The sequence below is a fragment of the Eleutherodactylus coqui genome, chromosome 2, assembly GCF_035609145.1.
Source record: "Eleutherodactylus coqui strain aEleCoq1 chromosome 2, aEleCoq1.hap1, whole genome shotgun sequence".
Classification (NCBI taxonomy): domain Eukaryota; kingdom Metazoa; phylum Chordata; class Amphibia; order Anura; family Eleutherodactylidae; genus Eleutherodactylus; species Eleutherodactylus coqui.
In genome coordinates, this window is record NC_089838.1 from 128,655,136 (window position 1) to 128,727,224 (window position 72,089).

A 72,089-nucleotide genomic window follows, 5' to 3' on the forward strand; every position below is an offset into this window, starting at 1 on the left:
TACATAGTTATTGTATGTGTTATCTGCGATTCTGCACTTATTATTACATAATATTGTACTATTCATTTCTTTCCCATTGCTTATGTGGCTTATATGTAAGTGGAATTTATTTTTCCTGTTAGTGTTCTTTGTTGAATATAATTTTCAGTTTTGTTTATGTTATTTAAAATTTTTGTAAAAAATCACTGGTGGTCCCAGACAATATTACAAGCAGAGGTGGCATAGTAAGCCCTGTGTATATTTGAGTTGGGAGGGGTCTAGCTTGGGTGTTTGTTATAAAAAGGGAAAATCTTTGAGATATGCATGGCAGTAGAGCTGTGCAGAATTGTGTCGCTTGATCACAGCTAAAGCTAAGGGATTTGCTGCACAGGACTGTGTTGCAATGACTTTACATGTCCTGCTTCGTGGCTGCAGCAAGCAGTGTCAAGTGAGGTTCTCAGAAGTTCGGTTTGGCCAGTTCACTGAACTATGGCAGAAAGGTTGATTTGGTATGAATCAGTTTGAACTGAACTGAAGTTACCCCAATACCCCAAGTGTATAAAACTGTTTAAGAGCCATAAAACAAATCCTCCTCTGCCCAGTAGTTAGCGCTGTTGCCTTGTAGTGCTGGTGTCCTAGGTTCAAATCTGACCATGGACAAAATCTGCATGGATGCTTGTGGGGGTTTCTACATTCATACATACTCCATGTAGATGTTGTCCATGGTCAGATTTAAACCTAGAATTCCAGTGCTACAACAGTGCAAACCACTGAGCCACGATACTTCTTCAACTTCTGGAAAAGAAGATCTTCTACTACTCCTACTTCTCCAGAGGAAGAAGGAGGAGGAGGAGGAAGAAGGCAGAAGAAGTATAGTGGCTCATAGTTAGCAATGTCTCACAACACTGAGATTCAAATCTGAGAAAGTAGAACAGCTACATGGAGTTTATCTTCTCCCTGTGTTTGTGTGGGTTTCTTCTTCATAATAATAATAAGCACATATAGCACATGCATTTATTGAGAAGGAGAAACACAAACTGCTCCTCCTCTTTTGCTCAGTAGTTAGCACTGTTGCCTTGTGCTGGGATCCTAGGTTCAAATCTGACCAAGGACAAAACCTGGATGGATGTTTGGGTTTTTACATTCATACAAATTTCATGTAAATGTTGTCCTTAATCAGATTTCAACATATTATTCCAGTGCTATAAGGCTACAGTGCTTACCACCGAACCATTTTCCACCTGTTTCTTCCTGAGGAGGAGAAGAATCAAAAGAAAGGAGAAAATATCTTCTCATCTTTTTTCTTTTCCTCCCCCTCCTTTTCCTTATCTGAAGGAAAAAGGAGGGAAGAAGAAGCATGGTGGGTCGGTAATTAGCACTGTTGCCTTGCAGCACTGGGGCCTTAGGTTCATGCAAACTCTATGCAGATGTTGTCCTTGATTGGATTGGAACCTAGGGCCCCAGTAATACCCACTGAATCACATTTATTATAAGGAAGTGGGGGAGGAATTTTAGTGGGTTTGACTGAGATGAACTGCCTGAGGTTTGGGTTTGCACAGAACCAAACCTTTAGCAAATCTCTACCAGAATCAAGGTTCAATTGGTTTGGTTAGCTCAACACTAATGAGAAGGGATAGTCACAAGGGGCTAGCCTGGAATGGAAACCAGTGGCAGAACACAACAATAGAGGTAGTAATATGTCAAGCTTCTTTCTAAGATGATAACAAAGAGATTCAAGGCCGTTTTAGACATAACGATTTTTGCTCAAAACATCGCTCAAAGCCATCTTTTGAGCATTAAATTTGGAGCGATAATCGTGTCTAACTGCACTGACATTGTGCAGTTTTCGTTAAGCCATCGCTCATCGTTGTCTTTCAGCATGCTGAAAGATCAGCGAACAGTTATCAGGAATTCACAGCAGGATATAGCTGATACTATTGTTTCAGCTGTATCCTGTTCCCTGAAGACAGGCAGGGTATAAAGAACACAGCTGTCCAACTGTGTCCTTCATCCCCCGCTCGGCTGTATAACACCCAGGGGGCCATTCCGCTTGCCTTCTGCATCCCCCGCTTGGAGCACTCGGCTGTATAACAGCCGGGCGGTCCGAGCAGAGAACAGCTGGATGCAGAAGACAAGTGGCCCTGCTTGTCTTGTGCATCCTCCGCTTGGAGCGCTCGGCTGTATAAAAGCAGGGTGCTCTGAGCGGGGAACAGCTGGATGCAGAAGACAAGCGGCCCCGCTTGTCTTCTGCATCCCCTGCTCGGAGCGCAAAGTGATTGCTCAACATTTGAGCAATCACCTTGCGCTGTAAAAAAAGCACTCAACGATTATCGCTCAAAAATCGCTCAAAACATTTTTTGAGCGATAATCGTTGTGTCTAATAATAATAATAATAATCTTTATTTGTTTAGCGCCAACATATTCCGCAGCGCTTACATAGACAGGGGGGATACAGAAAGACAAAAGTACAAACATTACAGAACCACGGTTACATAGTAATCAGTTGATGGAAACAATAGGGGTGAGGGTCCTGCTCCAACGAGCTTACATACTACGAATAGTGGGGTGATACAGAAGGTAAAGGGGCTGAAGATATGCACGGTATGGCGAGGTGGAGAGTGAGGGATGCTATACACATAGACAATGGTCAGACATTTAGCCGTGTGACGGCAGAAACCATATGACTGCAGGAGCGGTTTATGATGGCTAGCAAGCATTGCAGTCAGTAGGTCAGGGAGCAGGTTATCAGGCGGAGTACAGAGGGGTTTGTTTAGGGTATGCGGTATGCCTCCCTGAAGAGGTGCGTTTTTAGAGCACGCCTGAAGTTCTGCGAGTCCTGGATAGCTTGGGTAGCCTTTGGTAGTGCGTTCCAGAGGACCGGTGCTGCTCTGGAGAAGTCTTGGAGGCAGTAATGAGAAGTTCGAATTAAAGAGGCGCTCAGTCTGGTTTCGTTAGCAGAGCGGAGAGCCCGGGCTGGTTGATGGATTGAGATGAGGGAGGTGATATAGGGTGGTGCTGCGCTGTGGAGGGCTTTGTGGATACAGGTAGCGAGTTTAAATTGAATTCTGTATTTAACGGGCAGCCAGTGCAGTGACCGGCACAGGGCAGAGGCATCTGAGTAGCGGCTGGACAGGAAGATGAGCTTGGCTGCCGCATTCAAGATGGATTGGAGAGGGTAGAGTCTGGTGCAGGGGAGGCCGATCAGCAACGAGTTGCAATAATCGAACCGGGAGTGGATGAGGGCAACAGTAAGCATTTTTAACGTGTCCACCGTGAGAAAAGAGTGGATTCTTGGGATGTTCTTGAGGTGCAGCTGACATGTTCGGGCCAGAGATTGGATGTAGGGGGTAAAGGAGAGATCGGAGTCGAATATGACCCGCAAGGCAGCTGGCATGTTGTCTAGGAGTTATGGTGGCACCACATACTGAGATGGAGATGTCAGGAGGAGGTCGGTTAGTGGAGGGTGGAAATACCAGTAAGTCAGTTTTAGAGAGGTTTAGTTTTAGGTAGAGAGAGGACATGGTGTTAGAGACAGCGGACAGACAGTTGGTGATGTTTTGGAGTAAAGGTGCAGAGATGTCACGGGAAGAGGTGTATATCTGGGTGTCGTCAGCATACAGGTGGTATTGGAGGCCAATTGTCTAAACCAGCTTTAACATAATGACATAAATGAAATAGTAATTTGAGCAAAGAAACATAATGATAACAAAATATGTTACCGTTCACTGCCAAATGTATGAGCCATACTTATAAAGTCCCTATACCACTGTTTCTACCAAATCTAAATGTGTCAGTAAATGTGGACGAGTCTTTAGAGTTGTGACAAACACAACATTTGTATCCCAGCTTCCCATTATAAAATATGGCACAGCAATCTCTGGCATAGTTTTAAGACTACAGCAGATTCATTAAATGGTGTGTGCTCTGCTGATGAATCTGGCACATTCTGCACTATAAGATCTATGTGCGCTACATTCTGAGTGTCAGACAATGGCTTCAATATACAATAACTGAATTTAACTGCAGCTTCTTCAAGTAAGTATTTTTCTGTCTTGTGTAATTAATTAATGAATCCTGCAAATGATTGATGAGGATTGTAACAGAAGTACCCTGGAAGCAACTGAAGGTAATGAGTTTAAACTCTCGTCTTGCCACCCTTTCCTTATTCACATGCACAGCTGCAAATTAATGGGGCAAACTAACAAGCAAATTAGGAAACCTGAAGAATTAGCACATTCCGAGTTGGCCATATACCTTTCACATCCTCTATATAACACTGTTCCTTCCTTTCAAGAATGCAATGGAAGAACATTGCAATAAGCAGTACTAAGCCCTCAGAAGGCAAACCTAGCACATCACAGAGCACAAGCATTAAATGAACCCTCTATATCAGACATAAAGAAGGCATTACTTAAACAGAATTTTATATACTGAAACTTTGTTTTTCAATCTTTTAAAAATGAACCGTAGATATGTTGGATTATATAATTGTTATTCAGATATACGTTAACATTCCTCAGTCCATGTTATATATGCATATAGGCATGGTCTTATCCTCTTTGTTCTCTAAGGGACCTCTCACATGTACAGAATGTTTCCCCAACAAGCAGCGCAGTTTCAGATGTCATCAAATAATACAAATTTTGTTGCGTTTTTGACTGTGGAATGCATTTTACGTATTAAGTTTTTTTGACTAAGTGAAAATTACTTTGGGTGCAGTAGGCTGCCTATCCACGGGCGAGTTTGAATTGCGTTCCCCACAGCGATAATCCGGCCGCGGGTAAGGAGTGAAAGCTCTCCATAGCGTTTCAAATCATTGCGATTCTCCCCATAGGATGACCGGAGGTGATACGTCTGCCGGCTCCTGCTCCTGGGCGGTGGCTCTCACGGCGGACATCTGCCACTGGATACAGCATCGCCTGTGGACAGCCGTAAAAGACTTTCCACATATTCTGACTATAAGACAGTTTTCAGCAAGAAAAAATGTTACTGAGAAGTGCCAATGTCTTATAGTCCAGAGGCAGTGGGGTCTGATACATCCAAAGATCCCTGACCACTGCCCCTGCAGGGACCAGTGCAACGCTCTCCTCTCCCGCAGCTCCGGCTCTGTGATATGCCGGCTGCCGGCCAGCCAGCGCATGCGCAGAGCGGGGCCGCACAGAAATAAAGCATGCCGCAATTTGTTTTACATGTGCATTTTCACACGGACAAATCGCAGCCGTTTGCATAGGATTGCGTACTGTAATGCAATCCTATGCAGGTGGGCAGGGGGGGGGGGGGGTAATTCTGTGGGAAATCCCGCCGCAGAATTTCCACCCGTGTGCAAAGGGCCTAAATGATCCAGCAGTGTGCTGATAAAGCACACTGCCTAATCATAGGGAGAACACTGCAGCCATAGAAAACATGGCTGCACAATCCTTCCTTTACTTGTACAATCAGTGCAGGACAGGAGCAGTCCAGTCCAACATGGAACACTGGAGATCAGGGCAGTAGCAAATTACTATCACTCACATATCTGCCACCTAGGTGCAGGTCCTCTTTTGTACACACAAGGACAGACAAAAACAGTAGCAGCAGTACCATTGCTGATGTCATAGCCATGTGCTTTGTGAGCAGGAAGAAGCTACAGGGGGTAATGTATTATTACTACATCTGTAATGTTAATAAAATCAATGCTTAACATGCTTGCTGCAAAGCTGTATGTCTGTGTGCATGTAGCAGAGCTGTATGTGTGCATATAAGCATGTAGCAGAGCTGTGTGTATGAACCCGAGCTGTGTATGCTGCAGAAGTATGTGTGTATGTTGCAGAGCTGTGTATGTGTGATGTGAGCATGTGCAATGTGTGTAGCAGTACTATTTATGTATATAATGTAGTTAGTCTAATGTAATAAGCAAACGTATGTGCTTGTGCCATTGCTTGAATGGGCACATTAGGTTTCATATGATCCCAACTTAACTATTAACCTATAACTTAACTATTTTCTATAACTAGAACATCAGAGTTAATAACGGTAGCCTCTCCACTTTGTTAGACCCCCAGGAGTGTTTAAATTAGTATAAAAATATTTTTTTTCTGTTTTCTGTTGTCTGCAGGCCGCCTTATAGTCCGAAAAATATGGTACTCCTGGATATGGGATTTATCAATTGTAATATCTATTTGATCAATCACACATTTGTTTCAAACATGATTGATGTAAATAACATTTTACCCAAATTGTGACATAGATATATTGTGTGTATGGGAACAGTCTTTCTGTATATTGTGTATACATTACATTATGATATAAAACATAACATTTTATTAAACTTTTGAAATAAAGTTCAATCAAATATTTTTTCTTGAGTGAATTTTTTTTTTTGGTACAAAATGACATTTTGTTTATAAAAGATTAGGAAAAATACCAAATCATCATTGTCAAACCCCACCCAGAAACTTTATAACAAAACCAACAAAACAACAACTATTGTGCTTACAGGGTAAATAAAAACCCAAAAGGTAGGGGTATGAAAGTAATAATCACCTTTATTTATATCATGCATATATATTATGCAGCACTTCACATCATTTGATATTATTGAATCTGTTCCTGGTGGGGCTCACAAATTTTAAATTTCCCCATTATCATGTTTTTGGGGTAACAAGAGGAAAGCCACGAAAACATACAAACTCCAGGCAGGGGATTTGAACCCAGGACCATAGAAATGCAAATTAACAGTGCTAACGATCAATCCACCACACTGCCCAAAGTAGGGTTATAAAAAATAGTATAGCCACTGTGTGACCCCAGATGGAGCTACACTAATATCTAATATAGCTTTAGGAAATAAAAATCCTTAAAGGGGTGGTCTCGCGAAACCAAGTGGGGTTATACACTTCCGTATGGCCATATTAATGCACTTTGTAATGTACATTGTGCATTAAATATGAGCCATACAGAAGTTATTCCACTTACCTGCTCCGTTGCTAGCGTCCTCGTCTCCATGGTTCCGTCTAAATTCGCTGGCAGCTTGCTTTTTTAGACGCGCTTGCGCAGTCCGGTCTTCTCCATTCAGCACGAGCCGCTTCAGTGTGCTCCCCGCTACAGCTCTTCTGCGCATGCGCAGACGAGCTGTCACTGCTCGGGAGCGCGCTGCAGCGGCCATTCTGTACCTTCCTCTGTTAGAGGAAGGTGCAGAAACTGGAGCTGCCCAGCGGAGAAGCCCAGCCCAGCCCAGCAGCCCCGAGAAGCCTCCCAGGTAAGTGATTTGTGGGGGGGGGGGGGGGCTGTCGCTGCGCCGGGGGGGGGCTGCCGCTGCGCCGGGCTGCCGCTGCGCCGGGGGGGCTGTCGCTGCGCCGGGGGGGGGCTGCCGCTGTGATGGGGGAACTAGCGCTAGGCCGGGGGGGCTGTCGCTGCGATGGGGGGGCTGTCGCTAGGCCGGGGGGGGCTGCCGCTAGGCCGGGGGAACTAGCGCTGGGCTCCGGAACCTAGCGCTGGGCTCCGGGGCCTTCACCTGGGCTGAGGGTCTAGCGCTGGGGAGCCGGGGGCTAGCGCCTTACCTGCTGCCTGGCGGTGGGCGTCTGGTCGGCGGCTGCGGGGCGTCTGGTCGGCGGCTGCGATGCGTCCGGTTGCCATGGAGACACAGCTGGTGGCGTCTCGGGAGCGCGCACGTCGGGCTGCAGCGAGCGACGGGGAAAGAGCCGGCGGCCATCTTGAGGAAACTTTTATAAGTTGCTGAAACGCTGGAACGGTAAGTACGAACCAGCTAGAAATGTCATTTACAGGGGGGCTTAGTAATGTGTACTTAATGGGGGGGACTGGGCAAAAAAAAAATTTAACTGCTTCCTCGAGACATCTCCTTTAAGCAAGAAATCACTTAAAGGACAAATACCATTTTTTTATTTTTTTATGTCATAGTGACATGTCAGAATTTTTGATCAAGGGTTTTCAGGCTGTGAAACTCCGACGGATTTTGAAATAAAAGGGCAGACGTGCTTTGCTGAGTAGTGTGATTTGTCAGCTGTGATTGTCTTTGCTTGGCTATCCTTTAAGATGCAAACAAAGTAGTTTATGGGTGCTATAAAACAGTGGTCCCCAACCTTTTTGGCACCAGGGACCGGCTTCAAGCAAGACCATTTTTACAAGGCCTGGCAGGGTTAGGCGGGGCCCCCCCAGTAATAAGCAACCCCTTCCCCCGTAATAAGTAGCCCCCACCACCCCCAGTAATAAGCAGCCCCCCCAGTAATAAGCAGGTCCCCCCTCAGTAATAAGCACCCCCCCAGTAATAGGCAGCCCCTTCCCCTGTTATAAGTAGCCCCCCCATAATACGCAGCCCCCCAGTAATAGGCAGCCCCCCCAGTAATAGGCAGCCCCTTCCCCTGTAATAAGTAGCCCCACCCCCCCAGTAATAGGCAGCCCCTTCCCCTGTAATAAGTAGCCCCCACCCCCCCAGTAATAACCAGCCCCTTCCCCTGTAATACGTACCCCCCCCGTAATAGGCAGCCCCTTCCCCTGTAATACGTACCCCCCCGTAATAGGCAGCCCCTTCCCCCGTAATAGGCAGCCCCCCAACCCATATACTTACCTCCTCCCTGCTGTCAGCATCACTCTCTGTCTGCTTGCCCTGACGTCAGTGTGCAGCCCGGAACGCTTCCTCCCCGAGTCCTCTCCTGCGGAACTAATGAGCAGGGGACTCGAGGAGGAGGTTCCTGGCTGTACAGACGTCAGTGTGTGCGCTGGGATCAGCGCAATTACCAGCGGGGTGCTGCGGCGCCCCCGCTGGTAATCGCTTCGGTGGTCAGCCGCGGGCCACATAGCACAAGGCAGCAGGCCTTGTTTTTAGAGCAAAAGTTCCCAGCGGTGCCGCGGATCGGCGCTAGACACCTAACGGCCCGGCCCCGGTTCACGGCCCCGTGGTTGGGGACCCCTGCTATAAAAGCTACACAGCAAAAATCCACTCTGCTCATGTTACCAAAGAGAGGTAAGTCAAGGCAATCACAGAAGAAAGGTCACATTCCTGAGATGACTATTTTAGCACATTCCTTTCATGAATTGTTGGTGGTCTCAGTGCCTGGACCATGAGCTATCAAAAATTAAGACCTGTCACTATAGCACATCATAAAATTAAAAACAAAATTACTTACCTTTTTGAGCAAATATTCAAATGGGCACATTAAGGTAGTAGGTTAAGTGGAAGTAGTAGTAAAGGTAGAAGTTTCAAAGTATAGCTGAGAAGGCGGTGTAATAAACAGTGACGAAGAGCATATTTGAAAGAAGAATGCGGTTGAAGGGTCGAAGACAAAGTTGAAGGATATGAAGAAGATATATGAAGATAGAAAGAGGTAACAGATTATTGAGTAGGATAGAAGAAAGAAGAATGAGTAGGGTATGAAGAACGTCGGTGAGAAGAACTTGGTTCTGAAGAAGAATGAAGAAGAGCAAAATAATATCTAGGATGGTGAGTATCAGAATATGAATGCAAAAAATTATGACATGAAGCAGAGGCGTAACGTGAAGCGCCTGGGCCCCAGTGCAAAACCTGTAACAGGGCCCCCAATTATAGTGCTTTATTCATAGTACTGGGCTCCCTATATGGAGAAGAGAGGCCTTATGGGCCCTCTAAGGCTCCTGGGCCCGGGTGCAACCGCATCCCCTGCACCTACTATAGTTACGGCCCTGACATGAAGGAACAGGAGGAACAAAAAGATGTGAGCCAGAATAAAGGTAAGGATAAGAGAAATAGTAGTGATAGGAAGACTGGGTAGAAGAAGGTGCTTGGGAAAAAGAGTAGCCAGAAAGCCATGTATGAATAAAAGGTTGCCTAGAGTCATGTGTTTGGGAATAATAGTATGATAAGAAGGATATTATTGCAAGTGACTTTGGTAACAATATAGAGAATATTGGTGTCACGGCACTCTGACCGCCCAAGCGCCAGATGGGGTGCCCTGAACTTCCCGCACTCCACTGTCCCTGCCTACTTGCCTCGACCCTGGCTAACCCCAGGCGGACAACTGGACCGCGGTCCCTATCCTGGCTAGGGACCTGGCGACTACAAGGATACAACTAACTAACGGGGGACAGAGTGCCGACAGAAAAGGCAGATGGAATGGCCAAAAAGGAACAGACAGAGCTAAAGGCAAACTAGAAGGAGACTGACTAGCAACTAGTACTGACTGAGCAGGCTGCAGACAGAACTGACTAGCGGCTAACAGAACCAATAACTGGCAGTGAGCTCAGGTCACTGCCAGCCTTATAAACGAAAGACTCCACGGGGCGGAGAGTGGGAGGAGCCAACTCCCCACTACTGCACAAGAGAGGTGGAGGAGTGTGGGTGGCACCCTACGGGCGGACACGCCCATACCGCCACACACCAGCCGCACCACGTCGCCGGGAGAGCCCCGACGTCAGAACTCCAGGACGCCGGAGCCGACGCCGCATCGGCGCGGGCTGACCGCGGGACCCTGCGCCGTTCTGCATGGTAACAATTGGCTTGTAAACTGATAATAATTAGAGATGAGCGAGCACCAAAATGCTCGGGTGCTCGTTACTCTGAACGAACTTTTCGCGATGCTCGAGGGTTCGTTTCGAATAACGAACCCCATTGAAGTCAATGGGCGACCCGAGCATTTTTGTATTTCGCCGATGCTCGCTAAGGTTTTCATGTGTGAAAATCTGGGCAATTCAACAAAGTGATGGGAACGACACAGCAACGGATAGGGCAGGCGAGGGGCTACGTGTTGGGCTGCATCTCAAGTTCACAGGTCCCACTATTAAGCCACAATAGCGGCAAGAGTGGGGCCCCCCCCCTCCCAAAAACTTTTACTTCTGAAAAGCCCTCATTAGCATGGCATACCTTTGCTAAGCACCACACTAGCTACAACAAAGCACAATCACTGCCTGGATGACACTCCGCTGCCACTTCTCCTGGGTTACATGCTGACCAACCGCCCCCCCCTCCCCCCCACAGCGCACACCAAAGTGTCCCTTCAGCTGCCCTCATGCCACACCACCCTCATGTCTATTTAGAAGTGCGTCTGCCATGACGAGGAACCGCAGGCACACACTGAAGAGGGGTTGGCACGGCTAGGCAGCGACCCTCTTTAAAAGGGGCGGGGCGATAGCCCACAATGCTGTACAGAAGCAATGAGAAATAGAATCCTGTGCCACCGCCATCAGGAGCTGCACACGTGGGCATAGCAATGGGGAACCTATGTGCCACACACTATTCATTCTGTCAAGGTGTCTGCATGCCCCAGTCAGACTGGTAATATGTACCTTAACAGTAACCGCGTTGGTGGTAATGTGGTGGTGACTGCGGACCTAGTAGCGCGGTTTTATTTTGTTGGTTTTCGGAATGTGGCCAGGATTAAGTGGGCCGTGGCGGGGGGATGGTGGGGGGGCTCTCTTGTAGTGTCGGTAAAGGTGAAATTCTTGGACTGCCACCACACGAACCAATGCAAAGGCATTTGCCAAGAATGTTTTCCCTGTTGGAGGAGGAGGGGGATGTTTTTGAGGCACTACGGGTCCTCTCCACGTGTCCGTGGTTATATGCACCTTAACAGTAACTGCGTTGGTGGGAAATGGCCTCGCCGCCATCATGTCTTTGGGAAGCCTCTGTTTCCACACCCCAGAGACATACCATTACCAGCGGTATAGGCAGAGCCCATAATTATTAACATTTCAGCGGTAGCATTAGGACAGGCCCCACTAACATATCACTAGCAGCATTATAGGAGGAGCGCAGTCTTCGATCCATGTCAGCAATAGTAGCAGTCAAGACAGGCCCCAGTAACAATTCCGAAGCAGCAGTATAGCGGGAGCGCAGTCTTCGTTCCATGTCAGCAATAGTAGCACTCAAGACAGGCCCCAGTAACAATTCCGAAGCAGCAGTATAGCGGGAGCGCAGTCTTCGTTCCATGTCAGCAATAGTAGCACTCAAGACAGGCCCCAGTAACAATTCCGAAGCAGCAGTATAGCGGGAGCGCAGTCTTCGTTCCATGTCAGCAATAGTAGCACTCAAGACAGGCCCCAGTAACAATTCTGAAGCAGCAGTATAGTGGGAGCGCAGTCTTAGTTCCATTTCAGTAGCTGCAGTATAGCCAAGGCCCAAGTTACATTTATGTAGCTAAAGTGTAGGCCAACCCCACACACACTTCTGTACCATGAGTGCAGGCGAAGAACATACAAATTGCTATGATTACACTGTAGGTGAGGGCCCCAAAAAATTGGTGTACCAACAGTACTAATGTACCTCAGTAAAAATTGGCCATGCCCAACCAAGATGGCAGGTGAAACCCATTAATCGCTTTGGTTAATGTGTCTTAAGTGGTAACTAGGCCTGGAGGCAGCCCAGTTTAACGAAAAATTGGTTCAAGTTAAAGTTTCATCGCTTTTAAGAGCATTGAAACATATAAAAATTGTTTCGAAAAATTAGATGAGTGAGCCTTGTGGCCCTAAGAAAAATTGCCCGTTCAGCGTGATTACGTGAGGTTTCAGGAGGAGGAGCAGGAGGAGGAGGAGGAGGAATATTAGACACAGATTGATGAAGCAGAAATGTCCCCGTTTTGGATGGTGAGAGAGAACGTAGCTTCCATCCGCGGGTGCAGCCTACGTATTGCTTACGTATCGCTGCTGTCCGCTGGTGGAGAAGAGAAGTCTGGGGAAATCCAGGCTTTGTTCATCTTGATGAGTGTTAGCCTGTCGGCACTGTCGGTTGACAGGCGGGTACGCTTATCTGTGATGATTCCCCCAGCTGCACTAAACACCCTCTCCGACAAGACGCTAGCCGCAGGACAAGCAAGCACCTCCAGGGCATACAGCGCTAGTTCAGGCCACGTGTCCAGCTTCTACACCCAGTAGTTGTAGGGGGCAGAGGCGTCACCGAGGATGGTCGTGCGATCGGCTACGTACTCCCTCACCATCCTTTTACAGTGCTCCCGCCGACTCAGCCTTGACTGGGGAGCGGTGACACAGTCTTGCTGGGGAGCCATAAAGCTGGCCAGGCCCTTAAAGACTGTTGCACTGCCTGGGCTGTACATGCTGCTCGATCTACGCACCTCCCCTGCTACCTGGCTCTCGGAACTGCGCCTTCTGCCACTAGCGCTGTCGGCTGGGAATTTTACCATCAGCTTGTCCGCCAGGGTCCTGTGGTATAGCAACACTCTCGAACCCCTTTCCTCTTCGGGAATGAGAGTGGGAAGGTTCTCCTTATACCGTGGGTCGAGCAGTGTGTACACCCAGTAATCCGTAGAGGCCAGAATGCGTTGAATGCGAGGGTCACGAGAAAGGCATCCTAACATGAAGTCAGCCATGTGTGCCAGGGTACCTGTACGCAACACATGGCTGTCCGCACTAGGAAGATCACTTTCAGGATCCTCCTCCTCCTCCTCCTCCTCCTTCTCCTCCTCCTCCTCAGGCCATACACGCTGAAATGATGACAGGCAAGCAGCATGGGTACCGTCAGCAGTGGGCCAAGCTGTCTCTTCCCCCTCCTCCTCATCCTCCTCATGCTCCTCCTCCTCCTCCTGAACGCGCTGAGATATAGACAGGAGGGTGCTCTGACTATCCAGTGACATACTGTCTTCCCCCGGCTCGGTTTCCGAGCGCAAAGCGGCTGCCTTTATGGTTTGCAGGGAACTTCTCAAGATGCATAGCAGAGGAATGGTGACGCTAATGATTGCAGCATCGCCGCTCACCACCTGGGTAGACTGCTCAAAGTTTCGAAGGACCTGGCAGATGTCTGCCAACCAGGCCCACTCTTCTGAAAAGAATTGAGGAGGCTGACTCCCACTGCGCCGCCCATGTTGGAGTTGGTATTCCACTATAGCTCTACGCTGCTCATAGAGCCTAGCCAACATGTGGAGCGTAGAGTTCCACCGTGTGGGCACGTCGCACAGCAGTCGCTGCACTGGCAGATTAAAGCGATGTTGCAGGGTGCGCAGGGTGGCAGCGTCCGTGTGGGACTTGCGGAAATGTGCGCAGAGCCGGAGCACCTTTACGAGCAGGTCTGACAAGCGTGGGTAGCTTTTCAGAAAGTGCTGAACCACCAAATTAAAGATGTGGGCCAGGCATGGCACGTGCGTGAGGCTGCCGAGCTGCAGAGCCGCCACCAGGTTACGGCCGTTGTCACACACGACCATGCCCGGTTGGAGGCTCAGCGGCGCAAGCCAACGGTCGCTCTGCTCTGTCAGACCCTGCAGCAGTTCGTGGGCCGTGTGCCTCCTATCTCCTAAGCTGAGTAGTTTCAGCACGGCCTGCTGACGCTTGCCCACCGCTGTGCTGCCACCCCGCGCGACACCGACTGCTGGCGACGTCCTGCTGCTGCTGACACATCTAGATTGCGAGACAGAGGTTGAGGAGGAGGAGGAGGAGGAGGGTGCTTTAGTGGAAGAAGCATACACCGCCGAACATACCACCACCGAGCTGGGGACCGCAATTCTGGGGGTGGGTAGGACGTGAGCGGTCCCAGGCTCTGACTCTGTCCCAGCCTCCACTAAATTCACCCAATGTGCCGTCAGGGAGATGTAGTGGCCCTGGCCGCCTGTGCTTGTCCACGTGTCCGTAGTTAAGTGGACCTTGCCACTAACCGCATTGGTGAGGGCGCGTACAATGTTGCGGGAGACGTGGTCGTGCAGGGCTGGGACGGCACATCGGGAAAAGTAGTGGCGACTGGGAACTGAGTAGCGCGGGGCGGCCACCGCCATCATAGCTTTGAAGGACTCCTTCCACAACCCTATACGGCAGCATCTCAAGGCTGATAAATTTGGCTATGTGGACGGTTAACGATTGAGCGTGCGGGTGCGTGGCGGCGTACTTGCGCTTGCGCTCCAACAGTTGCGCTAGCGACGGCTGGACGGTGCGGTGCGAGACATTGCTGGATTGGGCCGAGGACAGCGGAGGTGAGGGTGTGGGTGCAGGTCATGAGACGGTCGTGCCTGTGTCCTGAGAGGGGGGTTGTATCTCAGTGGCAGGTTGGGGCACAGGGGGAGAGGCAGCGGTGCAAACCGGAGGCGGTGAACGGCCTTCGTCCCACCTTGTGGGGTGCTTGGCCATCATATGTCTGCGCATGCTGGTGGTGGTCAGGCTGTTGGTGGTGGCTCCCCGGCTGATCTTGGCGCGACAAAGGTTGCACACCACTGTTCGTCGGTCATCAGGCGTCTGTGTGAAAAACTGCCAGACCTTAGAGCACCTCGGCCTCTGCAGGGTGGCATGGCGCGAGGGGGCGCTTTGGGAAACACTTGGTGGATTATTCGGTCTGGCCCTGCCTCTGCCCCTGGCCACCGCACTGCCTCTTGCAACCTGCCCTGCTGCTGCCCGTGCCTCCCCCTCTGAAGACCTGTCCTGTGTAGGCGTTGCACACCAGGTGGGGTCAGTCACCTCATCGTCCTGCTGCTCTTCCTCCGAATCCTCTGTGCGCTGCTCCCTCGGACTTACTGCCCTTACTACTACCTCACTGCAAGACAACTGTGTCTCATCGTCATCGTCCTCCTCACCCACTGAAAGGTCTTGAGACAGTTGCCGGAAGTCCCCAGCCTCATTCCCCGGACCCCGGGAACTTTCCAATGGTTGGGCATCAGTGACGATAAACTGCTCTGGTGGTAGAGGAACCACTGCTGCCCAATCTGAGCAGGGGCCCGAGAAAAGTTCCTGGGAGTGTTCCCGCTCCTGAGCATGTGTCATTGTAGTGGAGTGAGGAGGCTGGGAGGAAGGAGGAGCAGCAGACAGAGGATTCGGATTTGCAGCACTGGACGGCGCAGAACTGTGGGTGGATGATAGCTTGCTCGAAGCACTTTCTGCCATCCACGACAGGACCTGCTCACACTGCTCATTTTCTAATAAAGGTCTCCCGCGTGGACCCATTAATTGGGCGATGAATGTGGGGACGCCAGAAACGTGCCTCTCTCCTAATCGCGCAGCAGTCGGCTGCGACACACCTGGATCAGGAGCTCGGCCTGTGCCCACACCCTCACTTGGCCCTCCGCGTCCTCGGCCGCGGCCACGTCCTCTAGGCCTACCCCTACCCCTCAGCATGCTGTATTACCAGTGATTTGATTTCCCAGGCAGGAAATAAATTGGCGCAAGCCTGCAGGCCAAATATAATTTTTTCGCTTTTTTGCAAAGGGAAGGCCCTACTGCGTATATTCAATGAACAATAACTTTTATAACTGTGGTGTGGCCCTGAAAAAGTGTCACACAACTTTAGTGTAGCAGAGTTATTAACTCTGGCAGAGCAGGTATTTGCCAGTCAGGAAAGACAATGGCGCAAGCCTGCAGTAAACCGTAGCTGGTTGCGTTTGATTTTTGTACGTTCTCCACGCAGCACACACGTACACGGAGACCTTAGGACTGACACAGGCAGGCCAAATATAATTTTTTCACTTTTTTGCAAAGGGAGGGCCCCACTGCGGATATTCAATGAACAATAACTGTGTTGTGGCCCTGCCTACACAATTCTGTCCCTGTAGTATCAATATCAATGGAGGGTGCAATGCTCTGCACAGACGATTTTTTGAAAAAAAAAAAAATGCAACACTGCTAACAGTAGCCAGCACAGTACTGCACACGGTTAAATTTGGCCCTAGAAAGGACCGTTGAGGTTCTTAAAGGCTACAGTCACTCCTAACACTCTCCCTGCCTAAGCACCACTTCTGTCCCTAATACCGGGTGCAATGCTCTGCACTGCCGATTTTGAGAAAAAATAAATAAATTTTTCCACTGCTAACAGCAGCCTGCACACACGTAGATGTGGCCCTAAGAAGGACCGTTGGGGTTCTTGAAGCCTACACTCACTACAAACACTCTCCCTACAGCAACTCCAATAGAACAGCACTTTCCCTCACTAACTCACACGGCATCTGTGGCGAGCCGCGGGAGGGGCCGACTTTTATACTCGGGTGACATCTGATCGCCCCAGCCACTCACAGCAGGGGGGTGGTATAGGGCTTGAACGTCACAGGGGGAAGTTGTAATGCCTTCCCTGTCTTTCAATTGGCCAGAAAAGCGCGCTAACGTCCCAGAGAGGAAACTGAAAGTAACCGGAACACCGCGTGGTACTCGTTACTAGTAACGGGCATCCCGAACACCCTAATATTCGCACGAATATCAAGCTCGGACGAGTACGTTCGCTAATCTCTAATAATAATCCCTCCACTGGCCTTGCGTCACAGCATGTAGTGCAGACACAAAGTAGTGCAACTCTGACAGGGGTACTGGTAGGTCTCAAAGACAATAATTGTAGTAAGAATCAGGCCGATTGTCTATCATGAGGAATTCAAAAATTATTTTTTTGATCTAAAAAAAGTAACAATGTATCAAAGAAAAGTGTACATTGTGTAAAATAATTGAAGTTAGAATATATATAGGAAACACATTTAGTAAATAAAATATTGCCTGCATACTAAGTGCATTTAATGTTTTAAAAAGTTTACCAATCTCACATGTTTAAAGCATTTTTGTGAAGTCTTAGAAAAAAATGTAAATCACAAAACGTATAAACATTTTTACATTGAGTGATAATTTTTTTCAACATTCACTTTGCACAATATTCAGAAAATTCTTCAAGGAACGCTTTGTAAAGAAACACTAACTAATGATATAGGGTGTCCTCCCAGGTGATGATATAATTGCTGATGGTAGAATGTGACATATACAGTATCATGTAGCGTCACTACAACTTAAGTCTACTATCTATTTCTGCCCATGTGGGAGGATCGACAGAGGACTCTTCCAAGGTTGCTAAATGCCAAGATGGGTGCTAAACATGATATTGTACTGCGTTGCAGTATCTTGGTGATATACTATTTGTATATGCTATATGTATCAGTTTTAGTTTATCTGGATATACTGATGATATCATGCTTTATATTGTATGATTTTTATAAATATCTTACTTTTATTGTCTTTTATATTAATAATTAGCCTGTATGTCACAGGTGTCAAACACAAGGCCCGCGGGGCTGAATCCGGCCCACCACCTCATTTTCTGTGGCCCGCCGGCTGTGCACAAAGTTCTCTCACCTCTGTGCTGCTGTCAGTAGGCGATCTGCTATCGGCTTGTTCTGTCTAGTGCAGACAGTAATAGAGGAGTACCGATAGCAGACTGACAACAGCCGCGGAGGAGGGAAGCGAGGAGAGCGATGCTGAGGAGGAGCAGCTGCAGAGTGAGAGCCTGCTCAGCGCTGAACTCCTCTCATCGGCCCTAACTCTATTCATTGCTGCAGGCCTGGGGAGACATCAGGGGCCCAAGTATGCAGGAGGGCCCCAAGAAGAGAGCAGCTGGTATATCTGCCAGTGGGAGGACATTGGATGCAGGTAAGTATAAAAATGCAGAAGTGTCCTTGTGTGCATATGTATGTGTGTGTGTGTGTGTGTGTGTATGTGTGTGTGTGTGTGTATATATATATATATATATATATATATATATATATATATAATATATTACACACATACATATACATATGTGCATCTGTGAATGTATGCATATGTGTATATTATATATATATATATGTATATATATAAATAATGTGTTTCTGTGCGTATGTGTGTGTGCGAATATATGTATAATAGTGTGCGTCTCTGCGCATGTGTATTAATAGTGTGCGTCTGTGCGCATGTAGGTGTATAATAGTGTGCGTCTGTGTGCATGTATGTGTATATTAGAGTGCGTCTGCGCGCATATGTGTATAATAATGTGCTTGTGCGCATGTATGTGTATAATAGTGTGTGTCTATGTATAATAGTGTGCGTCTGTGCGCGTATGTGTATAATAGTGTGCGTCTGTGCGCGTATGTGTATAATAGTGTGCGTCTGTGCGCGTATGTGTATAATAGTGTGCGTCTGTGCGCGTATGTGTATAATAGTGTGCGTCTGTGCGCGTATGTGTATAATAGTGTGCGTCTGTGCATGTATGTGTATAATAGTGTGCATCTGTGCATGTATGTGTATAATAGTGTGCGTCTGTGCGCGTATGTGTATAATAGTGTGTGTCTGTGCATGTATGTGTATAATAGTGTGCGTCTGTGCGCGTATGTGTATAATAGTGTGTGTCTGTGCGCGTATGTGTATAATAGTGTGCGTCTGTGCGCGTATGTGTATAATAGTGTGCGTCTGTGCATGTATGTGTATAATAGTGTGCGTCTGTGCGCATGTATGTGTATAATAGTGTGCATCTGTGCATGTATGTGTATAATAGTGTGTGTATGTGTATAATAGTGTGTGCCTATCTTATATATATATATATATATATAAATAATAGTGTGCGTCTGTGTGTGTATATATGTATGTATAATAGTGTGCGCCACTGGCCGCCATGGGGGACCTTATTACCAATCGGGCCACTGTGGTGTTCACTTTTACTATACTGTCTTACAATTAAAAATTAGAATTGGCCCTTTGAAGGCAACCATAAGGCTGATGTGGCCCTTGGTGAAAATGAGTTTGACACCCCTGCTGTATGTGAACCTATTTTTTGTAGCTTCTTAGAACTCAGTATATGAATAATGCGTATTGTACTGTATGTTGATAAAGATTTTAATCTGAATTACTGCTGGAGTTCCCTGTTAGGCAAAATGAACATGAGCTCTTGAAAATGTGCTATTCTGGCATGTTTGGGAGAGGAGCTGTTCCGTTCCATTGGGGTCACCGCATTGCGAAACCTGTCTTGTACAGAATGCCCCCAGCTCCTGATGGCATCCACTGTGTAATGTTAGAAAGGATATTTATTAATATGGAAGGGTTTTTTTGATGTTGACTAGAGATGAGCGAACGTACTCGGATAGGCACTACTCGTCCGAGTAATGTGCCTTATCCGACTACCTCCCCGCTCGTGCTGAAAGGTTCGGGAGCTGCCGCTGCTGACAGGTGAGTCGCAGCGGGGAGCGGGGCAGAGCGGGCGGGAGAGAAGGAGAGAAAGATCTCCCCTCCGTTCCTCCCCGCTCTCCCCTGCAGCTCCCCGCTCCGTGCCGGCACCCGAACCTTTCAGCACGAGCAGAGAGGTACTCGGATAAGGCACATTACTCGGACGAGTAGTGCCTATCCGAGTACGTTCGCTCATCTCTAATGTTGACACAAAATCACAAACTGTAAGTTTTGCAGCTCGGTAATTATGTGTCCTACCCAAACAGACAGCCATGCTAAATAATTAAGGTGTCTTGAAGTGAGATGAATCCCAACAATTTAAGGCCTTTCTCAAATGCACAAGGGCCGATACCAGGTCAGATCAGTGTAAACGTTTGGTACATAAAGAGCAGACTATTTTCTTTTAAACTTATAGAACACAGTTGTACTTCACAATTACACATCAAGCGAAAGCTAAATATATTAAATCTTCATTTTAGGACATAAATATAATAAAAAAAGTACTCCTATAGCATTATACAGGCAATGAGGAGATAAGTGCATTAGTATTTGTTGAATCTTTATAAGCTATCCCTAAGGACTTGGTCAGACGGGCGTTTTTTGCTGCGCATGTTTTCTGCGTTTGCGATTCGCATCTGTATAGAACCAATGCTTTTCAATGGTAGCGGTCACATGTCCGATTTTTACGTGCACATAAAATTTGCACCTACAAAAGATAGAACATATGGGTGTCAATGGACGTGATCATGCATTTTTTTTACGCGTGCAGTGCGATTTTTTATTTTTTTTTCACACGTGAATAAACGCATGTAAAAAACACTTGTCTGACTGAGCCCTCAGGGCTTAGTCACACGGGCGTTTGTAAGCCCAATTTGCAGATGCACTTGCGATCTGCGTCTATATATACCCAATGCTTTGCAATGGGATCAGTCACATGTCCGTTTTTTTATGCGGATGTGCCGAAAATTATACAATACAACGATTCGCAGAACGCATGTAACTGCATTCTGTGCAAATTGCTGTTCTTGTATATGCGCTCAATGGAGGCGGCGGCAGCAGCGCCGACCCCAATGAGAACATATACTAAAGACCAGGGATTTAAAATCCCCGCCTGCTGAATGGGCTGCCTCTGATTGGTCCCAGCCCTCAGCCAATCAGAGGCAGCTCTCACTCACCCATTTATGAATTCATGAATCGGTGAGTGAGTGCTGCCTCTGATTGGCTGAGCACTGTGACCAATCAGAGGCATCTCTCAGCTATTGACTGACAGCCCTTTGGTCTGATAAATGCTGCTAGCAGCGTTTTTTTTCAGCCGTGATGCTGGCTTCGGTCACACGATTTTTTGTGCGCATCAGTTTTGCGCACAAAAAATTGCGCGAAAAAACGCCCGTGTGACTGAGCTCTTATACTATACAAGAAATAGCATTTAATTAGATATGTTACATTTTTCCCCAGAAAGGTACATTAATGACTTAATGACACATTGCATAAAATAATTAGTTAAAGATATGAGCTCATAATGCTACATTTTTGTGGTTGTTGTACAATTTGCTATGTAACTGTTCCTGTAGCTGAGGTAATAGAGTTCATCACATGACCACATTGCTCAGCCTAACCTCTGTTTTAAGTATCCTTGACCTCTGCAGTTTGGTGGATGATGATTGCTAAGAACATGGGTCTTAAGACAGTGTTCTTTGGGATATAGCAACCGAAGAGCTAAAAATAATAGCTAAATCTTTGTACTAAATAATGGTAAATTCACTTTTATTGCTTCTTGTTTCATTTGTAGTGTCCATCTCTGAGAATGTGCCCTTGAATTGCTTCATTATCAGCAGTGGGGATGCGCAATACAGATTATTAACAATAACAATTACATAGTATAAACCAAATTTGTGCATCCTCCCTTTATTTTTTAAAATAATGGGGCTTACCAAATTTTTCCCTCTATAAGACACACCTAAGTTTTAGAGGAGGAAAATAGGAAAAAAATATTTGAACTCCCCCAGACCAGGCAGGGAAGCATTACAGGAGGAATAAAGAAGTAGTACCGCCTCAGAATGAAGTATATACCACTTGTTAACCTGCCATTCAGGGTCCAGGAAAGCTAAGTGTAAATGTAATGGTGATCTTATTACTTGTCACCCAGCTTTCCAGGAGCCCTGAATGCCATGTTTAACTAGTTATAGCAATGCATATGCTATACATGCTTGCATAACTCTACAGTTCGTATTCAGGATTCTGGAAGAGCCAAGTGAGAATGTAATGATAATTCCATTAGTTGTCACCCAACATTTCAGGAACCCTGCATGGCATGTCTGATTATGGTGAGGTATGGTGTATACATTTGTGCACAACTAGGACATCAATCAGCTGTACCTATGGGCGGCTCCCTTCTCTCTTGCTATGTAGCCAAGAGCTATGTGATAAGGAGTGGAAGAGAGCCGCCCGTAGTTACAGTTGATGGGGTGGGGGAGCAGCAGTTTCCTCTCACTAATCAGCAGTTTTACTCAGCTGCTTGTACGGGCAGCTGCTATGGAGTGGACATGCAATCTTTATCACAAAGCTGTTGGCTCCATAGCAGGGTAGGGAGGAGAGCTGCCCATAGGAACAACTGCCTAAAGTTTATTTTTCTTTTGGGTTAGATCAAAAATGCCAAATGTAGTCTAAGTCAACAGAACTCAGATTTCCACAAAAAACACGGAAAAGGAAAATATCAACAGACAAAAAAAAAAAAATCACAGAAAGCGGCCATATCTTACTGATATACTGATACAAGAGAGCAGGTATCATTGGTGAACCACATCGGCATTGGCACACTGGGCTCCCCCAGTGTTCAAAGCCACACCGAATGTTACTGATAAATACGACTCGAGGTATTGGTTAATATTTTGGCCAAAATACTCAAGCCCACGGCAAGGGTCGTCGAGTCTATACACTAAAATCAATCAAAATCATAGAATTCCACAGGACTCTGTGGTAATGCAAAATTGATTCAATTGAACCAGGTTAAATTTGAATTTCAGTGTCATAAAACAAACAATTAAATGCAGCTCATGGTGGCTGGGGGCTGACCATACTCTAATATATTATTTATGTCAATTTGATCCATTCCCACTCTTAAATACAAAAAAAGAAGAAAAAATAAATAAACCCAACCAACATAAGAGAGCAGTGATACCACTGAGAACTAAACCTTTTAGTGATTTCAGTTTTAAGAAAAAACACAGGCTGTGGTCCTACAGGGCATGTAATACAAGAGGTGTATTATTAAGAAGTGACAATTCAGTTATTGGTTATATTAATAAGTGACTGCTTTGGAACACCCAATAAATACTATCTTCCCTTGCTGAGAATAATAGAAATAATGTCAGTGGTTCAGAATACGAAACAGACAATTTTGATACAACTAGACCAACATTTTTATTGATGACATGTTTACAAAGCACACTGCCAATCACAAAATTACCTATTCCTTTCCCATTATGAGAACATGAGTCATACGGTTCTGATATATTTAAATGTAACATATAATGACTTTGTGCAATGCCTCGGGAATTTTTTGCACTTTGGTCATGTAAACTGTCCTTTCTTGACAAATTATGTAAACATTATAGTTTGTTTGAATCCTGATATTACAGTACATTGGTCCTATGACATTTGCACAAGACATGCTTGCATGACCAGTGCTCTATTCAGTCTTCTTCTCACTGCGGGTAGAGCAATAACCCTACAGTGCAAAGGGGGACATCGGACCCCTGTTCTCGAGTTCAGCAAGGGTCTCAAAGGTGAGAGCCCAAAGAATCAGTAAGTTATCCCATGGGTAAGGAATAACTTTTGATTGTAATATAACCCCTTTTAGGGCGCCCTATTTGTTGTGGGCTTTCTACAGCAGAAAATCGACAGTGAATATGCAGGTAACCCACAGGGGCCTAATACACACCTAAATGGTGTGGCATTTGCTGAGGATTTGCAGCGCATGTCAATCATTACATGAAAAAGGTCGAAATCTGCTGTCAAAATCTGTAGCATAAACTAATGATGTATTTAAGGCCCATTTAGACACGATTCTTGTTCAAAATTCGCCCCAAATCCGTCTTTTGAGCAATAACCGTTACGTCTAAATGCACTGTTCATTCATCGCTCACTTGTAGTTTTCTAGAAATGAGCGATGACTCTTATCAGCGGCGCAGGCTGATATGTCAGCCAGCAGTGCTGATAAGATTCTCTCAGCTGGTATCCCGCTGGCAATTCTCAGTGGGACACCAGCTGAAATTGCGGAGATGTAAGGAGCTGTATACAGAAGACAGCGCTCTAGCTGTATTCTGCATACCCTGCTCGGAGTGCTCAGCTGGATACCAGCTGAGCACTCTGAAAACACAGCGGTGGTATACAGAAGACAGCGTTCCAGCTGTCTTCTGTATACAGCGGGAGCCTTCATTTACACACTAATAAGCTCTTAAGTAGCTAATTAGCTACTTAAGAGCTTATGCAAAGTGAACGCTCAAAACTGTCACTCCAACTGTCATTTTTTTTTGAGTGAATTTTGAGCAATCATCTTGCCATGTAAATGTACACAACAATTATCGCTCAAAAGATTGCTTTTGAGCAAATTTTGAGTGATAATCGTTGTGTCTAAATTGGCCTTAACATGCTGTGGATTTATAATCTGCAGCACATTTCAAATATGCTGCGCATTCTGCAGAGTTTTTCTGCTTTTTTAAATCTCGTCTGAAAGCTGGCAATAAATGGATTCAGCGGTGCTGCTAAGTAGTCTGCTCATTATAAAATTAGAACAGGAGGACTATTTAGCGCATTGGTTAATGCATTCAGCATCTGCTTTTAGCGCTCGCACCAGGGGAAGATTAACGACCACTCCTCATTCATAAGGTATTCTTGTTTTAACTCAGTAAATGCCTTGAGATTAAAAAAGTTGCTAAAATAGGCTTTTCTTAATACAAGGTTTTGAAAAATATACATTATGTAGTTATCATAAAGTGGTACAGGTCAAGGCTGGGAGGGATCTGCTGCATACAATTGTTCCTCCCTTATAGACTTCAATCATCAGCAGCACATCCACCATTTATATGAAGAGATATGCTGCTAGCAATGATGACTTCTGGTGCGTTTGCTTGTTTGTCAAGTGATCAGCAGCACCTTGACATAGGCAGATCATTGGGCAGACAAACCTTCATTTACAATCATCTACCTGTATAAAAGACCCTTTAGTAATAAATGTGCCAATCCCAATTATTATTATGAGGCCAATAGCAACTACACAACTGCCAGTCAAAGAAGTAATGACTACTTGTTCGTGAGTGCGCTATATGCTCCACCCCTGATCACATGATGGTGACATCATCGCAGGTCCTAAAGCAGAAAACATGCAGAGGCTGACAGCAGCCATGTGCTGACAGGACCTATGATGATGCGAGTAATGCGGCAGCATACAAGTTGCTGAGTGCAAAATTTCTTTATTCTCCCATGACAGACAAGACTGAAGGCAGCAACCTTTCGACCTGAATGGTCTTTTTGATGATGCCACCGTTATGTGATCTGTCACCATCTCTTAGCTCCGCCCCTGATCACATGACAGTGATGTCATCACAGATCCTAAACCAGCAGAGGCCAATGAAGAATGTATGTAGCAGAGCTGTGTGTGGTGTGTCATGTGCATGTAGCAGAGCTGTGTGTGGTGTGTGTGACATGCATGTAGCAGAGCTGTGTGTATGATGCGCATGTAGGGGAGCTGTGTGTGGTGTGTGTCACATGCATGTAGCAGAGCTGTGTGTGGTGTGTGTCACACGTATGTAGCAGAGCTGTGTGTGGTGTGCATGACATGCATGTAGCAGAGCTGTGTGTGGGACACACGCATGTAACCAATGATGGTGATGTCATCACAGGTCCTAAACCAGCAGGTCCTAAAACAGCAGCCATGTGCTTACAACTCCAATACCTTTCACTATATTATATCAGTAAGTGGCGCATTGCACCACCAGAAACACTGGTACTATAATTTCCTAATAATTACTAGTTGTATGTATAAGCCTGTGGTTGAGAGAGATGCGGGATCTCTAAGAATACTCATTAGCGAGGTATAAAAGGCAGAACCAACACTGAAAATGCAGAAATTGCTTTATTTAGTCACCTACAGAAAGTCTTTGAACTGAAATAACACTCAGAATAATGGAAAACAGTCATCTCCATCAGGAGAGGCACAGTACAGTACTTGCATTTTAACAATAAATGATGAGAGCAGTAGTTCCCAGAGTGACAGCTCAGTTTGATTTTCTCTGATGCAGTGACTGTTATGATCAGCAGGAGTTCTACTGTGTCATTTCCTCTCTACTAGTTTTTTTTTATCTATCCCACAGTTGATCCAATAGTGTGGGTCAACTGACCACACTACACAGTCTGGGCTTGTTTTAACAGGAGTTCCTGATTAGCTAGCTTCTCTTTAAATATTCCTGGCTTCTTCAGTGTGCTGCTGGTTATAGTGTAAGCTATCTGCATTTAAATTCAGTATTCCTTGTTTGCTTCTAGTATCTTGTTCCTAATCTAGCTTGTTTTTTTTTTTGTCAGTGGAGTCTTGTTCCTGGGGTTGCTTCTGGTCCAAACCTTGCATCTTTTGCTTGAATTCTTTTTCTCCTTCTCTGTATCTTTCTAATCTTGACTCGCTCCCTAGTTCTACTTTGCTCAAGTTGGGGTTTCTTGTCTCTGGGTCTTAAAGGAGATGTCCCGCGCCGAAACAGGTTTTTTTTTTTTTAACCCCCCCCCCGTTCGGCGCGAGACAACCCCGATGCAGGGGTTAAAAAAACCACCCGCACAGCGCTTACCTGAATCCCGGCGGTCCGGCGTCTTCATACTCACCTGCTGAAGATGGCCGCCGGGATCTTCTACCTTCGTGGACCGCAGCTCTTCTGTGCGGTCCACTGCCGATTCCAGCCTCCTGATTGGCTGGAATCGGCACGTGACGGGGCGGAGCTACACGGAGCCGCTCTCTGGCACGAGCGGCTCCATAGAAGACTGCTGAAGACCCGGACTGCGCAAGCGCGGCTAATTTGGCCATCGGAGGCCAAAAATTAGTCGGCTCCATGGAGACGAGGACGCCAGCAACGGAGCAGGTAAGTATAAAACTTTTTATAACTTCTGTATGGCTCATAATTAATGCACAATGTACATTACAAAGTGCATTATTATGGCCATACAGAAGTGTATAGACCCACTTGCTGCCTCGGGACATCTCCTTTAATGACCCCTCATTGTTTATCAGGATTAGTCTTTTTGATAGGGTTTCCATTAGGGATATTTTTAGGAATACTTTGGGACAGTGCTGTCTGCTGTCAGTTTCAGGGAAGGATTAGGGAAATACTTAGAGAAAATTAGAGTTGGGGTCAGTTATTGTCAGTTTATTATTATTTGACCATCTCCATCTGCTTTATTTTTTGATACCATCATCATCATCTGATTATCATCACAATTCTATTCCTGTCATCAATGGCAGTGGTGAGTTCCTATTCTTACATTTTTGATATAGTACCTACTAGTGTCGATACATGCATCTTATTATTGCTTGACTGTCCGTTTGTCACATAATTCGGCCCTACTGTCAGTCCTCCGGGTATCTGAGTACTGGGAGACACATTTAATACCTGAGGAAAGCAACTGCTATAGGTGAATTCCACCAACTTATGCCTAGCAGACAATATTACACTCCCTAAATTACTGGTGATGGCTCATTGAACCAGGGATTTTTTGTGATTGATAGATTTGGAGCTATGAAGGGAACTTTTTCCCCTAAAATTATAAATATTGTCTTCTACCTTAGATTTTTTTTGCCTTTCTCTGGATCAACATTGCAGGCAATAAACTGAACTGGATGTACGTAGGACTTTTTTTCAGTCTTACAGTAATCTTTAGTAATGTTAGAAAAGAGAAAAAATTGATTTTCAGATGTCATCCATGTTCTGTTTCTCTTCTCTTTTTTGGGAGAGAAACTAGGTTTCACTGATTATATGAGACTCTGCTTAGGTCAGCACATGGTCTTTCTACTTGATGTTGAAAATCATGTTCAGGTAGCAAAAGAGGATGGGGGCGAAAAAAGACATGCAGGTATAAAGGCCAATTTTACAACAGAAAAAAACTGAATATTGAGGACCTCCTGCAGTACCTGAAGAAAACTGGAGGCTGTGGACAGGTGAGAGATTGTGAATTTAATGATATCCTGGATGCTGCTTCCTAGCCAAGTCTTAATTTTCAACCCAAGCCTCGGGCCCTATCGGGCTACTCACCCTGGTAGTGCATCTGGTTGCAGCGACTTGCAGCTGATAGCATGTTGCCTACCATGGGATGTTGGCAGCTGGCAGGTTGGTGGATGGCAGAGCTGTGGCATTACATAACACTAGTGACATTTCTTATGCTTTTCTATTGGTGGGTATTTGTAAAATTGCAATTCAGAAGGACTACACTCTGACAACTACTGTAAAATACCACATGAAACAAAGACTCCATGAAAAACCCTGTGTGAACCTGGCCTAAGTCTCAATAAGAAGTGTAGGGTTCACGACTGGACTATCTCTTGATGCTGAGCTTTATCAGATATACAATTCTGAAAAACATTGCTACCCCCAAAATAGATTAAAGTCTAACATTAGGCATGGGAAGTGAACTATACACTTGTTTCCAATAAATATTTAAAAATGAGCACTTGGTGACCGTATTATTGTACCAGCTGGAATAATGCAAAATATAGATATACTAATGCATCAATTATGTCTCGCTTGATGAGAATTCAGCAGATAAATGAATAGATCAGCTTGCTTGTGTTCATACTGTTTTGATAATTGTCATAGAAATGTAAAGTCACCATGGAACAACGTGTATGTTTTTAAGCAGGTTAACTAATGGTATGGTTTATGTGAAGAATAATATGTTTTCATTGGTAGAATCAATATAAATCATTATTTTACTTGCCCGAATAATCCATGGGCAAATCAGTTTGTTTTTTTCTAGTTGGACAGAAGAGTGGCGATCCTGTGCTGTTTATTTCATTTTCACATACTACACTTTACTAAGCTCAGTATTATTTTAGAGCAGTTAGTAGGTTATGCTTTAGGGGCTATAGTTTTACTGTGTTAAAATTATGAATTAGATCAAAGTTTTAGCATCATTGTAAATTTCCTTTATAAATCAACCTTTTTACTATGGCTAAGATTGACTAGTTTTGTATTTATTGGTTTGAAGGGGTTATCACTAGAGATGAGCGAGCACCAAAATGCTCGGGTGCTCGTTACTCGAGATGAACTTTTCGCGATGCTCGAGGGTTCGTTTCGAGTTCCCCTGCCAGCGCTGTACATGCTGCCTGATCTCCGCGCCTCCCCTGCTACCTGGCCCTCGGAACTGCGCCTTCTGCCACTAGCGCTGTCGGATGGGAATTTTACCATGAGTTTGTCCGCCAGGGTCCTGTGGTATAGCATCACTCTCGAACCCCTTTCCTCTTCGGGAATGAGAGTGGAAAGGTTCTCCTTATACCGAGGGTCGAGCAGTGTGTACACCCAGTAATCTGTAGTAGCCAGAATGCATCTAACGCGAGGGTCACGAGAAAGGCATCCTAACATGAAGTTCGCCATGTGTGCCAGGGTACCTGTACGCAACACATGGCTGTCCACACTAGGAAGATCACTTTCAGGATCCTCCTCCTCCTCCTCCTCCTCCTCCTCAGGCCATACACGCTGAAAAGATGACAGGCATGCAGCATGGGTACCCTCAGCAGTGGGCCAAGCTGTCTCTTCCCCCTCCTCCTCTGCTCCTCCCCCTCCTCCTCCTCCTCCTCAATGCGCTGAGATATAGACATGAGGGTGCTCTGACTATCCAAGCACAAAGCATCTGCCTTTATGCTTTGCAGGGAACTTCTCAAGAGGCATAGCAGAGGAATGGTGACGCTAATGATTGCAGCATCGCCGCTCACCATCTGGGTAGACTCCTCAAAGTTTCCAAGGACCTGGCAGATGTCTGCCAAGCAGGCCCACTCTTCTGTAAAGAATTGAGGAGGCTGACTCCCACTACACCGCCCATGTTGGAGTTAGTATTCCACTATAGCTCTACGCTGCTCATACAGCCTGGCCAACATATGGAGCATAGAGTTCAACCGAGTGGGCACGTCGCACAGCAGTCGGTGCACTGGCAGATTAAACCGATGTTGCAGTGTGCGCAGGGTGGCAGCGTTCGTCTTGGACTTGAGGAAATGTGCGCTGAGCCGGTGCACCTTTCCGAGCAGGTCTGACAAGTGGGGGTAGCTTTTCAGAAAGCGCTGAACCACCAAATTAAAGACGTGGGCCAGGCATGGCATGTGCGTGAGGCTGCCGAGCTGCAGAGCCGCCACCAGGTTACGGCCGGCGGTTGGTCTGCTCTGTCAGACCCTGCAGCAGTTCGTGGGCCGTGTGCCTCTTCTCTCCTAAGCTGAGTAGTTTCAGCACGGCCTGCTGGCGCTTGCCCACCGCTGTGCTGCCACCCCGCGCGACACCGACTGTTGGCGACGTGCTGCTGCTGACACATCTTGATTGCGAGACAGAGGTTGTGTAGGAGGAGGAGGAGGAGGAGGAGGAGGAGGGTGGTTTAGTGGAGGAAGCATACACCGCCGCAGATACCAGCACCGAGCTGGGGCCCGCAATTCTGGGGGTGGGTAGGACGTGAGCGTTCCCAGGCTCTGACTCGGTCCCAGCCTCCACTAAATTCACCCAATGTGCCGTCAGGGAGATATAGTAGCCCTGCCCGCCTGTGCTTGTCCACGTGTCCGTTGTTAAGTGGACCTTGGCAGTAACCGCGTTGGTGAGGGCGCGTACAATGTTGCGGGAGACGTGGTCGTGCAGGGCTGGGACGGCACATCGGGAAAAGTCGTGGTGACTGGGAACCGAGTAGTGCGGGGCCGCCGCTGCCATCATGTTTTTGAAAGCCTCTGTTTCCACAAGCCTATACGGCAGCATCTCCAGGCTGATCAATTTGGCTATGTGCACATTTAACGCTTGTGCGTGCGGGTGCGTGGCGGTGTACTTGCGCTCAAACGGTTGCGCTAGCGATGGCTGGATGCTGCGTTGAGAGACATTGCTGGATGGGGCCGAGGACAGCGGAGGTGAGGGTGTGGGTGCAGGCCGGGAGACGGTCGTGCCTGTGTCCTGAGAGGAGGGTTGGATCTCAGTGGTAGGTTGGGGCACAGGGGGAGAGGTAGTGGTGCAAACCGGAGGTGGTGAACGGCCTTCGTCCCACCTTGTGGGGTGCTTGGCCATCATATGCCTTCGCATGCTGGTGGTGGTGGCTCCCCGGCTGATCTTGGCGCGACAAACCTTGCACACCACTGTTCGTCGGTCATCTGCACTCCTGCACTCTCAGTGAAAAACTGCCACACCTTTGAGCACCTCGGCCTCTGCAGGGTGGCATGGCGTGAGGGGGCGCTTTGGGAAACAGTTGGTCGATGATTCGGTCTGGCCCTGCCTCTACCCCTGGCCACTGCACTGCCTCTTCCAACCTGCCCTGCTGCTGCACTTGCCTCCCCCTCTGAAGACCTGTCCTCAGTAGGCTTAGCAAACCAGGTGGGGTCAGTCACCTCATCGTCCAGCTGCTCTTCCTCCGAATCCTCTGTGCGCTCCTCCCTCGGACTTACTGCAATTACTACTACCTGACTGATAGACAACTGTGTCTCATCGTCATCGTCCTCCTCACCCACTGAAAGCTCTTGAGACAGTTGCCGGAAGTCCCCAGCCTCATCCCCCGGACCCCGGGAACTTTCCAAAGGTTGGGCATCGGTCACGATAAACTCCTGCGGTGGGAGAGGAACCATTGCTGCCCATTCTGGGCAGGGGCCCGAGAACAGTTCCTGGGAGTCTGCCTGCTCCTCAGAATGTGTCATTGTAATGGAGTGAGGAGGCTGGGAGGAAGGAGGAGCAGCAGCCAGAGGATTCAGAGTTGCAGCAGTGGACGGCGTAGAAGTCTGTGTGGTCGATAGATTGCTGGATGCACTTTCTGCCATCCACGACAGGACCTGCTCACACTGCTCATTTTCTAATAAAGGTCTACCGCGTGGACCCATTAATTGTGAGATGAATCTGGGGACACCAGAAACGTGCCTCTCTCCTAATCCCGCAGCAGTCAGCTGCGATACACCTGGATCAGGAGCTCGGCCTGTGTCCACACCCTGACTTGGGCTTCCGCGTCCTCGCCCTCGTCCACGTCCTCTAGGCCTACCCCTACCCCTCAGCATGGTGTATTACGAGTAGAGCAGAAACAGAACGTTGTAATTAAATGTGCCGCTTATTGGCCTGTGGTTGGAGGCTGACTTCACTTACGGAACGCACAGCAGAGCCAGCAAACAATTTTGCGCACGCCAGCACTGTGACGTAGGAGCGTATGACTCAGCTAGTGGAATTCACAGCGCAGAAGCAGTCAAGTGGCCAAAGGCCACTAGTAGTAGGCCCTAAGTATTTTGCTTCTATATTTTTAAATGCAGAGCTGGTACAGCAGACAGATACTGTAGGCAGCGTATATTATGTATACTGTTTCCCTCTGGCAGGATGACGGCGGTGATGTAACGGAGACAGCAGAGCCAGCAAACAATTTTGCGCACGCCTGCACTGTGACGTAGTGTGTATGACTCAGCTAGTGGAATTCACAGCGCAGAAGCAGTCAAGCCTGCTGTAACGCTTAGCTGCGTATTAATTAGGACTACTACCCCCAGCAGACACGCACTACATTGAAGACAGTCACAGGCAGCCCAAATATACTATTTTTCCCCAATTTTTTTGAAAAAGCCCACTGCCTACATAGCCTGTATATCTCTTTACCTGTACCACTGTCCCTGCCTCACCAGTACTGGCCCTATACTCTGTACAATGCCTGCAGACTGAGGACGCAATGCTCTGCACGCCCGATATACAAAAAAAAATGTGCAACACTGCTCACAGCAGCCTCAACAGTACTGAATATGGTCAGATGTGGCCCTAAGAAGGACCGTTGGGGTTCTTGAAGCCTAATATAACTCCTAACGCTCTCCCTATAGCAGCACTGTCCCTGATCTCTGTCAGGATGCATCTGTGGCCAGCCGTGGGCGGGGCAGATTTTAATAATCGGGTGTCACCTGATCTCCCCAGCCACTCACTGCAGGGGGGTGGTATAGGGCTTGAACATCACAGGAGGAAGTTGTAATGCCTTCCATGTCTTTCTATTGGCCAGAAAAGCACGCTAATTAATGTCTCAGAGATGAAAGTGAAAGTAACTCGAACATCGCGTGGTGCTCGTCTCGAGTAACGAGCATCTCGAACACCCTAATACTCGAACGAGCATCAAGCTCGGACGAGTACGCTCGCTCATCTCTAGTTATCACACAATGTATGTCTTAAGAGGCCATGGGTATCAGAGAAGGGGTCCTCTGCTCAAGACTCACCTTTGTGAACTGCAGAGAAGAGCCACTGTGGGAGAAATACATGGCTTCTCAGGTGATAATAGCTTAATGGCAGGGGTTTCAGGAGCTGAGCTAAGGGGCGACTTCAATATAAAAGGAGCTATCTATGTACCTTTTAAGTAAAGCCTCAGATGTACGTTACTCCATTATTTTATCATTATGCCACAGTGTCACCCCTTGCCATGACAATTCATGGTTGTCTCTTCCATCCAGGAGTAGGCACATGAGGTCCATAACATTTTACCAATGGAGGAGTCACTGGTTCATGTACACTCCTATGCAGGTTACCTCCTGGTCAGCCACAATCTCTTATATTCCCACTATCCACAAGATTTACATGTTAGACAAAGAGATTTTTTTTCCCCTCTCTTTAAAACTTCATAAAAATTCACAACTTGACTTGTAATAATGTTGCCATCCAATAGGTGGTGCTGCATCTCCTTCCATGTGCAGTTTGAAGGAGAGATAAGACATCACAAAACTGTCCTGAGCTCAGTGGACTGATTTACTATTTATGTCTCGGCTCAGTTTGTCTGTTTTAGGTTTTGAGCGCAAAACAGTCTCACATTTCTGTGTGTGAACATTTATTTAGATCATGTGATTCCCTCCCCTCTGCATCTGTATGTTATAATCATGTGCCTTCTAAAGTAGTTTCATTCATTAGCCTGACGAGGGGGCGAGATATCCTCGAAAGCCTGCTGTAACATCATCTATTTTTGTTAACCATTAAAAGGTATCATATCTACAAAATTACTTGGTTTCTGTCACTAAGAACAATCAGACAAAGAGATAAGATACATATTACATACAGAAACAGTTAATGCATGGTTAAAAATTCCAAATGGTCTGTAAGGTCAGTAGAACATAATTTTATCAAATCATCAAGGTGGATCCAACTTCACAAAGACAGTTGCATCTAATCTGAATTAGCCACTTTCTTAAATTTTAACTTATCTGGGCAGTGAAGGAAAAGAGGCTGTGACATCCCAAATGCCGCCTCTTATAACCCAGAGCTATAGTTTAGGTAAGAGATTTGTGGAGCAAAGGTCAGTTTATAAAAAGCAGAACAGGTTTTCTGGAATCTGGACTCTTAAAATAACAGTTCGGAAAATTCTGTGAAGGCTTGAAATTCTTGTACATTTAATGATAGTGTACACAGATCTTCTAAAAAGAACATGGAACTTTTATTAAACACTTACATTTTCGTCTATACAGAAAGAAAATAATTTGCACAATTACAATTCCTGATCAAAAAATTTACTAGGTATTTTCTAAGTACCAAGTCACACAAATTGAAGCAATGAAAGACAGTTGATGCATATCGAGAATATGTCCAAATATCAAACATATTGATTAAAGGGGTCTTCCCATCTCAGGGTTTCAGGACATTTCAAGTCTGATAGATACAGGTCTCAGAGGTGGGACCTGCACCTATTTTGAGATAGGGCCCCCACTGCTCTGTTGCCAGGGGTGGTCAGGAAGATAGAAATAGCTGAGTGCCTTGCACTGCCCTGTTTCCGTAAGTATCATAGACGTTAATAGACGTTATGCGAAGAGCGTAAAACAAGCTACACTGTTTCAGCAATTTGGGAGCTGCAGAAATAGCAGAGCTTGCTGGGCTATGGCTGTTTGCAGAACTCCTATTGACTTTATGGGAGTGACGGAAACAGCATTCCATAGCCAAGTTTAGCTCTTTCTGTCAGCTTGACCACCTCGTAATCAGCCGCGTTCCCAACTTAGCCATATTTGGCTGAGATGTGAACACAACTTTAAGTATTGTCATTTAAGTAAATCTTCTGACACTTGTATATCGGGAATATTTGTAGTCTTGCCACATCATTTATCAATTAGGTAAGCATTTAGTGACCAACTTCAAATGGCCATAAAAATGATTTATGTTAGACAACTACAAGATTTCAAAGTTTGAACAGGAAATCTCTCTCTTAATGAGTTTTATAAACTAGTAAAGCTTAGTTACTAAATAGGAGGTTTGGTTATTTCCTTGCTTAAAATAAGAATTCGCTTCCTGTCAAACTCAGCACTAAAAGATAACAGGATACTGCAAAAATATATGTTATGATCATTTATGCATGTGTAACACTAAGAGCAATTTAGCATTTCTCCTATTCATCATAAGACAGCCTGAACATGTGTAGCCAACTCTCCTCCAAGAACAAGTGTCTATGTATTGGTGATATCAGGATTTGTCTATAATAGGAAACCCTTTAATTCTGGGCCTACATACATACTTTTTGTAGCTTGACAGTTTCTGTGCTATATAATAGAAAGTCACAAGCTGAAAAAGTTGCATGTTTGTGGAACATTTGCTATTGAAGCAGTTGTGTATACGTACAGTATTTAGCCCTAGCTTCGAAGCTGAGATGTGACATTTGATAGATGGTTCAGTTTATAGATACATTTTAATTAAGTTGTTTTGGAGCATATATATTGCTTATTATGTTTCTGTGTGATTTTAAATCCCCGCCTGCTGAATACTACTCACAGCAGTTCAGGAGAACTGCCGGCCGGCCGCGGCTGAACTCTGGCTGCACGGACAAGGTGAGTATATTTATATTTTTTCTTTTTACACATTTTGGATGATTTTCAGGGAAGGGCTTATATTTTTAAGCCCTTCACGAAAATTCATCCTGCGCTCACCGGCAGCCCATTGCTTTCAATGGACTGGACAGCGCTCCTGCGATCAGGCCCGTTTAAAGAAAAAACGCGGCTAGGAGTAGATTTTTCCGGCGATTTTTTTCGGCCCCGGTCACGCGATTTGCGGATGCGCATCCGTCATGCGATTCGCAAATCGCGGCAAAAAACGCCCGTCTGACTAAGGCCTAACTGTGTGACTTTAGTCGCTGGACAGCACTTAAAACTGTCACAATTAATACAGTTGCAGAATAGCCCATTCAAAAGACTCAGTTCCCAAACTCTATCTATCTATATATATATATATCTAGCTTGGTAAAAGTGTCTTAGTGCACAGAAACGCATTGCCATCTCCCTGTATTAGTATGTATATGCTATATTACTTCTATTTTTAATTCTGCTTATAATGTGTGTGGCTTTGCAGCCTTTATTATTATATTAAAATCACCTATGGAAATCTATACCAACTAATTAAATTTCATCGCTCACCAGGACTCCAGGCGTGGTGGACTGCCCACACCCAGGGCAGCCCACCCACGCCAGGTAAGTCTGCCTACTCTTTTAGAGTAACTTTCTCCTTAAATACCAGGAGCGCTGCCTTAGTTTAAAAGGTTTTCTTTTTAACAGGTTACAAAATGAAATGCAAAATGGTACAGAGTATCTAAATAATGCTTCTTTAAAGAGACCACACAATGTTGCTATGTAGACTCATTGTCAAAAAAGTGAAGCACCTAGAAGGAGTTGCCGGAATCGCATTAAACTTTACATATGTGATTGTAACATTGACATAAGTGATTGCAATATCAGAGCAAAAATATAATATATTCTGGAAAACTGAACATTTAAAGGGAGGCTCTATTACCCTGTTGGGTTGCCTCTAACTTGGATGTAAGATGTGATATGGACGGGCATGGAGGCTCTACTACCCTGTTGGGCCGCCTCTAGTTTGGATGTAAGAGGTGATACGGGTGGGCATGGAGGTATACAGATTCTGTATGGCATCCTACAGCATATCGCTCCACATTTGCTGTAACTGAGTCTCTAGATCATGCAAACTTGTAGGCTGTTGAAGCTGATGTCCCAGATGGTCCCACATATGTTCTATTAGTGATAAATCTGACGACTGTGCAGCCCACAGAAGTATGGCAATGTTGTGGAGGCATTACTGTGGCACTCTTGTTGTGTGCGGCCGAGCATTATCCTGCAGAAAAATGCTTCTTGGAAGTCCTGTCATGAGAGGAACACATGTGGCTGCAGGATGTCCTGAACATATCGCTGAGCTGTCATTGTCCCTCGTACCACTACTGGGGGTGACTGATTGTTGTATATCATAGTCACCAGACCATCACACCAACAGTAGGGTTAGGGTCACTTCACAACAAAGGGTGGATAGAGGCGTTCACCTCTGTCTCCAGACATGAACATGGCCATCGTCAGTGCCCAAACTAAACTTGAATTAATCACAGAAGTCAACCAAGTTCCATTATGTAGCAGTCCAGTTTCGTCGTTCACAGCATCACTGCAAACGGAGGCGATGGTGGGTGTTAACGGCAGTACATGTAATGGGCGCTGTAAGTCCAAACGTCCTTCAGCCAAGTGCCTGAAAATGGTTTTGACAGACACAAAGGCCTGTAACAATGGTGCCAATCATTCTCTGGATGGTGGATAACAAAACAGTTGGAGCTGCTCGTGCTTACCAGATGGTCTGTCAAAGGTGTCCTAAGCCCAGTTGCTTTGTGTGCGTTCCCTCACTGGTCCCAACACTTCCTACCAGTCTGGTCAGAACCACCCAGATGGTGGGCAATTCGTCATCATGACCATCCAACTTTTCGCATTTCAATAATGTTCCTCCTCTGAAACTCAGTTAACGGGGTGAAATCTCTTCTCTGCATTGTAGAGCTGTCTAGTGGTCAATAAGCTCTACACAAGCGGAAAAAGAGGTCACTACACAGAAGTAGCCTCTGAGACCTTTTATAGGCCAAGGATGAAACCACTTTTAGGGACTCAGGTGGCAAGACCGTTAATATAGTCACACCACAACGCTAATCATTTGCATATCTGCCGGAGATGGAACTTGATGCCGAGTTTTGCAGTTTTTTTTTTATAAAGCGTTGTAATTGGAAAACGAAACATCAAATTCAAGGTCTAAATTATCCACCATACAAGGCTACATCACACCAGCTCTAAGGTACATTTTAAAGATGACATTACCTGGTGGTCCAGTGCAGAGAGAAGGGTTATTGATGAATCAGTGTAGCAGATGGTTCAGTGTTAAATCCCCTGGAGGTATATGGTGGTGAAAGAGTTAAAGATTGAATCTCTGTTTTTCTATGGTAGTGAAGTGGTTAGAATTAACATACTAGGTGGTCTATAGCACTGAGGGGGTTAAATGTAAATTCATTGGTAGCCCAAGACAGGGACGGGGTTAAATTTATATTTCGTAGTTTATCTAATGCTTTGAAAGGATTAGTCAGTTCTTACTGTAGGAGCCCTCTTTTCACGGCTGTACTGCTATTTTCTCTCTTTTGACAATGAGCATCTACCAGGTTTTGGGGATTAAAGGGGTTGTTCCAAGATTACAAGTTATTCCCTATCCAAGCTAACATTCCATTCACTTTCAATGGGACTGCGGAGATAGCTGAGTGGCAAGTGCTTGGGTATTTCCATCAGTCCCATTGAAATGAATGGAGCACTGGCAGCACATGATCGGCAAGTTCCCCACTCACTTTAACGTCACTGCGGGTGGAGACGTCACCGCTGCAGTGACAGGCTGAGGGGAACTCCCATTCTCAAGGTCGGTGGGGCTCTCAGTGGTGAGACCCCCACTGATCAGCAAGTTTTCGACTTATTCTGTTGCTAGAAGAAGGATAACTTGTAATCTTCGTACAACCCCTGTAATGGAGACATGAAGTTGTATACACAGCATCCATTCCCTAAACATTTTTTTGCTGGAAGCACTGCATAAATAATTTTTTAGGGCCATTTTATGGTTGTAGTGTTTTAAAATTCAGTGTAAAATTCCCATTTTACGCACCTCTGTCAATCATTTGTTATATTACATTAAGGCCGCATGCACATGGTCGGGTCATATTCCACATGCGGGAGCCCGCAGCAGTATCCAGCCCTGTGCCCAGCTGGCATCCGCGCGTACCTGTATTTTCTTCTTCTTTTCTGTACGGTGGATGGTCCGCACAGCGTGCCGTCAGACATGCGCAGTACAGATTTTTCCTATACTCCTGCTTTCCCGTGAAAGCCTTCCATGCGTAATCTGCAGGAAAATGGAGCATGCTGCGATTTTTCAACCGTGAGTGGAAACCGCAATTGGTTTCCGCTTGTGTGCAGGAAGAATCACTTTTGCATTGCGTGCTATGGGCGGTATTTGCTGCGTAATCCTGCTCCGGATTCCGCAATTCAAATTCGTTCGTGTGCAGGCTGCTTTAAACAGCCACATGTATCTTGTTGTTTGGTATTCTTGTCTTATGCAGCAACAACTGCATAAACATCTTTTTTGTACTAGAAATAGTTTAAAGTTCTGATGAAGTTATGTGGTTTTCAGAAGACTGCGGGAATGTACATTAAAGGCAATGTTTACTTCATTGTGATCCCAACAATGCTAAAAGTTTTATGTTTTCCATAATCACAATAAACATTACCATTAATGTACATTTCTAGTCTTCTGTATACCACAAGTTTGTAAAAACTAACAAACTATTTATATTCTTCAGTGTGACATTCTATAACACTTTGGTTTCTTTGTTTAAAATAGCTTATGTTAATTACATGAAAAGACAAGCAAAAATATACTGCATGTAACATCCTGCAAATGTAGTTATGTAATGGGATATGCTAGTGCAGAATGACTTTGGGAAAGGATTTGTGTTATCAATAAATTGTTGCAATTAATAGATACATTGACAATGGCATTTGTGACCCAGTCTTGCAGTAATCAAGACGTTTACCCTGAAGGTATATGGTGTATTTACCATATATACACCTGTAAAACTCTTAGCTAAAAATGACTCAGGGTACAGGTGTATATATTTATACTTTATATTGTATCTGCTTTGTTTTTGCCTGTTTGATGGATAATAAATGATGTTGACTCTAGAAATACACCCAGTTACACAATGGGCAGAGTTACTAATGCTGTCTAATATTTAGACAGTGCAAAGTTAGTTTTAAAACTATTTAAAAAGTTTTATCACACTGACTCATGCTGGATGATAAATCTGCTGCATCTTTAAACTGTCTTGTCTAACGTTTTACCAGCATTAACTGGCTTTGACTACTCATGTTTTTTCGCCATGCTTCTTTCCCACAAGAACAAGCCCCTGTAAAAAAAAGGATCTAAAACACATCATAAATGTGGTGCAAATCATGAAAGACATTTTTCTGGCACAATTTGCAAGAGAAAACTGATGCATTAAAATAGTAAATCTGCCTCAATGTGCTCCACACATAGCCAAACTAGGTTATACATAACATAACAACACCAGGCAACAGTTGTGAGACACCTGATGTCTATAGGGAGCATAAAAGTCATACAACTCAAATATAACTTAAAGGGGTTGTCTCGCGGCAGCAAGTGGGGTTATACACTTCTGTATGGCCATATTAATGCACTTTGTAATGTACATCGTGCATTAAATATGAGCCATACAGAAGTTATTCACTTACCTGCTCCGTTGCTGGCGTCCCCGTCGCCATGGATCCGTCTAATTCTGATGTCTTCTTGCTTTTTTAGACGCGTTTGCGCTGTGCGGTCTTCTTCCTGGTGAATGGGGCCGCTCGTGCCGGAGAGATGGTCCTCGTAGCTCCGCCCCGTCCTGTGTGCCGATTCCAGCCAATCAGGAGGCTGGAATCGGCAATGGACCGCACAGAGCCCACGGTGCACCATGGGAAAGGACCCGCGGTGCATCGTGGGTGAAGATCCCGGCGGCCATCTTGGTGAAGGAAGAAGAAGGAAGAAGGAAGACGTCGCAGAGCGGGGATTCGGGTAAGTAATACATTTTTTTTTTTAACACATCCTTTGGGGTTGTCCTGCGCCGAACGGGGGGCCTATGGAAAAAAAAAAAAAACCCGTTTCGGCGCGAGACAACCCCTTTAATAACCCTCACGGCCAGGCCATATGGACTCCAGACTGTAATGTCTGCTTCTGCATACAAGCCTAGAAACAGAAATCAGGGGCCTGTTTCTGACACCAGGGGAGCATCAGCTGGTCAAGATGAGACCACCATCTCTCATCTTCACCTTGATCCTGGAGCGCTCCGGTCTTGGGAGGACAGGAAGGAGAATTGCAGCTGTATGCTGAACCGGGAGTGCCCGAGTCAGACAGTCACAGAGCTGTAAGTGCTTTGTCATCTGTGTGAGCCTGTCTGTAAGCTCACAGCCTACTGCTGCCAAGTTCTGCCTGTGGCCTCACCTCCTCCAGATTCCGACTGCGCGGGCCTCATTCCCCTTGGGCTGCATTCATAGGCATCCTGGGCCGCGGGTTGGACACTCTGATATAGATAATCTCCTATTGTTTGATAAAAAAGAAAAACATCAAATAAAACCAACTTAATGAAAAGGGTTTTCTGAGGTCCTGTGGATACACAACAGAAAAGGCATTTACACTTCATGAGTCATATAAATGGAGTCACTGGCGAGGCATCTGCCCCACATGTTGATTGCTAGGAGAGGTGACAAACAGCTGGGACCAGGGTATTTAGTGCAGCAAACCCAAATTTGGCCCCCAAAATGGATAACCTACTTACCACTCTGCACTTTACTTGAGACATTTATAAATAAACTTTTCAGTACCAGACTTAATTGGTATAAAAAATGGAATATCCATTTGATTGGTGATCACTATAAGGGCTCAGTCACAGGGGCGCATTGGCGTCCGTGTTACTGCAGGTAGCAGACGGCCATACCTGAAGACGGACGTCTCTCTGCAGCGCCGGAGGAAAGAACATGTGACCGGCTTCATTGCCGCTCATGTTTTCTTTCATCAGCGCTGCAGAGAGATGTCCTGGCAGGGAATGTAATAATTATATGCAGTACTCACCCATTAAATGTCCCATTGCTCCAGTGCAGCTCATCTAGTACCTGCCACTCTGACCTCAGAGGTTCCTGCAGTGGACACATACTGTTCATCATTTAAATGACTGTTGTAGCCAATCAATGGTTTCAGCAGTGATGCAGCCATATATATAGCACTTGATTGTTGAAACCAGTGATTGTCTGCAGTGGTCATGTGAAAGTTGAATGGCACTTTTCTGTGGTAGTAGATTCGGGGGCAGGAGCAGTTGTGCTGGAGTGGCAGAACATTTGAAGAGTGAGTACTACATTATATTCCCTGCCCTTGACTGTTTTTTAAATGCCCTGTAAACCCATTTAAATTACATGTTCTATACTTGTACTATTTGAAAATAATAAAATTCTGTCCTTATTAGCATAAGGGAAGCCTTAGACTGGTAACTTTAGAATAGCGCATTTTTCTTTTTCTTTCCCTTTTTGATCAGAAAATCACACCAGTCTGCAACAATGATATTCCAGTCAGTAAATCATGAAAGGGAATAGAGTACTCTATATCCCTGTCACGTCTCCTCAATTCCATTATAAAAAAGAGCATCAAGCGCACTGACAGCTGAATCAATGTTGTGCGACAGCAGAACAATATTCCCAATTCACTTGCATGACACACTGACTAGTCCAGGCTGAGACTGGCTCGTGGGGCAATATGGGCCCTGAGCCAGTATTCGGCACATAGCCACCTCCGTCTACATGAAGGTACACTGCACAGTACACCCATTCCCCTACATATGGCAGCATGCAGCATCTCAGACAGGTAATATTTGCATGTACTTGCTCAGTGGGTCCCCAGAATGAGCTTTACTGGTGGGCCCTAGGCACCCTAGGCTGGCACTGGATTGATGTATTGCTTTTTAACCCCTTAAGGACCAGACACTTTTTAGGTATTTTAACCATGTGGTGGTTTTACTGCCTTATTTTCTTTTCTTCAGCTACCAAAATTATTTTTGCTGCGTTTTTCCTTCTTGTTACATTTAGGGCTATTTTCTAATATTTTTTCTGTCTTTTAGTTTTATTGGGGGTAAAAAACTAAAAAAAAAAGAGATTTTCAAATTTATAGTTGTATTTTGTTTAGTATTTACGCTAAAATAAAGTACAGGAACGGGTTCCTCATTTTGTTTCAGATGTTTTGATATATAATATGTATAGTTTTGATTAATGTCAGCGGTGGGTCATTTTCTTTTTTTATGTATATATTTTTACTTTATTCTGTAATTTTATTTAACTTATTTTTGTAACTTTTTTTTAACATCTACATCCTATAAGACCTCTGGGGTGTCATTCACATTGTCTCTTTTTTTTATTTTTCACTTTTCCACTGTAACTGAGGCATCCATAGGAGCCCCAGTTACAGAAAAAAACATCCTCTGTAGTGACAATAGTCACTGGCAGAGCTGATCAGGGTCTGCTAGGACCCTGCAGCTCTGCTGTAACAGGGAAACCCAGTGGTCACATGAGTATCGGGTTATATAGTGGAAGTAATACTTCCACTTTTGCTTCTTAGTACATACGGTAGCACTCATTGAGTGCTATGTAGCCACAAAAGGAGAAGGCAGTAGCTGTTAAAAACTTGATTGCAGGAGCAGAGGCTTTAATCCTGTGTCGTATTGCTGCTATCGGTGCAGATTAAAGCCCAGGACCAAGCGCTGTATATGTAGCGCGCTTGGTCCACAAGGAGTTAAGAATTCCACATTTTCTAAATTCATAAAACATGATGTTCTAAAGGTCCTAATTCACAAACTATTAATCTACTGTTCAAGGTCCCTGTTCTTGCTGGATTTATAGAGCGTTCCATAATTACTGAAGCTCAAATGTACTGTATATAGAAAATGTATAGTTTATTAAGCAATTTGAAAATAACATTTTGCCCTTTTCAGATATCCATATTATTGCAGATTTGCAATGCTAAATAAGTCACATTTTAACAAAATGTAATGTTAGATTAAATATACAAACTAACACTATTAATTCATTCATCTAAAAATTGTTACTGTAAACTTCAAGGCCACTCCTGCAAAAACACATTTTCTCCATCCCTTCCCCCCTCACCTGATTTACTGTCAAACCCTGGTGGTCTCCTCTGTGTTTTGCAGCCACTTCCACTCACTAAAGCCTCCTGTCTAATGCTTTTCAGGCACCATCTTGATGGTGAAAATTTTGCTTTCACTTTCAAATCAATCCCATGATGCATCAGCACAGCTAGAGGTTGGAGCATATGTGCCTGCTGGGGGAAACTTAATTATCATTACTTTCTATATTCTTCTAAATAAGCTACAGACCATAAGTATACATGTGACCTCCTCCATTATATCTGTGGTACAGAATCTATGTGATCATCATCAGTAACTGTGACAGGAGTGTCTATGACCCCCTTTAGTCAGTTTCTGTGGTAGGGTCCATATAACAGCATCATTCAGACTCTGAATTTGACTAGAATCTGGGCACATAACTGCAAGTAGATATAAGCTGCTAAGAATTGATCACATGACCACCATGGAAAAAGAGGCCAGGAGTTTCAGGTAAAAAGGAATGACTAACCAAGGTAACACTAGCCCATTTATATATATAGTTACATCATGAATTTTAAAAACATTCCCAGGATTGCCCCTTTAAAGAGATTGTCTCATTAAGAAAACACTGTCCATGTTCCCTATTAGGTCTTTATTAAAAACTGTTAGGTGGAAGCGTCCTATTTATAAGAGAATCACTATTCATGGCTGTGCACGTTTCATCATATTTTCCTGGATCTGAAATCTTTTTTTTTTTTCAAAATAAAAAAAATAAAAATTTGCCACTTAACAGGGTTTACCAGAGTACAGACTTAGGGCTCGGTCAGACGGACGTTTTTTGCCGCGATTTGCGGATCGCATAACGGATGTGCAGCCGCAAATCGCGTGACCGGGGCCGAAAAATTGCCCGAAAAAATCTGCAGCTAGCAGCGTTTTCGGTGAAAAGGCCCCGATCAAAGGAGCGCTGTCCAACCCATTGCAATTCAATGGAGCCGGCAATACAGCCGGCTCCATTGAAAGCAATGGGCTGCCAGCGAGCGCAGGATGAATTTTCGGGAAGGGTTTAAAAATATAAGCCCTTCCCTGAAAATCATCCTAAAATGTGTAAAAATAAAAAAAATATATATACTCACCTTGTCCCTGCAGCCGGAGTTCAGCCACGGTCAGCCGGCAGTTCTCCTGAACTGCTCTGTATAGTATTCAGCAGTCGGGGATTTAAAATCCCCACCTGCTGAATGGGCTGCCTCTGATTGGTCACAGCTAGAGATGAGCGAACACGTTCGGCCCTGCCCCTTTTTCGCCCGAACACCGAACCTTGCGAACACTTCAGTGTTCGGGCGAAAAAGTTCGGGGGCCGCCGTGGCAGCGCGGGGGGGTGCGGCGGGGAGTGGGGGGGAGAGGGAGAGAGAGAGGGCTCCCCCCTGTTCCCCACTACTGCCGCCCGCGCCGCCGCGCATCTCCCCGCCCCCCGGCGGCACCCGGACACTTACGCGCGAACACTGCAGTGTTCGGCAAAGCGGGTGTCCGGGTGCGGATGTGTCCGTAACGGACACGTTCGCTCATCTCTAGTCACAGCCCTCACCAATCAGAGGCAGCTCTCACTCACCCATTCATGAATTCATGAATGGGTGAGTGAGTGCTGCCTCTGATTGGCTCAGCGCAAGGACCAATCAGGGGCAGCTCTCAGCTATTGAATGACAGCTGAGAGCTGCCCCTGATTGGTCCCTGCGCTGAGCCAATCAGAGGCAGCACTCACTCACGCGTGCTGAAAGACAACAATCTGCCTTATCAGGAGTTCACAGCAGGATACAGCTAATACTATTATTTCAGCTGTATCCCGCTCCGTGAACACAGGCGGGGTATGAAGAACACATTGGTCCAGCTGTGTGCTTCATACTCCACATGGAGCGCACAGCTGTATAGCAGCTGAGCACTCCGTGAACACAGCCAGGGTTTGAAAAACACAGTGGTCCAGCTGTGTTCTGCCTTCCCCACCCAGAGCGCTTGGCTGTATAACAGCCGAGTGCTCCAAGCAGAGAACAGCTGGATGCAGAAGACAAGCGGCCCCGATCGGAGCGATCACATTGCCCTGTAAATACACTCAAGGATTATCGCTCAAAACACATCTTTTGAGTGATAATCATTGTGTCTAAACCAGGCTTAAGAGAGCCCTTCAGAAACACATGGCAGACTTGGCCTGTCCATATGTTACACAGCTGGTCATCCATTTAAATGGTTGTTACATAACACTGCATTTCTTACTGATTCTTATTTCTAAATGTTTGTGCATTTTTCTCTCAAAATTTCTAATGTTTGATACGTTTAAATGATAGCTTTCTTGCACTTTAACGTGGTCAATTTACACAAATGAGTAACAAATGAATATAATATACTACAGTTTAGTTTATTGCATGAGTCAAAGACATAAACACCGCTACTTCTTTCACGTCCTGTGCAATATAAATGTTATGCTTGGATAAGAGAAGAATTTAAAAGAGCATTAAACATTTTGCCTATCTGGGTACTCGATTAAACACAGTGTAGCTCCTGTGCTTCTATTGTAGCCAAACTTGGTAAGCTTAGTGAAAGCAGACCTTAAATGCAATGTCATATTCTGACAGGGAGAGAAAAGCTAAGCCCTCAGCTATTCAACTGTACATACACTATTAGTGGAGTAAAGTGTGCTCATAGCAAAGTGGTAATATTTGATTTAATCACAGTATGGTGGATTGAATCAGTCCAAACAAACCAGATCAAAACAATGTAGTGCAAAGCCAAAATTCATGATCTAACCGTATTATTTTGAATGGATTTATTTTAACCTTGCAATCAATGACAACGCACCATATTATCAGTAGGAACAATATAATTACACTTTGAACATTTTCCACAAAGGTAAATTACAAAGTTACTGTATAAGAATAAATACAATTTTGTAACCATGGCCACCCCTTACTCTAGAACATTGCATTTAATGAAAGCTGTTTAAATAAATGCTGTCTTAATTATAGAACATATAATGAAATTCCTGTTTAAATAACTACTGTCTTAATAATAATATTACTCCTTAAACAATGAACGCAATAGATACTAAACAAGCACGAGTTGTACGCTCTACTTATTACTTCTTATGGCCTTTTCTGATGTCAATTATCTTTTTTTTTATTCTACCTTCTTATTTACTAAAACAATGATTTCTACCTAAGAATTATAGAGCAGACATAAAAAGACAATTCTTTGACTGTAGAGTACAGCTTGAACCTATAGTAATGGTTGTCACCATTATTTAGATTTACTCCAAATCACGAGTCAACATGTTAACTAAAATTGATTGTCCTTCAAAGGGACGATTTATGCCATTTTCAATAGGGTCTCAGTCCATCTAAAGGTACTTTTTCTTGGGATAATAGTCGCCTGAGTAATTGCACAAAAGAGCAATTACAGGAGTGTTAAATTCACTGCAGGGCTTATTCACCTTGCCTGCATGGATGTACATTACACCTAACTGAACAGTAAATATCTGGACGTAAATAGACACCACTCGGATATACCAAACACATAATAGTTTTATTAGACAAGACAAGTATAAAACATACAAATACATTGCCATAACAACAACAAGGAAACATGTGACCCTGGTCTACACCAAGAGACAAAACCTGCCTAGAAATGGAGTTATCGCCCCGATAAGGACGGACCCACATCAGGAACCTAGAGCTGAACTCACTCTCCCTAAACAGGTAGTAGAGGCACAGATAGCACATAATAAAAACGTGTGCAACTAGAGCAGCATGAACCAGAAACACAGATAAACTGCCATAACCAGGGAACAGATCAGACAAGAAATAGTTCAGACACAGGTGTCTACACACCTTCGAATGGAGGAGATTCAGACATAACCAAACAGGACATAGCTCAGATGAGGCATCTGCACACCTTCATACGATTCAGACCAGACTTTTGCACACCTACGGATGGAGGGGAATTCAGGCTTCTGCTCACATACAGACAGAAAAGGGATTCAGAGAGAAATGCATGCATCCTATCACCAGTTTTCAGAAAGGGGATGAAGAGGTATATAATGACCAGCACCCTCTAGCAAGAGGGTCTGGTAATTATGTGATTGGCAATCCACACAACAGCTAGCCAAATCAGCCCATACCTGCAGAGATTTGATCCTGAAAGGGCATAACATCACAAGACCCAGGAGCACGAACTATTACATACACGACAAGGAGGCTGTCATCAGACCCGACAAGGAAATGAGTGAGAATCATTCACTTGTCAATCGCTTAGTTTTCAGCTGACCTATAAAACAAGCGACTATCTTCCCATCTACACAGGCAGTCGTTCATCTTTGAACGACTGCCTGTTTACTCTGAATGGAGGCGGACGGTCGGCAGAGATCTCTGGCTCACTCTGTCTTCATTCAATGAGCAACCAACACTCCTGTGTGAAAGAACAGGAGGATAATTGTTTTAGATGGCTGTTCAGCACTTAACTTTAAGCACCCAAAGGTCATCCTATTTAAAAGCACCCTAAGAAACCATGAGCGGCCATGTTACTACAATTAAAAAATAATAATTTGCTATCTAAACTCATGACCACTGTGGCCAATCACTAGCCTCAGCAGTACCAATGTCCAGGTTAAGGATTGGCCACAGTAACCACGAGCCTACATGGCACATAACCATGCCACCTGAAAATATGTGCACATTGGAGAAAATCTGAGCAGCTAGGGACCAGAACTGCAGGGGCAAAGAGGTGAGTAAAGCTCAGTTTATTATTTTAAACCTGTGTCAGCCTGTAAGAAATAAGGAAAAAAATAAGTAGCACCTGACAAGTCCTTTAAGGTTTGTCTGATCAATAGATGCTATTAGTTCCTATCAGTTATCTATGAATTAATTATCTGTTCATTATCTAGTTCGAGCTATTTTGACTCCTGATGTCGCTATGTGTTCACTGGCTCCCTTTACCCTTTGCCTGGTTAGGGTCCTTTTACACAGGCCAATAAATTGGTCAGATTCCCACATCCAGCGGGAATCTGAATAATTACCATTCACTGTAAATGCATGCCCCAACTCAAGGACGAACAAGAATTCATTCACTTCTTGTTCATCATTCAGTTTCTACATGCAGAAAACTGATCGACAGATGAGTCTGCAAAACATGCACTTATGAAGGACTGTCTATTTACTGTGAGCACGCCATGTGAGACCAAATGTATTTACTTTTGCACAAAAGTCACTTTAGATACATAGCTTTTTCTCTGTCACCGCATTTAAACACCTATAATATTTTTATTTTTCCATCTCCAGACCTGCTTGTTATGCAACAAGTTGTAATTTTCATTGGTACTAGAGATGAGCGAGTATACTTGCTAAGGCCTCATGTCCACGGGGAAAATCAGGCCCGCTACGGATTCTCCATGGAGAATCCGTAGCGGGCCCCTCCTGCCCCGCGGACACGAGGCAAAAAACAAGGATAAACTTACCTCTCGCCCGCTCCGGATCTTCCCTTCGCCGCGGCTTCATCTTCTCTCCTTCGCGGCCGGATCTTCTTTCTTTGGCTCGGCGGATGCGCAGGGCACGTCTGTTACGTGCCCCGCGCATGCGCCGACCCGAAGAAAAAAGATACGGCCGCGACGGAGAGAAGATGAAGCCGCGGCGAAGGGAAGATCCGGAGCAGGTGAGTAAATTCCGATTTTCATCTCCAGCGGATCCGGACGGCTTCCATAGGCTTCAATAGAAGCCCGCGGGAGCCGTCCCCGCGGGAGACCCGCACGAAAATGGAGCATGGTCCAGATTTTTTCATGCTCCATTTTTTTTTAAATCACTTTTATTGCCCATCCGCGGGTATTTATCTACCCGCGGGTGGTCAATGCATCCCTATGGGATGCGGATCCGCATGCGGGTGATCCGCTGCGGATTTTAATTCTTCTTTTGCCCGTGGACATGAGGCCTAAGGCACATTACTCGAGCGAGTACTGCCTTAGCCGAGTATCTCCCCGCTCGTCTCTAAAGATTCGGGGGCTGCCGTGGATGACAGGGGAGTTGCGGCGGGGAGCGAGGGGGAGAGAGGGAGAGAGAGATCTCCCCCTCTCCGTTCCACCCTGCTCTCCCCCGCCGCTCCCTGCCCCCCGCCGGCCCCCGAATCTTTAGAGACGAGCGGGGAGATACTCGGCTAAGGCACTACTCGCTTGAGTAATGTGCCTTAGCGAGTATACTTGCTCATCTCTAATTGGTACCATTATGGTGTTTGCAGAACGTTTGGGCCATGCTTTTATTCTTTCTTTATATGGCAACATGAACATAAAAACATCAATTCAAAGATAGAACAAAAAAAGGCTTGTACTGCCTTCAATAACATGGGGCTCAAATTGTCATACATTAAATATAGGTACACAAAAAGAAAGAGTAATATGTGCATAAAGACAAAAAGTCTAATAAACGATACATTAGAAAATGTCACAACATTATTACAATTAGGTAGGCTATCATAGCCAGAAAGTGATTTTAAATGCTTTAAAAATGTTCATTTGGTAAAAGGAAAGGAAAATGAGGCAAAGACAAAAAATCAGCTAAAATAACCACATACAACCACCCCCCAACAAATAATTCTGATACAATCACTACAAAGTTCATAAACTGTAATTACGTCCTTTATGTGCAGTCCATTGACTATAATGGGGTGTGTCTGGTTTTCATGATAGTGTCTGGCATTTTGTTGCAAATTAATAGCGCTGCATGCTGTACTATTTTTCCACAATTTTAACAGAATCTGTGACTGAGACACTGAATGTAATCTCCAAAGCACCTGTGAAGTTCTAATATTGTTTGTGAGGAAATGTATGTATGTAAATGTATTACTAATATGAAAAAAATCACAGAGGTGAGAGAAGAAATGTACAAAGACATAACTCACTGAAAAAGAAGCCAAATATGCATCACCTGATACTGTAAGGCAAGCTCAATCATCATATCCCCTAGTAGCATGCAGAAAGCCAGATTGCAATATGAGGGAGCTAAATGTTCTGTGCAGACTAATGTGCAGCCATTCAACCCAAGACTGGAGGAGGGAGGACTACAGACAACATAGTCAACACATATGAGCTGATACCAAGGATGCCAGCCATAGATAAGTGCACCACACTATACAGGAATACAACCCCTACTTGCAAAGCAGTGGATTGCCCTGTATCACCACAGTAAGCCGCACTGGCAGGGCATCCTGGGCTCCTCCAGCATCTAAAGCACACTGTATCCGGCGGCCTGTCAGCTCATATGTTTTGGCCATAATGCAAACTAACATCTGCATTTATCAGTGTCTTTTTGGCATGCAGTGTGCTATAGGTGCTGGGGGAGCCCAGGATGCCCTGCCAGTGTAGCGCACTGTGGTGATACAGGGAAATCCACTGCTTTGCCAGTAAGGGTTGTATTCCTATATAGTGTGGCACACTTATCCATGACTGGCATCCTTGGTATCAGTTCATATGTGCTTACTATGTTGTCTGCAGTCCACCCTCCCCCAATCTTGGGTTGAGTTGAGTGGCTGCACATTAATCTGCACTGAACATGTAGCTCCCTCATATTGCAATCTGTCTTTCTGCATGCTACTAGGGGATATGGTGATTGACATTGCAACATATAGAAAAAAGAAAGAAAAAAATTAGCTCATCAGTCTTCTTATGGGTTTCCAGAGAAGTAATGGAAGTAATGTGATTCCATCAATTTGGAGAAATATGTTTCAGGCGACACTTTTACCCTGTAGGGGGCTTGGGGATTTTAAATGTGAGTCATTGTCACGAGTATCAAACTTTGAAAAAGACCACTAGTTGGTGGAAACGTGTCGTTGCCGTTACGTAAATGCTACTCTAAGCATTGTCTAATGCACTGTCTCAAGCTTTTATGTAAAAACTTCTAATAAAGGAACAAGACTTTTTCCACTACAAACCTGGCTATATCCACTACATTGTAAGATATGGTGATTGGGCCTGCCCTGCTGTATCAGGTGATGCATATTTGGCTTCTTTCTCTGTAGGTTATTACTAATATCACTACTATCATTACCATTAATGCTTATGAGTCACATTAGTTCACAAAACATTATAAAGGTAGTGTGATTAAAATTCCTATTTTTAATTCCGTCTAATATGCTTTGAACTCATCTTCTTGTACTTTGTGTAAATAATTTGGTGTGTGGTTGTTTGTTAAGAGATAAGGAATGTTCTGAGCTATTATCAGTAGAAAGTGTGAGAGGAAACTACGGTTAGAAAGATGGAAATTGTTACTTCAGCACAAAGGAAGGAAGGGTGGCATAGTCAGAGATGTTAGCCTTTATAGGCTTTGTTTGTTGCTGTTGTGGAAACCTTGCAAGAACTTGTCAAGACTGAGTTTAAACAAAATTACAAATGAAACCATTGGCTTTCAGTGCAGAAGTGTAAGTACAGTTTTGGCAGAGATGTATGTGCGGTCCTCTGGCTGTATATCATTACAACTCACAGCTCATTTCATCGGTAAGGTTGCAGTTCTGTAGCCAGTTATAGATCACACATATTTTACATATCCACAAATGGATATCTGAATTGCCTGTAGCTTCTGATATGTTAGGCAGAACTACTTTGCATTGAGAGGGTTGTCCATTTATAAACTATTGTTAGCCTGTCCTCAGATTAGGTCATCAGCAGTAGATTGGCATGGGTCTATCGCCAGGGACCTCAATGGATCAGCTGTTCTCTGGCTAGTGTGCTCCTGCATTGACCTGATTTCTGCAGGAAGCGGACAGCTCAGTTCCCACTGCAGTGGCCAAACCTGGTATTGCAGACAAGGTTTCCAAAGAAATGAACAGGTCACTGCTGTGGGAACGAAGTTGACTGCAGAAATCAGCTCAGTGCATGAGCACACCAACCCAACAAGCAGCTGATCACGGGGAAACCAGGCATCGACCCCCACTGATTTACTATTGATGTTCTACCCTGAGGATAGGCCATTAGTAGTTTATAACGGGACAACCCTTTTAAACAAAGAAAGGTTTGAGCAGCACTCAGTAATATATCAATGTCCTAACTCTGTAGCTAGTAAAATTAGGTTGCACGTCTCCTAGAGGGTCTCTAGTATTCACCTTTTGTATTCACCCTGTCTGTGAAATTTCATCCATTTTAGCCATTCTCAAGCAGGCAAACATAACTAAAATTCTGCATACCAGGTGAATTAAATACACCATTTTCAGCATATATTAGCAATTTCCTTTTTTATGTATTTGTCAACAGCTAAACTTTATTGAAGACCCTTTTATCTACTTTATAATGTATTCGCTGAAGCATTTTGGTCAGATCTCATAGATCATTGCTTCAGGCACTCCTATATTTGTATGTGCCCTGGGTGAAGAATGTGTACATAAGGATCATGGTATGCATTTCTTGTACCTGTGATGTGTAAACAAAGCATTACCTCTACTTGAGATTCCACATCCAAAGAACTCAGTAAACATAATAAAATAACTACTTCACCCAACCTTATAGTAATAGTGATCTGCTACTCTATGCTATAGCAATTATTAACGAATCCTTTTCTGACTTGCTTTAATTAACAGCTTGTATTAAGACAATGTTAAGGGGTTTTTTGTTCCATATTTAGTTTGCTCATCTTTTAATTGCTTTAAATCTTACTTTAAAGAACAATGTTGAATAGTGTGCATGAGAATGAATGACATTCTGTCTTAATTATTCAGACTGCATTAAAATTCATAGTTCAAGGCAACTTGAAGATGGGCTTTTTGATCTTCTTTATGTTGATAAATTTTTTAACACTTCGTGTTCATGTAACCATCATGTATCAAAGAGACAGTTGAAATGGATCTCTTTAGTATTAATGTTCTTTGGCTGAAGAAGACGCTTCGGAAAAGCCCTTATGGCTTGGTAGAAAGCAATGTCACCAAGGAAGAGATTTTGGGTTTGTTGCCAGGCAATTTAGGCATACAATACAATATAACACAGTATTGTAAAGCATTGTGTGGTGTCATTTTTGAAATGATAGCTAGTAATCAAAAGCAAAAGCTTCAGATATTTACATGCTTATAACAATTTTTAAAAACTATCTATCTATCGATCTATCTATCTATCTATCAGAAAATGTGATTCATGAGAGTAAGCATTCTTCTTTCATTGCTCAGGAACGCTATATTTTCCCCTTAGGGAGAGCACCTAGAAGGTGAGTGAGTGAGGAGACTTGTAAGACCATTCATGCTCCTCTGGGTAATATACAAATAAGGGAGATGAAACAATACCTCTGCAGCGCCACCTATTGGAAGGCAGATTTTTCTGCAAGTCAATGTTAGACTCCTTATACAAGCCTTGTAACAATGACTGGGAATTGAAAGTCAAGTCAGAATCCATACACAGACAGCTGTTTCAGGGTGTTTGCCCCTCATCAGTGTGTAGTAGGTTTCTGACTTACATGCCCATTGTTGGGACTTTTGACAGTGGACAGGGGCTAGCATGGGCTCTCCAGCTGATCTAATGCTGCACGGCAAACTATCATACACCGTGTGTTCTGACAGCTTTCCGTCATAAGCAGCTGTAAGGGCTTAAACAGACAAATGTGTTTGCAAATCTCACCCGCAAAATGTGACAAATAGAACCCAACTATTCCAATTGCTTTGTTCTCATGAGCATGATTCTTGCGCATAGGACTTACCCTATCTTTCTGCATTTTATGCAGCAAGCTGCCAAAGAAGTCTATGGCAGGTTAAAAAAAGCAAGGTGAAGGGTGTGACGTTGTGTAAAATGCAGGGAAAAGAAGACACTTACACAATTAATTTTCATAATTATCTAGTATTGTATTTTTTGGACTACAAGAGGCACATGACTATAAGATACACCCCAGGTTTAGACACTCTGGAGAACCTGCTGGAAGGGAAACTTCACTGTACAAGATGCAGATACTTTTTAGCAAGATTTATTCTTGCAAAAATGTGCATCTTATAGTCTGAAAATACAGTATATATTTTTGCATCAGTCCAATATTATGCTATATATGGCTGTGCAGAGGGATCAGCCCTATTCTAATTTGCATAAGAAAAGACTAGAAGCAATGGGATGAAACTGTAAGGGAGGAGACACAGATTAGATATGAAAAAAAACTCTCTGACAGTGAGGGTGATCAATGAGTGGAACAGGTTGCCATGGGAGGTGGCGAGTTCTCCTTCAATGGAAGTGTTCAAACAAAGGCTGGACAAATATCTGTCTGGGATGATTTAGTAAATCCTGCATTGATGACCCTGGAGGAACCATCCAACTGTACCATTCTATGATTCTATAGTTTACTGCTAATCAGTAAGCTGGATGATATTTAGACACTGTAAAAAATGCAATTCCTTGTACACGATGGCTCTGTTCACAATTCTTGCAGAGTGATTTTGTGAACTTCAAAAGAGTATTACAGTTTTTAAGATTAAAGATTGAAGGATCAGTGATCGTTTTGCATAAAGTACTAATAGACACTAATTGCTATTAGTACTTTATTAGCTTTGTTTGCTTCCAAATGAGCTTCTGGGAACTATTGCAGAACTCAGCAGGAGGTCTGAGCTTTGTAATTAGCTCCATTGTTCAGCCATAGGCTCCCCGTGGAGAATTCAGCACCATGGACAGCAGACACAGAGCATAGTCCTGCTTATCAGCTGTTCTGTCCAGGAAGCTGTGAACTGAGAACAGCTGTAGCAATGTTATCAGCTGTGATTAGCTCTCTACGGGCTGAGCACAGCGTGCCATCCTGCTTATTGGCTGTTCTGCTGAACGACGGTTGTCAAGCAGAACTGAAAACCATCATTCAGCCGGACACTGAAAGATAGGCACATTTAGACACAACAATTATCACTCAAAAGACAGCTTTTTAAGTGAATTTTGAGCGGTAATCGTTGTCTAAATGTGCCTTAATTCCATCACAAACTCCACTATACTAATTCAATTTCAATGTTCAAACACACATGTGCTCATCTTAATCCAAGATCGGAAGCTATCTTCCAAAACTACTTCTAGCTTCATGGGTGGGGCCTTGTTCTCCTATTCTCTTATAAGCCCCTGTATGAATTATTGCCTGTGACCTCTACAGTTAAGTCTGCTAGGAGATGTGACTTTGTGGTCACTGAGACCAGAAGTGATACCATGATAGATGCAGACATTTGATATGTAATGTTGGGAGCAACACAATTTTGTTGATTTTTGTGGCTCTGCTAAGATACCATTCCAAGTCCAAAGTATTTTTTCGCTTGGTTTGCTTTTCTACTTATGTTGCATTATCTGTGTATTTGTTGCTATGTCTTATACAGTTTACAAACAAAACCAACCAACAGTTTTCTATGAGACGTCCTTGTGCTGGTGTTTGTGAAATGTTTCTGTGCTGAAAGATTGATCTTTGGCCCTTCAAAACAATGTTTGCCTGTTGTGGCCCCAACCCTTACAAAGTATGGTGCCACTGCACTTATCAGATAATTCTACATCAGATATATGATGGAAAATGGGCAAGCTGTCAACTTGAACTTGGCACCAGTCCATTAGCTGATAAAGACATTGTAAGATAAGGATATACAATGTTCCAAAAACTGTGCAAACACAGAAAGGAAATGATATGTCATATTTTGTGGTTGAGTTTAGTAATCTTGTTCTAATAGTTAATCTTCATTTTGATCATCAAAATTGATGAATTAAACCTTTTTTTAATGTATATTACCGAGTGTTAACATTTCAATCTTGGTTTGGCCTCAAATAACACATTTCTACTGACTAATGCTAATAAAATAATGTACTTCTTTCTACAGCACTGGCAGGAAGACTGACCACCTGTTCTTTTGAAAGATTAATGAGCAAGATGTTAAATTCTCCCACAGTCTAGTATTGTCTGCATTTCCAAATCCTCTGCATCCTCCTTTTAAATATTTTCATTATCATTACAAATACCATTACAAGTACATGCTCCACATGTCATATGAAATATACTTGATTTCACATATGCAGTTGTTGATGTAGTTCTTCGTCATCAGTGATGAGATCATATTTTCTGGATACATGGCATCCATATCAGATCAGGCCATTGAGTTACATACACAAAGCTATTTTCTAAGCTATTTCCAAATTCTACTTCAAACATAGTGAGCGGTAACCAACAATGACAAATGATCACCGTTATTTCAAGAACTTTACATAAATCATTAGTACTGACAAATCTAAGAACCGTTGTAATATAGCTTTTCAGAGAAAAATGCTTCGTTCTCCACTTATGTTTCCTCCTACCTTCAAAACTCTTATTTATCCTGAAAAAGTGCTAAAATATGTCTTAGTATCTCAAGACAGACTGTCAGCACACCGACAGCAGATTTCATGCTGCCCATAGAAGTCTATGGAGAAGAGCAGGAAGAGCAAAGAGACATATAATATTTCTCTACAATGTCTTCCATGTTGCTGCTTCTGAGTGAGAGAATAAGGGAGCAGAATCTTCTCTACTATCTGTGTGCAGTATATGGGAAACATTATAGCAGCTAGGCTCTACCCACCAGCTCAGGGAAAACTGAAAATTGCTGAGTGAGTTCAAGTATTTTACATAGATGTATAGTGTGGATAGTTAAAAATATAAATTAAAAGTGAAAAAATCTCTTTGAATGAGGACCAACAGCACTAATAGCTTGAAAAGCTGCACCTGACCAAATATTTTTCTGCAGCGACCACTACGTTAGAAATGTGGAATTATCGGGGACTCAGTACACTGTAAATCTATCTACAAATTTAAGCTCTCCGCTCTGGCTCACAGACAAGGTTCCAGAGTGGAAGACCCCCTTTATGATGTTCATATGCCCTAATAGAGCAGATGGACACATATATTTACCTTTATAGAGTAATGACAGGAACATAGAAAGGCTTCAAGCAATGCTCACTGCAAAAAAAAAATGCTAATTTATTTCCACCAGAAGGAAAAAAACCCTGTCTCTAAAGTGACATTTAAATGGTTTAGTCTGAGGACGTGATTCTAGTATTTACTAACCAAATAATCATCTGCAGAGAAATCTGCTCCTGCTTTTTGGAATCCTTTAGCATAGAACTAACAAATATTCAGAAATGTACCCAGTTTATATTCTTACATGATTTACTGTAGTATCTCAAGAACACACAACTGTTTACTGAATGCCCAACTTCCAAAGGCCTATGTGGAAATTAATTAATCAGCACCACCAAAACCCTATTAAAGTCTTACCTATAGCCACCCTGACATATTTCACCTTGCGGTGTCCTCAGGGGGAACTAAAACTAGGGCCCCCTGAGGACGTCACAAGGTGAAACATGTCGGGTGGCTGTAGGTTAGACTTTAACCCCTTCCCTCCCCATGACATAAGGGTGCATCATGGGAGCGGTGTACTTCCCGCAAAATGACGTACCCTTACATCATAGGGATCTGTCATGATCTTGTGCTATCCCGCAGCGGGAGCTGGCTGTCAGTTATAGCCGGCATTGGAGATGCGTCCCCCCGCTGTTAACCCCTTCCCTGCCACGATCTATATAGATCATGGCATGGGAAGGGTTCACCTCTGTGAAGTTGCCGGGCTCTGGCGATATAATCGCGGAGAGCCCAGCCTGTTGCCATGGCAACAGGATGCCAGATATCGGCGTCCTGTGTTGCCAGAGCCTATGATCGCTGTATAAGCGATAAGGCATGGCAGAAATCCTGCCATGCCTTATCACAACGATCATCAGTGCTGTGCTTTAAGTCCCCCAGAGGAACATAGATGGTAAAAAACGCAAAAACACAGAGGCAAAATGCAAATTTTTAGCATTTTGCCTCCCAAAAAATGCAATAAAGTGATCAAAAAAGACGTATATTTCCCAAAACCGTATCAATAAAAACTACAGCTCAACTCATAAAAAATAAGCCCTCACAGAGCTCCGTACATGGAAAAATAAGAAAGTTACAGGACTTTGAATGCAGCGATTTAGAAAAAAAATTCCAAAAAAAGGGTTTTTATTGCAGAAAAGTGGAAAAACCTAAAAAAAATATAATAATTTTGGTATCGTTGTAACCGTACCGACCCGCAGAAAAAATGTATTGTGTCATTTATGCTACATGATTAACGCTGTAAAAAAAAACAAACCAAAAATCTATGGCAGAATTGATGCGTTTTCTCTCCCTGTTATCATAAAAAAATAATAAAAGTTTTACAATATAGTCTATGTACCCAAAAATGGCACCATCAAAAACCACAGTTCGCCACGTAAAAAACAAGCCCTTATATGGCCACGTCGACGAAAAAGTAAAAAAGTTATGACTTCTAAAAAATGGAGATGAAAATCCGCCAAAAATCGCTGCGCCCTTAAGCCCAAAATAGGCTTTGTCCTTAAGGGGTTAATAGGGTTTTGGTGGTGCTGATTTATTAATCTCTACATAGGCTTTTGGAAGTTGGCCATCCAGGCCTATGTTTTAGTGTGTATATGCACAATTACACATGATACTAATTGATGACTGCTGGCCACATCTCATTGCTACCACCATTTGCCCCTTTATTTTAAATATCATTCGATGTTGACTTTGTCTCTTTTCAATAATAAAGTATTTAGATGATATTTTAGGGGATATTACTTATTGGTATTTTTTGCCTTTGGCAATTAGAATTGCGTCTATATAACCAGGAGTATTCCTAGGGCAATTTTATAATGTTCTGCTGCACTGCGATTAGCAGGGCATTTGGAACACCACGCTAATCGCTGTCAAAAGCGTCTGGTGTGAGACCGGCCTTAGGCTTCTGCTAGATTTGAGTAGTGAAAAAGCCATGCAATAGTTACTGCATATCAATAGGAATTGATTTAGAGCCAATTTTAATGCTGAAAAAAGCAAATATGATTTAAAGGCTATGGACACCTTTGGATAAATGCATATATTTTGGGCTGAAAATCATTTTTGCAATAGGATTTAATTCTAAAATTTGCACCATCTTCTGCAACTTCTACATATCACTGTATGTAGACACTGCAGTCTAAGGCCTCATGCCCATGGCCAGGTCAGATTCCGCCTGCAAAATATCACATCGGACTCAAACCCGGCACCCCCCCAGTGACCCTATACTCAGCTCTCCGGATCTGCCGCAAGTGTCTCACCCGGCGAGCCAGCGCGCATGCGCAGTGCAGCGCATGAGGCTGGACTGAGGGGTTGAATACCTCTCCTCTCCTGTAATTATTATTAGCTCATTAATGACTAAAACAAAGATAAACTTTTCAGCGGAATCGCTGCTTTCCTGAAGTCATGCCAAGCGGTTTTGACATAAGAATCGCATATTGGCAAATGCGATATCGGGCCGTGATTCACAGCCCAATATTGCACTCATTCGTGGGAAATTAGCCTAAGGGGTTAAAGAGAGATCCAAAAACTGTGTATTATGATTCCAGATATGAAGCCCCAGATACATTTTACATTTAGCTCAACGTGTTTGTTTTTCTCTTTCTCCCTTTCTGGTTTTAGAAGTGAACAGCTTCCTTTCTATATAAATATGCATTTGTAAGCAGTCATTTTTCCATTTTGACCACCGGTTGTGTCAAGGTTATTAAATGATGATATTTTTGTAACCTGCCAACAATCTTTCCACTCTGAGTAATCCTTAAGAACAGTAAAAGCTAGTAAGCCAGGGCAAGTTCATATTCACACTCAAGCAGAAGACTGCACTCCAGGCTCTACCTTTATAAGGATTTAAAGGGTCTGCTTTGTGTCTGAGAATCTAAATATTAATGTCCAAACATAACCAAGGTCTTAGTTAATTTATACACCGCTTAAAAGCATACATAATAAAGTCTTGTCAAACAAGCAGTCCCTTTGGATATTGCGAACAGAACCCAGACAATTATTTATGATGCACCGCAGGACAGTTTTATTATCTGCATTTCTCATACTTGGTATATACAGTTTTCATCACTTCCACTAACTTTTTTTAGGCTCTTACCTTTTCTAAATGCACAGCTTTAGGGATTGTTCACACTTCCTTTTATGTTACTTTGCATTTCCGTTCCTCTGTTCCGTTTCTGAAGCAGGGAAATGGAAATTAAACTGAGATAAACTGATCTTTTTTTCCACATTCATTTCAATGGATTTTAAAAAAGACAGGAATTAGGTCCTACCTGTTAATTCCTTTTCTTGAAGTTACCCTGACAGCATACACCTGCAGGTTGTCCGCTGGACACCTGTTAGGACAGGAAGAGGAAAAACACAAAAGGTAACTCCCACCACCGGCTCACCAAATAACTACAGTGACCCGGCTTTGCTTAACCAATCATTTTTAATACAGAAATCATAGTACAATACGTTACTTCACGTAAAAATAACTCAAGGGGAGGGAAAAGCCCCTATGCTGTTAGGATGACTTCAAGAAAAGGAATTAACACGTAGGACCTAATTCCTGTCTTCCCCTCGTCATCCTGACAGCATACACCTGGAGAAGTGCCAACAACCAAGGGCTTTAGGGAGGGACCACTGCCTGTAGCACCTTCCGCCCAAAGGCCATATCACGGCTGGCCCCCAGGTCCAGGCGATAGTGTTTAGTGAAGGTAGGAGTGCTCGACCATGTGGCGGCTCTGCAGATCTGGTCGGTTGGCGCCTGGGCTCTCTCCGCCCAGGAACAGGCAACCGCCCTAGTGGAATGGGCTCTAACGTAGCCCGGGAGTGGGATCCCCTGGGATCTGTATGCCTCTTCTATGGCCCTCCTAACCCAACGCGCTAAGGAGTCCTTAGTAGCGGCCCCTCCTCTGCCTGGACCTTGAAATTGAATAAAGAGGTTGTTAGACTTCCTGAAGGAATGTGTGACCTCCAAATACTTCAGGACTGCTCGTCTAACATCTAGATTATGGAACCTCTGTTCCGTGGTGTTACGGGGTTCCTGGCAGAAGGAGGGAAGTACTATTCGCTGTTCTCTGTAAAAGTCTGTGAGAACGTTCGGTTGGAAAAAGGGGTCAGGCCTGAACTCTATTTTATCTGGGAAGATGGTCATATATGGAGTCCTAATAGAGAGGGATTGGATCTCCCCGATCCGTCTAGCGGATGTGATGGCAACTAGAAAAGCAACCTTATAGGAGAGGATCTTCACTGATAGATCTTCCAGGGGCTCAAAGGGGTGTGTGCAGAGTGCCTGCAAAACTAGGTTCAGGTCCCATGGGGGCATGGTTTCCCTTATAAAGGGGTGGAGTCTGACTGCCCCTTTAAAATATTTCTTAATTAGCCTATGGTCGCCTAAGGGGGAGTCAAAGAAGACTCCAAGGGCGGCCACCTGGACCTTAAGGGTACTAGGTCTTAGCCCTATATCCAATCCATCATATAGGAACTCCAATATCTTATTAATGTCAGGCTGTTGGAGGTCATGAATACTATGCCCCAACCACCTAGAGAAGGTATCCCACACCCTAGTGTATATATTTCTGGTGGATTTTTTGAGGCTCTCACATAAAGTAGTGGTCACCCTCCCTGATAGGCCCTGGCTCAGGTATTTTACCCGCTCAGCTTCCAGGGCGAAGGAGGTCGTCTCTCTGCGGCAGATGTAGAGGATCCTGTGTCGAGAGAGCGGCCAGGAGCGGGAACCAGGGTCTCTTGGGCCAGAATGGGGCCACCAGAATAACGGAGCCTGGGGACCCCTGAATTTTCCTTAGGACCAGAGGGATCAGGGGGATAGGTGTGAAGGCGTATGCAAGGTCCCAATCCCAAGCCTTGTGCGTCTATTCCCAGGGAGCCCCCGTCTGCTCCCCTTGAGAAGAACCGGGGACACTTGGTGTTCTCCCGAGAGGCAAACAAGTCCACCTTTGGTGTCCCCCATCTTTCTATAATTAGCTGGAATGCGTGTGGATGTAGAGTCCACTCCCCCGGATCTATCTTCCTGCGGCTGAGATGGTCTGCCATGGAGTTCTCTGGGCCCCTTACGTGGAACGCTGTGATGGAAAGTGTCCGCTGCTCTATCCACCCGAGAACTTTCGCCGCCAGGTCTTGGAGTCGGGGTTCAGCGTGGATCCCTGGTGGCGAATGAGGGACACAGTTGTTATATTATCCGAAAAGATCTTAATGTGTCTACCCCTGATCTCTGTCTCGAGGCCCCGAATGGCCTTCCAGACAGCGCAAAGTTCTTTGTAGTTGGAGGACTGAGTAGCTTCCTCCTGGTTCCAGCCCCCTTGGATGTAATGACGGCCTAAGTGGGCCCCCCAGCCAGTTGCACTCGCGTCAGTAAAGATGGATACTGGGGATGCGGGGTACCAAACCGTAGCTCTGGCAAGGTTGGAAATAGACATCCACCACTCCAAGGAGGACTTTATCTTGTGGGTAAGGACGACTCTGTGATCCAGGGAAGTGGGTGATTTATCCCAGTTGCTCAGGATAAAGTCTTGGAGAGTTCTACAATGTAACTGGGCCCAAAGACTACCCCGATGCAAGATGTCATGAGGCCGAGGGCCCTCATGCCTCTCCTAAGGGAGACTTTGGTGGCTAGAGAAAGTGCCCGACACTCGTCCTGGATCGCTTTTTGCCTTTCTAGGGGAAGGGAAGAACACTGGCGGTGTGAGTCCAGAATAACTCCCAGGAATTTTTTCTTTTGTTCGGGCAGAAGACTGGATTTAACGGGGTTGATGATCCAGCCTAATGACTCGAACAGACGGAGTGTGAGGTTGACCTGGAACCGGAGTTCTGAAGCTGATCCTGCTATGATTAGGAAATCGTCGAGGTATGGGACAATCAACACCTTGTTAGTCCTTAGTGCCGCCACCATCTCTAACACCAGTTTGGAGAACACCCGGGGTGCGGAGGAAATCCCGAACGGCAGGCACGTAAACTGGAAGTGAGAGACTGACCCATCTATCACCAGGGCAAATCGCAGAAACTGCTGGGAATCTGTGTGTATAGGGACATGGTAGTAGGCGTCCTTTAAGTCCACGGTGGCCATGACGCTATCTGGTGTGATTAAGGGGATTGCTGACCGCACCGAGTCCATTTTAAATCTTTGATATGAGATAGATTTATTCAGGAATTTCAGATTAATTATGGTTCTATAGGACCCGTTAGGTTTTTTGACGAGAAACAAGGGGGAGTAGCACCCCTTGAACAGTTCTTCTGTGGGAACCTGAGTGATGGCCCCTAGGGACAACAGCTCCTGCACCCCCAACTGGAGGGCCTGAGCAGACGAGGGTGACTGGCAGGGGGTGACCACGAACCTCCGGGGAGGAGGGGAGGACAATTCAATTTTATAGCCTTCCGAGACTAGGCGTAAGGCCCAGGGATTGGAGGTCACCTCACTCCATTTAAGGGCGAACCCCCTCAGCCTACCCCCTACTTGTAGGATCCTGGAGGGTGGATTCTCACCCTTTCCGCATTTGGGATAGGACCAGCGTCCGGTTTTCCCTTTCCCCTTGTATGTTCTAGAGGGAACAAAGGGAGGAGGGTAGGAGGAGGAAGGCCGCTTGAAGGATTTCTCCGATGGTCGTCCCTGACTCTTATCCGATGCCTTCTCTAGGAGTGTATCCAAGGAAGGCCCAAAGATTCTGTGTCCTTGGAAGGGCAGGGAAGAGAGATAATAATAATAATCTTTATTTGTATAGCGCCAACTTATTCCGCAGCGCTTTCAGGCATGGATAAATGCAAAACAATATAACAATTACAATGTGAGATACATTGGGTTAGACACAAATGGGTTGAAGGTGGTACAGGAGGTGCAGGGGTTGGGGAACACAGACAATAAGAAATTTTATGTACAGATCATTTATTAGAAGGCAAAACAGGGTAGAGCACCATAGGGAGGGGCGAGGGACTAGGTCAGGAGATTTGGTATGCTTCCCTGAAGAGGTGCGTTTTTAAGGCACCTCTGAAATTTCGTGCATCGGGAATTGTCCGGATGCCTTGGGGTAGAGCATTCCTGAGGATGGCTGCTGCTCTGGTGAAGTCCTGTAGGCGAGCATGTGAGGTTCGTATTACAGGGGTGTTTAGTCTGAGTGTGTTAGCCGATCGGAGTGAGCGCGCTGGGTGGTATACTGACAGTAGGGACGCGATGTATGGTGGCGCAGCGCCATGCAGAGCTTTGTGAGTGAGGTAGAGGAGTTTAAATTTAGTTCTGCAGTGGATGGGCAGCCAATGCAGCGACTGGCATAATGCAGAGGTGTCTGAATAACGACTGGATAGAAAAATGAGTCTAGCTGCTGCATTTAGTATGGATTGGAGTGGAGCGAGTCTAGTGCGGGGGAGGCCAATGAGTAGCGAGTTGCAGTAGTCAAGCCGGGAGTGGATGAGCGCAACCACGAGCGTCTTTAGCGTGTCCGTGGTTAGGAACGGACGTATTTTAGCAATATTTCTGAGGTGCATGTGGCATGTTTGGGCCAGAGATTGGATATGGGGGGCAAAGGAGAGGTCAGAGTCCAGTGTGACCCCAAGGCATCGGGCATGCCGTCTGGGGGTTATGATGGTGCAAGACACTGGAATGGAGATGTTGAGGGGAGGTTGGTTAGAAGGTGGAAAGACAAGGAGGTCAGTTTTAGAGAGGTTTAGTTTGAGAAAAAGAGAGGACATAGTGTTAGAAACAGCGGACAGACAGTCGGTCATATTTTGAGAGGAATGGTCCAGAGATCTCACGAGAGGAGGTGTATAGTTGGGTGTCATCAGCGTAGAGATGGTATTGGAGGCCAAATCTGTGGATGGTTTGTCCAATTGGGGCAGTATAGATAGAGAAAAGAAGGGGACCAAGGACCGAGCCCTGGGGTACCCCGACAGCGAGAGGAAGTGGAGCAGAGATAGAACCAGCAAAGGAAACACTGAAAGAGCGGTCAGAGAGGTAGGAAGAGAACCAGGAGAGAGCAGTATCCTTTAGACCAATAGAGCGGAGCATAGTGAGAAGGAGATTATGGTCGACAGAGTCAAATGCAGCAGACAGGTCAAGGAGGATTAGTAGGGAGTAATCACCTCTCGACTTTGCAGTCATCAGGTCATTTGTTACTTTTGTAAGGGCAGTTTCGGTCGAGTGTAGAGAGTGGAAACCTGACTGGAGGGGGTCGAGGAGCGAGTTGTCAGAGAGAAAGCGAGTAAGGCGGGACTAGACCAGGCGTTCCAGTAATTTGGAGATAAAGGGGAGGTTTGAGATGAGTCAGTAGTTGGCAGCATTAGTCGGGTCCAGGGTTGGTTTTTTAAGCAGAGGGGATATAATGGAGTGTTTGAACGAGGAGGGAAAAGTGCCAGAGGTTAGGGAGAGGTTGCAGATTGTGGTAAGGTGAGTAATGAGAAAGGGAGCAGAGCCTGTTTTTCGAAGCGTTATCCCCTGTCCAGGCCTTAACCCAGACGGCCCTCCTGGCTGTGTTCGAGAGGGCTGCTGAACGGGCCCCGAACCCCACCGACTCCATAGAGGCGTCTACCAGAAAGCCGGTTGCCTGCTGGAAGAGGGGAAGGCAGTTGGAGATGTCTTCCCTAGAGCCCCTCTGAGAAATCAGCGTCTGAAGTTGGTCCAACCAGACCGTCATAGATCTCACCACAGATGTGGCCGTGATGTTGGCTTTAACGGTCAGGGCCGCAGTCTCCCAGGCCTTTTTCATTGCCGAATCCACTCTGGTATCTAGTGGATCCCGCAGTTGGGAAATGTCCTCAAAGGGGAGGGCTGCTTTCTTTGAGACCCTGGCAACCGCCAGGTCCACCTTAGGGACGGTTTCCAGGAACTCGATATCTTCTGGTGTGAAGACCATCCGATCCTTAAATTCTTTGGACAGGAAGAATTTCTGTTCTGCCTGCTTCCACTCTGTCAGGATCAGCTGTTTTAAGATGTCATTAACCGGAAATGACGGTTTTGGCTGCGGTAGGAGCCCCTGGAACAGGCTATCCTGAAAGGATGGCTGCTGCGGCACCTCTTCCTCCACCTGATGGTGCGTTGGACCGCGGTTAACAGCTGACCCAGGTCCGCCGATGAAAAGAAGTACTTCCTTACATCCTCCATAGGCGGCATGGATTCTGAGGGAGAATCTTCTAGGAGTCCTTCCTCAGAGTCCGACTCTTCCATTCGTGTCCGGCTTACCCTTTTCATGGGGGGGCGGAAGAGAAAGAGATGAGAGAGAGGCTTCAATCTCCTCGCAGATCATGGATCCGATGTCCGACATGCCAGAGGAGCCCTCTTCACGGACCACTTTCTCCGTACAGTCCGCACATAGTGGCTTGGTGTGGCACTCTTCTAGCCGCCGCAAGCAAACCGGACATTTGCGCACTCGCTTTTTGGCCTCTCTAACCTTTTGTGCATCTCTGTCCTAAGAGACGGAGACAGCAAAAGGAACTTCCAGTACTTGATACTTGTTTTCTCCTTCCCCCCCCCCGGTACAAGACCCAAAGGAGGTCTACTCACCAGCAGGCTGCTTTCAGCATCCTCTCTGGCTGACATCTTCAGTAAGGTGCAGACAGGAGACATGCAGGGGAATCCAGCTTTTAAATTTTCAAATTTGGCGCCGACACGCCCCCTTTAAGCGAGGCCCCGCCCCCCATGACGCGGCCGCGCTGACGTCACGCCGCCGCGCCAGACCCGGGGGATACGCCGCATACACAGGGACGCCGCAGACTAGGAGACACACGTAGAGACGCTGCCGCGCGCACGCCGACTGGACCCGCACCCGAGCGCCTCTATCAACGCTGGCATACCTGTCTTGATGTGCTGGATCCCCGCTGGAGACGCCGGCATTCCAAGCCCTCCAGGTACCGGGGCTGCTTCTACCAGTACGACTACCCTCTGGGCAGCGTACTGGGGGTGAATTTTCCCACAAGGGGAACAGTGCTGGGTAGATCCTGCGGGTGAGGGTCCTCTCGTAGGGTCTCACCCGCGCAAGCCCTGCCAGCCCGAACAGAGAGTCGTCCCCCCACGGGCGGACAGGCTGCATGGGAGTCTTCTTTCTTCATTCACCTCCAGCATACACCTGGAGGCTCCGCTTGGACTATCCTGTAGGGACAGGAAGACACTGGTGAGTCGGTGGTGGGAGTTACCTTTTGTGTTTTTCCGCTTCCTGTCCCAACAGGTGTCCAGCGGAGAACCTCCAGGTGTATGCTGTCAGGATGACGAGGGGAAAAACTGAATGATACTTCTTTCACTCACATCTGCGTCAGCGTTCAGTTCACGGTTTCCGTCTTAATGCTCTGTTTATGGGAAAGAGAAACAAATCTATTTTTTTCCCCATCGATTTCAATGAATCTCACAAAAGTGGAAACGCTTCAGTTTGCTTCTGTTTCGTTAGGTTTCAGTTTTTTTGATTGGGAGAATGACGGAGCCTGCAGTGTCATTTTTCCATACAGATATGGAAACTTGACAGAATGGAAGCAAACTGAAGCTTTTCCTTTTGCTTTCTGTTTTTTTTTTTAAACACCATTTAACCCTTTCAAGCCAATTTTGGATTCGGGGTTTTTCCTAGGGGTTTTTCTCTTTCAGCCATTATACAATGGTGCCCAGATCTTTAGACATCAGACAGTGGATTGGAAAGGGTTAAATCCATTCAGAAAAAACACAGATCCATTATTTTCTATTTTATTTCTGTTTTTCAGAAATGGAGCAGAGAGATGGAAACCCTAAACTGAGCCCTAATGCATGCGTGAAAGCAGCCCGATTTTTCATTTGCTCGTTCACTGAAAACCTCTTCTATGGAAAGAAATAGCAGAACACAATGGTAGCTGGTCACTAGACCCTCCTGGCCATTAGAGTTAGGTTAGAAAATAGAGATGAGCGAGCGTACTCGCTAAGGGCAAATACTCGAGCGGGTACCTGCCGGCTCGTCTCAAAAGGCTCAGGTGCCGGCGGGGGGGGGGGGGGGGGGGGGAGGGGGGGAGATCTCTCTCCCACCCCCACTCTCCCCTGCTCACTCCCGCAACTACCACAGCAGGGATCAGTAAGAATACTGATACTCCCACCATGATGTCATCAAAACACTACCATATAATCACGAAGGGCCGATGGGTTGCCATTTTAACCAGATCCTAATTAATGGCCTCTGGGTCAACTATGGCCTCTGTTCCCTATGATAAGCGTTAGTGCATTGCAGTACAAAAGTAATGCAGTGTTTTATCAGAATTATCACAGCATTGCAGGTTCAAGTCCCCCAGTAGGGCATAAAAAACTGTGCAAAAAAATTTTTTTTGGACACTTTCACCGCTTATTTAAAAAAAAAAAAAATTTAATTAAAAAACCCATATGTTTGGTTTTGTCACATGAGGCAGTTGGAGCAGGAACCTGGCTGTCAGTAGTCAATCAAGCCACTGCCTTAGGCCTCTTTCCCACGAGCGTATATCGTCCCGCCGTTTTCATGGTCGGCCAATATACGCTGTGTTCTGATGCATTGGATTCCAATGCATCAGATCACATGGCCATATTCCCATCACATAAAAGTGCCCGACCGGCCAATATAGCGCCGGGTGTTTTTACGTTGGGTCCAAAAGATAGTCCTGGAACTATCTTTTGGGCCAGAGTACGTCGGCCGCTGCATGAGTTCCTATTGGAGCCAATGGCAGTGGCTGGAAAGGAGAGGTAGGAGGGAGTTTAGCTAAGCTCCCTCCCTGCCCATTGTCCACAGCCAGCAATGGGAGGAGGCGAGACGGGATGGTGCTTAGCTCTCATTGCAATCAGCTGGAGGGGAGGAGAGAAGAGGTGAGCCAGCGAGGGGGGGGGGGGGGCGGGGAGGCCCAACGGCATGGTAGCCTTGGCGAATATGCGCCGGGGCCTATGCAGTGTGATCGGGTACACAAACATTAGATTTATGTGCTCGTTCACAAGCTTTTACGCTCCAGATGGTAGCGTAGATCAGCCAGCAGTGAAAACGGTGGCAGATATACGCTCGTGGGAATGAAGCTTCAGAAAGATGTACGTGCAAATTTAAAGCCCATTAGTGAGGTCAGTAAAAAAAGCATATTGACAGTCACTAAGGGGTTAAAAATTGATAATAAAGGGATAATACTGGAGGAAAAAGTAAAATATACAGGGCATATAATGCACAGGTACTCAAGTCTCATCAAAAATAGATGTCACCTTGAACAAAATGAGCACTTAGAAATTGTTTCTGCTCAATGTTGGACTTTGCCATAGTTACACTATACAAATGGATTAGAAACATACACTGAGTGTTATTTAGGTGTAATAATTAGAGAAAAGCGAGCATACTCGCTAAGGGCAAATGCTCGAGCGAGTATTGTCCTTAGTGAATACCTGCCCGCTTGTGAAAAAAGATTCGGGTGCCGGCGGGGGTGAGCGGTGTGTTGCGGGAGGAGGAGGGAGCCGGGGGGGGGGGGGGGGAGAGAGATCCCCCGGTTCCACCCCCACCCCCCGCTGGCACCCGAATCTTTTCTCACGAGCGGGCAGGTACTCGCTAAGGACCATACTCGCTCGAGTATTTGCCCTTAGCGAGTATGCTCGCTCATCTCTACTCATAATCTCTGATGACTTTCACTGATTGTATCAATCTAATCTGTATTTATTTCATTTTTTTGTAGTATTCTCTAGTTTTGAATAGATAAAAAAAACCCTGAAATATGATGTGTTGAAAACTGTTAATTATGGTGCAGTGATTTGGTCTCTGGAATTGTGGCTAAGGTGTCTACATAATGTATATGATAGAGGTCTAGACTACATTACATGTAACCATTGCACTAAATGTTGTGGCTTCATCATCATCATCATCATCATCATCATCATCATCATCATCATCTTCATCTTCATTATTATCATACATTTTTAAAATCTCTTTTAATAACCAAATCACTATGGTAAAAGAGATATCATGAAACATATGTTTTTTTTTTCTTAGGTAACATTACATAGATTGGTGTTTTCTGTGTGTTCCCACAACATGCATTAGTTGATCATAAAACAAGAAAATGAACTTGGCAAATAGATTTTTCTGACTTTGTAGCATATACTATGAAGTGCCAGACTCACCAGCTGCTCATCTATAGAAACAGACAGTATTGGAAGGAATGATAACTGAGACATAGTACACCTGAGATGAGTGGTTGAATCCCAAAGGCAGATAGCAATTTTTTTCTTCTGAATAAGCTCAATTATTTCACTTTTATAGCACTATGAATATACAGCATGTGGGAAAATAACTTACTAGCGTAACAATAATCGGCTTGGCTTTGTCTGAACCATTGAATTCTATCTTGTTAATTACATCCTAAAACTGTCACAAAAACACAAATACCAGCAAGTGAAGGAAAAAGTAAAGTATCATGAATCACAAATGCTCCACTGGGTAAGCATTAGCAGAGTGCATTGGAGCATATGAAAGCGTTTTGTCTTACAGTGATTTACAAAACTGAGTGCAAATGTTTTAGCATTAAAAGGAATGTTGCATTTACTCTTTTCTTTCTTTTTACTCTCTGTACCCTCTTTTCCTCACACATTTTAGAGTAATTTTCAGAAATTGTGGTTGTTAAGCTACAGGTTTTCAGGCTTCTATGTGACAAATTCACAATGATCATTTGTACAGCATATTTCCTGTTTTATTTATATCACATTTATCTATCTATCTATCTCATATCTATCTATTTCATATCTATCTATCTTATATCTATCTATCTATCTATCTATCTATCTATCTATCTATCTACTTCACATCTCTTGGTATTGGGTTCTGTCCCCACTGGAGCCCATAATCAAACTACTAATGACCACTTGTCCGTTAGTTTGTGAGTTACATGCTTTGCCCCCAATCACATGACGGTGATGTCATCACAGGTCCTATTCCATAGCATCGGAGGCCGCGGGAGTTTGTAGCGGATGTATAACTCACTCAATCTAGATGACCTCCGGATGAAGGACCTGTGATGGCATGTAACTCACTCACTCCGCATAAGCAGGGACAGAACAGGAGTGAGTGAGTTACATGCTCCGCCCCTGATCACATGACGGTGTCATCATCAAAGATCCTGTAAGCACACAACTGAGGCCACTGTGATTTGTAGGGAATGGAATACTAATCACCACCTACAGCAACCGTGTGCTTACAGGATCTGTCATGATATCACCATTATGTGATCAGTCACCTGTGTGGGAGCAGTCACATGACCAGGGGGTGATCAGTGTGTGCAGGACTCTGCTGCGCAGGTTTC